We start from the raw sequence: 72,089 nt of genomic DNA on the forward strand, positions 1-72,089 counted from the left end.
CAGGCACTGTACACAGTGCTGGGGTGGATACAAGCAAGTCGGGTTGGACACACTCCCTTCTCCCACGTGGGGCTCACAGTCTCAATCCACATTTTACAGAAGAGGTAACAAGCCTAGAGAAGTTAAGTAACTTGCCGAAGGACACACAGCAGACAAGTGGCGGAAGTGGGATTAGAATACATAACCTTCTGACTCTCAGGCCCGTGCTCTATCCACTATGCCATGCTGCTTCTCAATGAATAATAATGGCATTTGTTAAGCGCTTACTATGTGCACAGCACTGTTCTAAGCACTGGATCTAAGTGCAGCTCTAAGTATTATTATATAACAGTATATTATATGTAAATATTATATATAGTATTATATCATTATTATTACCACAGTGAGTAATAGCTGCAGTGGGTGGTAGAGATGGACAGTGTGGAATTCAAATGAAATGAAGGCACAAGAGACATCCCCCTTTCCCTATGTGTTAAGAGGGGTGGGAGTGGTGAGAACCACTTTGGAAGAAAGTAAGAGGAGTTAGTGTCTTTGGATGAGGCCAATACACACCGTACACCGTGACACCCACATGACACACACTGACACAAGCACACAAATTCAGGACAGTTAACCACCCATTCATTCAATCGTATTTATTGAGTGCTTACTGTGTGCAGATTACTGTACTAAGCACTTGGAAAGCACAATTCAACAATAGAGACAATCCCTGCCCACACTGGGTTTACAGTCTAGAATGGGGGAGACAGACATCAGAACAAGTAAACAGGCATCAATATAAATAAACAGAATTATAGATTTGTACATAAATACACAAGTGCTTTGGGGCGGAGAAAGGGGGGTAGAGTAAAGGGAGTGAGTCGAGGAGAAGCAGAGGGGACGGGGAGCTGAGGAAAAGGAGGCTTAGTCTGGGAAGGCCTCTTGGAGGAAGCAAGCCTTCAGTATGGCTTTGAAGGGGGGGAAGTGTGATTGGCGGACTTGAGGAAGGAGGGCGGTCTGGGGCAGAGATAGGACGTGGGCCAGGGGTCGATGGTAGGACAGGCAGGAACGAGACACAGTGAGAAAGTTAGCACCAAAGGAGAGGAGTGTGCGGGCTGGGATGTAGGAGAGAAGGGAGGTGAGGTAAGAATGGGCAAGGTGATGGAGAGCTTTGAAGCCAATAGAGAGGAGAATTTGTTTGATATGGAGGTTGATAGGCAACCACTGGAGATTTTTGAGGAGGGGGGGGGGTGGTGACATGCCCTGAACGTTTCTGTATAAAGATAATCTGGGCAGTAGAGTGAAGTATGGATTGAAGAAGGGAGAGACAGGAGGTTGGGAGGTCAGAAAGGATGCCGATGCAGTAATCCAGTTAGGATAGGGTAAGTATATTAACGTGATCGTGGTTTGGATGAGGAAAGGGCAGATCTTCGTGATTATGCAACAATTACACAATTAGCCACCTGTTCTCACCCACCCATTCTCCTACAACCCCACTTACATGCCTGCACTATATTTTGAGCACACTTTTCCCTGTTGACATATGAGATTCACACATGTCCGAATGTTCATATTCAGTCACCCACATATTCAACACATTCACTCAGCCTCATATCTGCCCACAAAGATGACACGAAACAGCAGTAATGGGCAAGAGACTTAGGTGATTGTTTCTTCCTTCCCAATTTTCTACTGCTACCAGCTATGAACTCCAGGCTGAAGATTCTGGACAATGGTGATAACTGTGGCAGTGACTGCAGAGTTTATTGTTCCCTTACCTTTGTTTCTGCATCACAAGTTCCATGGATGTCCATATCATTATTATCTAAGTCCCTAGGGATGTGTGCTCATTTGTATGGGTTTGATTGTGTCTCCTATCTCTCTGCATCCTCTAGCAAACTGCATGGCACAGTGGATAGAGCACAGGCCCGGGAGTCAGAAGGTGATGGGTTTTAATCCCGGCTCCGCCATTTGTCTGCTGTGTGACCTCGGGCAAGTCACTTCACTTCTCTGTGCCTCAGTTACCTCATCTGTAAAATAGGGAGTGAGACTGTGAGCCCCAAATGAGACAGAGACTGTGTCCAGCCCCATTTGCTTGTATCCACCCCAGCACTTAGTACAGTGCATGGCACACAGTAAGCACTTAAATACCACAATTATTATCTCTATCTCACACAAGGTGCTGCTTTGTTTCCACACTAAGCTAGTGTGTGTGTCCTGTCTCTCCCTCCTTCCTCTTTCTCCCCCACCCCCGGCCCAGTGTTACGTGTTTGGTCCACATATAATAATGGTATTTGGAAAGCAAGTACCAAGGCAGGAAATGTGACTGTTTACTGTGGTAGTATACTCTCCCACCCTTCTCAGGGTTGGACCTGGAGAGTTTCCAGTACTCTACCAGTCTTGGTTACGGGAGGGAGCTTGGGCAGTAGCTAACAAATGGAATGCAATCTGCTACAAGTCAAAACTCACCTGTGCTGGGCAGTAGCGGCAAGGGAGAGTTGAAGGAGGAGACTCAAGTTTATTGCGCTGAAGGAGGCAATGGTAAAGAGGCAATGGTAAACCACTTCTGTATTTTTACTAAGAAAATTCTATGGATACACTACCAGAATGATTGCAGATGGAGAGCGGGGCGTTCTGGGAGATGTGTCCGTGGGGTCGCTTTGGGTCGGAAATGACTCGACGGCATAAGACAAGACATTCTCCCAAGCGCCATAGTGCCCTGCACATAGTAAAAAACTCAATAAATACGACAATGAATGAAGCACTGTACTAAGCAAGGGAGGAGACACAAGATTATCAGGTTGGAAATAATCCCTGTCCCTAATTGGGCTCGCAGTCTAAGTAGGTGCGAGAACAAGTATTTAATCACCATTTTACAGATGAAGAAATGGAGATTTGTTGTGAGCAGGGTTTAAGACTTCTCAGATAAAAATGTGCATAGCACCTACAACTGTGACGTGAGAATTGTCTAAAACTATTTGTTGTTGTCATATTAAGATGTACGTGCATTCACAAAGTACTAGAGAAGTGAATTAAAAAGCTGAATTTAAACTTTGGCTTGTGGCTCCATTGAAGAGTAACAGAACTAAGAGTCATCTGAGATGTATATAGCTTCATATTGGGGTGGGACCTCACTCAAGAAATTTCATCAATAAAATCTTTTCCATGGCAACTATTATACTGTAGACCACTAATAGTGATTTGCAGCACAAAAAGACTAACATAGTGAAAAGGGGGGAAATGAAATCTTGTCAGCAAAAAGCTGCAAAATACTGAGCTCCCATTTCACAAACCAAGAAACCCATGAATACGACTGACCTGCTTATTTTCCAGGTCCTGTTGAATTTCATGACTCAGGCAACTTTCCTATAACCAATAAAGCTTTCCAATGTTTATACATGAAATTAAGAAGAAAAGACTTAGTCCAAATTAAATAAATCTTCAACCTTCCCATATAAAGTATCCTTCTTTATTTTCCTAGTCTAAAATATTTATGGAAAATTCTTGTCAGACAGCTCTGGCAGGGAAAAGAGGTGAACAAGTAAAGCCTGGGGAGGGAAGAAGAGGGCAGAAAGCACATTTCTCTCCTCTCCAGGAGATTTTGAGGAGATGAAGGGTTGTAAAAATATTGTTTCCCTTCGAGGAGACTCTCCTGCCAGGAAAGGTTTGGTTGTGCTTGCAATTGCAGTACTGAGGCAAGGGGCCAAGTCTCTCAACCTCTCTGTGCCTCAGTTCCCTCCTCTTTAAAAATAGGGATATGATACTCATTTTTCCTCCCTCTTAGATTGTGACCCCAATGTGGGACAAGGACTCTGTCCAATCTGCTTACACTGGAGTTAACCCAGTGTTTAGATACAGTACTTGCCACATAGTAAGCACCTAACAAACACCACCATTATAATTACTTAAGAGTTGAGTCAGACTCATTAGTTAGACTCTCAGCTAGATCCCCCAGAAGGAACAAAGGTCTGGTGGATCTGGATGGAGAGGAAAGGGCAGATCTTCGTGATTATGCAACAATTACACAATTAGCCACCTGTTCTCACCCACCCATTCTCCTACAACCCCACTCACATGCCTGCACTATATTTTGAGCACACTTTTCCTTGTTGACATAGGAGATGGTTGGTACTGCAGCCATCAAGGTCCAGTTCTGACATGAGCCAAGCAGGTTCATTCCTAGACCAATCTGTCTCAACACTCCTGTTTCTCATCCTTCCTCAGCCTGGCCAAGACTTGTGAGGCCCACAGCAAGGCTCTATTCTCAAGCCAAACCCTGCCACTGATCTCTCTGTGAGTTGGAGGCAATAGGAGGGGGTGCTGAAGAAGGGGCTGATGGGAGGAATGACGTTCTTCCCAAGCGCTTAGTACAGTGCTCTGCACACAGTAAGCGCACAATAAATACGATTGATTGATTGATTGATGTTCTTCCCAGAAGGGCTGGCTTCCCCTTCTTCCCAGTGCTGACTGTCTCCCACGGTTCAAGGAAGTGCCCCCATCAGTAGTGTCCCCAAGGACGGGTAAACAGTGCCCTTGCCACATAGGCTTAGATGGCTTTGTCTTCACCCTGGGACCCCCGGAAAACTTTCCTTTCAGTTTGTGAGACAGCGAAATGTATAAAGAAGCAAAATGCTGGGTGTCCTAGGAGTTCAAAATGGTCATCTTTCCCGATTTCTTGGGGAACAAAAATATGGAATTTCCAGAATTCTACTGTGTGCTCTGGGGTTCAAAGCATTTTACAATCAGTGGTCTTTACACTGATAGTAATAGTTCTGTAATGGTCCCATTTGAGATAAGATAATTAAAACCTGTCGACTTGAAGGTTTGCCAGACACTGGGTGGGAACTGTGCTTTGAAAGTAGCTCATTGGAGGTTCTCTCTGAGCAACCTCTCGATAGTCGGGAACAGAGCTCAAGGTGACACTGTTGGTTGAAAACTTTTTATTTCAGAGAGCACCCTCAATGCTCTGATTGCCCATGTATCGTTATTGCACTTTTGCTGGCAAGAATGGCTTACTTGGCACAATTTCTGAAAATCAAAACAAGGTTTTAGTAAACTCCAAAGACATTATCTCTTTCATAACCCATCTCACACCATCACTGCTGTGGCATGGAGCTAGGACACAAGCCATCTGGGAGTGTTGAAAAAGTATTAGTATCTGTATGAAGAATCCATTGAGTACATTCTGGGCTGTTTTTTTTTTTAAAAAAAAAAGAAAAAAAAGCCAGATGAGACAATTCTGAGGCCCTCTGAACAGAGCCAAACTGAGAACATTCACAAGGTCAGGCTACAGGACTTAAAGTTGGCATAGCTTTCTGGCAGTCTCCTAGCTCCTCCTCTCCCCGCCTCCCCTTTCTGGCTGTCTACCAGGCTTAAGGCAGCAATACATTCTTTTGGCCCACAAGACAAGAGCCAGGAACACTAGGAACTTCACTTTTATCCATTTCACTTAGAGTTCTGCAGAAACAATCTGTGAACTGAGAAAGGAGAGAGAGTAGGGAAACCCTGGGGTTGAGCGCAGACCGGAAGGCCTGACTCCAAACCCCATACATTCTTCACACAGCTTTTTATAACTGCAAAAATAAAAAAGGACTATTGTTAACCCAGTCAATTTATTGAAAGACTTCACTGGCTCTGCTCATAAATGGTAGGAGCTCCCCTGGCATGGTCTCACTAATGGTGATTCCCTATGGTCCCGGCTAACTGAGCCACTGAACTGCAACACTTCTCTTGCACAGGAAGCAGCAATGCCACTACCACAGTGGTAGACAAGACAGCTTTACCCCCTTCAGTTGCCTCTCCCTGGGGGTTATTGACATTCACAGTAAAGCAAAGAGAGACCAGAGCTCAAAACCAACACTTCCTTGTGTTTACTGGCCTCTAACAAACCCACCCTATCTTAAAATGTCCCTACAACCAAGGGAGACAATGGAACTCAATTCTCAAGTGCACTACAGCCCACCCAGGGGATCAGGCGACACTCACTGTGCCAAACACCTCTATCCCTTTTTGAATAACAGCTGGCCAACAGATCATTCATAAACTTTACAGCAAAGGAAATGTGGTCCTTGGACCTCCTCTTTCCTGTCACAGAATTAACTTTTCATTAAGAGCTGGCTGGCCTTGTGGGTACCCCCCACTATACTTCAGCAGCAGGCTGCCTGCTCAGGGTCCAGGGAGTGCACCAGGAGCAACCCTTGATGGAGCAGAAGGAAGGAAATGGTTTCCTGTCCTCATTCCAGATTCCATGTAGAAGGCTCTGAGGTGCACTCTGAAAATACGTAAACAGTAAAAGCTGCTAAAAACCCGGGTTTAAATCAGTGTACTTCATTTGAAAGAAGGTCCGTTGCCTTTTTTGAATTCAAGAAGAGGGAGGAGTTTTCCACAAAGGTGTTCATTTCTTTCAGAGCATTCCACTTCTTCTTAGTGAGAAACTTCCAGGTCAAAATTTCAGGCTCCTCCCTCAAGGACTCTGAATCCAGCCTGGAGTCTCCGTAGTTATGAGATTTGGTTCTGCTGTCTGCTCAGGGAATCGATGTAGTGAAAAGTGGCTCCTAGAGCCCAGCTGGTTTCCACCTCATCAATTTTCTGAGCCAGCTTGAAAAGAAAAGAAAAAGACTTTCATTACCTAGATGTGCTTGTTGGCTCAAGAAAGGAGACAGTGAGGACGTTCTGGAACTGCACAGAGCTGGGGAAAATGCAGCTTACCTTTAGCTCTTTGTTCTTTGGGAAGCCAAGCTCTTGCAGTAATAAACTGATATAGGTGAGATCCAAGCAGAGGAAAGGGCTCTCTGGTGAGTGAACTTTTATTGTACTACAAACTAGAAAGATAGAGGAAATCAGGTTTGAATTGGCAAGAATTTTCCAAACGATTCATCCATCTACCCTGGCCCTGCCATTTGTCTGCTGTGTGACCTTGGGCAAGTCCTTAGCTTCTGCTTCAGTTACCTCATCTGTAAAACGAGGATTAATACTGTGAGTTCCAAGTGGGATATGCACTGTATCCAACCTGATTAGCTTGTACTCTCCCCAGCGCTTAGTGGTACAGTGTTTGGTACACAGTAAGCACTTAAATACCATTAAAAAAACACTAGGCATGCTGCTTAATTTATCAGCATTACTAACAGGAGGAAACACCTCCGCCTATCAATATCTTCTTTCAAATAATTTACAGACACACAGAATAATCTCAACAATGGTTTGAATGACCTCAGGGTTCCAAATGCTCTACTGTATAAGCTCTTGATGACTAGCTCAAAGACTACTTTCTTTTGTATTTTTGAGATCAACTATAAATGAGTCTCTAGGGTTTTTAGTCATTACAGCTGTAGGCCTGCCAGGAAATTGATTATTTTATTCTAGGGGATAATATAGTTCAAAAACCAAAAAAACCCCAAAGCCTAAAGATAGCCAACACCTTCTGACCAACTTCTCACCAGTGAAAAGAGGGATCGCTGAGACACTGATGATGAGTGGCAAGATTGGGAGGCCTTGGGGACTCGTAATCCCATTTGTCAATTCTGGCTCCTGATTACATTCTCCACCCCTGCTGGGGGTTATTTCTAGACTGGTCAAGGCACCAGTGAAGGCTTGCGGGAGACAGTGCTTTGGGGGCCGCTGTGACAGGGCTCCCTTAGGACACTGGCAGGTCATCCCTTCCTCACAAAGGTGGTGGGCCTAGAGGAGCTGCACTGCCTAATACATAAATGACCTATATTATTAGAGCAAGCGGAGGCAAATTTCCTAGTATCCCTCCACCCAGGACAAATGTAGCTTTGGCTGGTAATAGCAGTAATAGTATTTACTAAGCACTATGTGCAGAGCACTGTACTAAGCTCTGGGAGAGAATATACATATGGGTATTAGAGATTAGATATTAATAGATGAATTAGATACTGGAGAAGCACTGTGACTTAGTGGAAAGAGCATGGGCTTGGCAATCAGAGGGCATGGGTTCTAATCCCGGCTCTGCCACTTGTCTGCTATAGGACCTTGGGCAAGCTGTTTACCTTCTCTGTGCCTCAGTTACCTCATCTGTAAAATGGGGATTACGACTGTGAGCCCCAAGTGGGACAACCTGATTACCTTGTATCTATTCCAGGGCTTAGAACAGTGCTTGGCACATAGTAAGTGGTTAACAAATACCACTATTATTATTATTATTATATGGGTCCTGTACCTCAGGGAGAGCAATGGAATCAATTATGAACTTTAAAAAAAAATTCACAAAGATGGGACACCTAAATTGTGGTAACTGTATAGCTAGCCATTTGGGTCTTTACATGCTTAATGAAGCAGTATGGCCTACTGGCAAGAGCATGGGCTTGGGAATCAGAGGACATGGGTTTGAATCCTGGCTCTCCACTTGTCTGCTGTGTTACCACGGCCAAGTCACTTTATTACTTCTCTGTGTTACCTCATCTGTAAAATGGGGCTTAAGACAGTGATCCCCATGTGGGACAGGGACTGTGTCCAACCTAATTACCTTGTATTTACCCCAGCATTTAGAACAGTGCTTGGCATAATGAAAGGGTCCCTTGAAATATCTTTTAATACACCTTTAACATCACCTTTAGCAAAGGCTCCCTGGGTCCAGGCAAGAATATGGTTAACTGAGAAGACAATCTACCTAGAGGTGACAGGAAGTTACCCCAATCCAGGAAGAATCTCAACACCCCAAATTTAATTCCTGATTTTGAAATGTCTGGCATTTTGGCCAGAGATATGTCATTTATTCCCAAACTGCAAGATGATAGTGTAGGTTGAGGAAAACAGTTGCATCTGTGCAGAGAAAAAGAGTGCTCAGTGCAAAATGTGCCGAGGGAAAGGTACTCACAGCTGGCCTGATGTGATAGATTTCTACCAGAATATAGTACGGTTTTGATTTTTGCAGAATGCCTTCCTTTCATGCCAAGATGACGGCTACACAATATAATTTGTTTCAGGTTACTTTATTCAGAGGGAAAACACCACCAACTGCACTCTTCAACTCTGCACAGGTCCAACTGGATTCTCACATACTCACTGTATTTGGCCGCAACTTCAAAGTCTTCCACTGTGAGGTTACCTCCTTTCTGTTGATCTGAAAGAATGAGAAAGGCATACACTGTTTCATCAATTAGGCATTAGGTCCCTGGTTCTCTTGAAAAAACCATAAAGACTGAAAAAAGGAGAACTGGATGCCTGAGAAGCCCTATTTTACACCCTTCCCCACACTCCCAAGCTGGAGGATAGAGAAGTAAGTAGGGCTCATAAGGAAGCCATGGTTCTAAGCAGCCAATCACCAAGTCTTATCCAGCCAAGCCAAGCTTAGCACAGTGAGATCATTGCTGAACTTATGGATCAAAGTTTTTCTGGCTTAAGTTGTTACAACTGTAGAGAATTCACGCTGGGGAGGAGAAAAGGTGTTCCCAGTTGAACTCTGGCCCGGGGCCTCCTGGACTCTGCCCCAAAAGGCTCTCAGCCTGAAGGTCTCCCCGCAACATGGCACAAACCCCATGCCTTGTGCTGAAGTGTTTCCTGTACTCTGGCAATGTGTTCAGCCCAGCCTCTAAGGATCATTTTCCTCCGAGTTGAAAAGTTATGTTTGAACCAATCACTTCAAATATCCATTCGAGAGTACGGATTTATTTCCCAATACTCTCCAGCAAAAGGAAAATGGGAACTGAAAGCCCTTCTTCATTTCCCTTTGGAGGCTCTGACTGATGAATGACTGAAATGAGTGAGGACCAAACTAAAACAGAATCACATTGTTTCTTCAGGTTTCTGGCCCTAGACCATTTTATGGCCAAGGATAGAATGGTTTCTAGGCAGGGCACCAAATAATTACAAAAGGGCTGAAAGTGGCCCTGCAATGTAAATCAGGCAGAGAATAGCTTATGCTTCAGGCACTTTAGCAGTTTAACAATTTAGAAGCAGGAGAAGCAGCAGGGAAACAGCCCGGACTTGGGAGTCAGAGGTCATGGGTTCTAATCCTGGCTCTGCCACTTATCAGCTGTGAGACCTTAGGCAAGTCACTTAACTTCTTTATGCCTCAGTTACCTCACCTGTAAAAATGGGGATTAAGACTGTGAGCCCCATATGGGACAACCTGATTACCTTGTATCCCCCCAAGTACATAGAACAGTGCTTTGCACATAGTAAGCACTTAACAAATACCATTATTATTATTATTATTATTTAGCTCTGCTCGGGACTTTGCCAGGATAGGGCTTTTTCAACCAATCCTTATTAAAATCTCAAGGCATTCAGATCCTTGGGAAATGGTAGCATCTAAGATACAAGTCTAATTCTGAATTCCACATACTCAATAGTATTAGTTTTGTTCTTCTCAATGGTAAATAAACTGAATTAGGTACTCCAAAAGAATAAAAGAACACAGCTTAAATGGGGTTGTGAGATTGTGCTTTCACCTCAAGAATGATGTAATTCATTTCAGCTAGACTGGCACAGTTTACGAACTTCTTGAACGGGTTGCATATCCTCCAACTCTTTTTGAACCACTACAATCTGGATTCCATCACCTCCGGTCCATTAAGATCACATTAACTGAGGACATTAATGGCCTCCGCCTGGCCAAACTGAATGGACTTTAGCCTAATCTTTCTTGATCACTCAGGTGCACTGCGGACCATGCCCCTCAGCTGGAAACACAACTTAACCTTGTTTGAGAGACACATTCTCTACTGGTTATACTGTTATCTATCATCTCCTTCTTTTGTAAAGTCCTCTTCCACCTCTTACCTCTTAACAGCAAAAGTCACTTAAGGCTCTATTCTAAGCTCCCATCTCTTCTCACTTTACTCTCACACCCTTGGAGAGCTCATCCGCTCCTACTGTTTCAGTCACAGTCTATGAGGGTGACTCCCAAATCTGTTTTGCTAAGCTCAATTTCTCACTTTCTCTGTAATATCTTATTTCCTCTAGTCTGCAATGACATCTCCACATGAATGTCCACTAGCACCTTAAAACTCACAATGATTAAACCTGAATGCCTCAGCTTCCCGTCCAAATCCACGCTTCTGCCTAACTTTCTCATCACAGTTGACAATGCCCCCATCCTCTTTGTCTCAAAAAGCCCCCGCAAAAGTCAATCTATAGCATCTTTTGAATACCTGTGTGTGCAGGGCACTGCACTAAGTGCTTAGGAAGACTACAACAGAGTTAGTAGGAATGATCTCTGCCCTCAAGGAGTTTAAAATCTAGCAGGAAAAGACAGACACTAAAATAATTCTAGGTAGGATGATGGAAAAGGGGATCAGCACATGAGATAGTGCTTAAATAATCGGGCATATATGGTCATAGGTCTTTGGGCAGTTGCTAGTACTCAAGTGAATATGCAGCATGTAAGAGGCCCAGAAGAGCTGAAGTGACCATTGCAGGGATATAATCTGGAGAGATTCAAAATTAACAGGGGAAGGACTCTTGGGGGGAATACCTGTGGTCTGCTAGATTTGAAGGAAGAGGGAGTTCCAGGCAGGGAGAAGAGCATGAGCAAAGAGTTGACAGCAAGAGAAGAGAATAAGACACCATAAGTAGGTTATCTGGAGAGTAACAACAGAGCAGGCATCAAGTCTTCTAACTCTACTTGCTCAGCCCCAAGTGCTTACTACAGTGCTCTCTACATAGTAGGTGTTCAAAAAATATCAACTGATGGATTAAGGGATCTACGATTCTTGTTGTAGTCATGTCATATCTACTGCCCAACAACCAAAATGCTGCTTTCCCCTTTTCAGAGGACTTTGGCTTTGGATAGAAGAAACCTCAAACTGATGGAGCCCCAAAGCCTCAGCATCCTAAGCCCTAGATCCTTGTCCTAGAGGCCCAAGCAGACTCAGATGCCCAAAGAGACATGCAGCCAACTTTGCACAGGTGAATTTGCTACCCAGGCACAATAGCACACCAACCTCCTTTACTCAATCCCCACCCAATCAAACCTGGTGGGGAGTAGGAAAGATAAGGAAGGGCCAGATATCTCCAGGAGGGAGGGAGGAAGGGAGGGAGTCTGCTGGTTGGTGAGACTCAAAACTTGATGGTCAAAACGGACCTGTGCTGGGGTCCAGGACCAACCAAGCTGACGAAGGGGGGATAGACCCAGAGACTCAAACAGGCAGGGCCAAATAGGGTGGGTCACTCTTTAACAACTCTTTAAGGTTTGGAACCTGATCAGGGATAGGGGTGCAGAGAAATTCCGAGTCAGAACAAAGGAGGGCCAGTGACCTGCCTCAACCTTGAGACTGGATCTGGACTGCAACTCTTTGGATCTGGGCCCAGGAAATTTAAAGTCCTGGCTCCTATCATCCAGCAAAGTACTCTCTAAAATCAAAATTCTTAAGGTAGGGAGCCCCAGAAATGAGTAATGAGTAAGTTCATTACCAAAGGAAATTTTGTTTAGTTAGGTCCATCTTTTTGCCAGTATATCAATTATATAGGAAGCAGCACACATAGTGGATAGAGAAAGGGCCCGGGAGTCAGAAGGTCATGGGTTCTAATTCCGGCTCCGCCACCTGTCTGCTGTGTGACCTTGGGCAAGTCACTTAACTTCTCTGTGCCTCAATTCCCTCGTCTGTAAAATGGGGATTAAGACTGTGAGTCCCACATGGGACAAGCTGATTACCTTGTAACTACCTCAGCGCTTAGAACAGTGCTTGGCACATGGTAAGCGCTTAACAAATACCATCATTATTATTATTATAAAGTATAGGGAATGCATTCAAAAAGTCTGTTGAAAAATCACCAGAAGCCCCTATATATAAAGGTTATGAGCTGCCCATCCAGTCCACTCCAATATTCAGGAACCAATTTGGCTATTTTGGGATTGTTTAAACTTTCTCAGAACTTACCCCTGCAAAACAGTGATTATAAGCCTACTTACCAATGAGGCCAACTTGTGCAGCAAGATCATAGTAGTAGGAGAAAGCATAAAAATCCAAGGTCTTTACTTCTTTTGTTTTGTGCACTTTGTTGTTTAGGATTTCTGCTACTCTGTTGGCACATAATTCATAGTGGCGAAGCCCTGCCAGTGTAGGAAATAGTCAAAGCCATCAGGTTATTTCAGAATTCAGGACCAGAAAGCACAGTCACTGCTGGGGCCCCAAACCACTAGCCCAATCCTCTATCGATCTCTGTTGCAAAGTGAACATAATTCTACCAAAACAGGATGCCAGAGCAGAATAAAAAAACTCACATCACTTCAGGGACCTAGTCCAGAACTCTTTATTAAATAAATCAATAAAAATACTGAAAGAAAAAAGATGTATTTCTTATCCTTTCACCTACAAAGCCAGCAAGGTCAGGAGGGAAAAATACGCTCCCTGCTTCTAAGCTGAACTGCCACTGCATCAACCTACAGCAGATACTGTTCTCTGTGGCTGGCACTGAGGTGACTGTAGGATTACAGTCTATCCAAGTGACTATGGAAAAAGAGACACTCCTCTCATTCACGGAAGACCTGCAAGATTTAAACACTGGGATGGGAATGATGGGGGACATGGTGGCAATTAGAGAAATCCAGATACAAAAGAGTACCATTCTTCCCAAACTGTTGGACTGCTTTCCACATAATATCTGATTCACGCTTAGTTCGGACGTTAGAACTAATGATGTATTCAGGTGGATGCCCAAGGACCCAGAGAAATGAAGTGACTTGCTTAGGAGTCAGAGACCAAGATAGGACTAGAACCTAGATCTTTGAGCAGGAGTTAATGTTTAGGGAAGATGAGTCCCCAAGGTTGGCTGAAAACAGGAATTTTCAACCCTGTCAAGAAACTGGGAGGCTATTTAAGGTTCTGGGGAGACTGTTGGACAATTCATCACTACCTTGGTGACTCCAGAACTCTGATGTTAATTATTTTGTTTTTTTTTCAGCAGGGCAATGTGAAAAGAGATCTCAGCAAGAAAGAACAGTTCCCATGGCAATAGCTGGCTGGGCGAAAATCCATTTCCCTCTATAATGATGCTTTGTTCAGTGGGGTGTTCTGAGGGAGGAGGAAGGTCTTAGACCAGTAAGGGCCTCCAAAGAAACTGCACTGTTCCTGGGAAGTGGGGCTCATAGTAATAGAAATGGGAGCAAGAGACAAGAGACTCACTGAATACAAAATAGTGAACTTGTTTAGTCTTTTTTTCGACCAAGCTCTTTGGCCCTTGATTCAATTTCAGACCCACATTATTCTTTAAACATAAGCCTCTGCTTTTGTTGAGCTGTGAACATGCAGAATGCAAGCTTCAAAAGGGCAGGGACCTTGTCTGCTTAGTTGAAAGACTGCCTAGCAATAGAGTTCCAACAAAAATGGACATATGTCAGGAGCTTGTTCTATTACAAAGACACCAAAATATCAAATAATTTGTCTTCCTCTCCTAGTGGAAAGAGGATGGGCCTGGGACTCAGAGGACCTGGGTTCTAATCCCAGCTCTGCCACTTGTCTGCTACGTGACCTTGGGCACATCACTTAACTTCACTGTACCTCAGTTCCCTCACCTACAAAGTGGGGATTCAATACCTGCTTTCCTGGTACTTAGCCCCATGTGGGACTTGATTATCTTGTGTCTACCCCAGCACTTATAGTGCGTGACGCATAGTAAGCGAATAACAAATACCATTATTAGTATCATTCCTGAGCCTCATCCCGAACCTGGGATTGGAGTGATTGAACCATGTTGTGAAACTGTGAGCCAGGGGACCTGAGTGATCTTCTGTTCTCACTTCTGTCACTATATCATTGGTCTCATTGCTGGGGCAAAACAAATATTCTTTAACCCAGAACCTTCTCCAGTTGTATTCTCTGAGTGCCTACTCTGTGCACAGCATTGAGCTAAGTGCTGTAGAGAGTGCAACAGAAGAAGACCCTAACCTAACCCTTCCCATAAATAGCTTACAATATAACAAAGCCCAAATACATATTTCTGAACCCACAAAAATGCATACAAAAATTTTCAATACACCCACGGGAGACAAGCACTGTGGTTTGGGCCCATGAGTACATCAGCTAACAACTGATTCAGGTAGGCTGTGAAGATGGATTTTTGTAGCTGGAAGTTAGCGGTATCTGACTGTAATTATTCTAGAACTTAGTACACTGTTCTGCACACAGTAAACACTTAATTACAACAATTATTATTATTATGCTTAGGTGATCCTCTTGACTGGCCTAACAATCCACCTGAATAATAATAATAATAATAATAATAATAATAACATTAGTTAAGCAATTACTATGTGTGAAGCACTGTTCTAAGCACTGGGGGTGATACAAGGTGAATGAACACTGGCAGCTTATGCTCCCCGTCTCACCTGGCTTGGGGCCTATCTGAACTTTGAGCAAGAGTGTTTTCCCTTGCCTAGGAAAGCAGCAGAGCAGGGTCCGGGGCTTGGTGCTGCCCCAAGACTCTAGTGCAACTGCAGGGAGCTTGAAGGCCAGCTTCCTGGTTCCAAATCATTTCCCTTTTTTCCAGAGAGAGACACAAGTGTTTCTTGGGCATTGGAGGTTGGTTCTAACTAATGTAGATATCACTCTCGGACTGCAAACTTCTGTCCTCTAAGAGAAGCAGCGTGGCTCAGAGGAAAGAGCACGGGCTTTGGAGTCAGAGGTCACGGGTTTGAATCCCGACTCCACCACATGTCTGCTGTGTGATCTTGGGCAAGTCACTTAACTTCTCTGGGCCTCAGTTACCTCATCTGTAAAATGGGGATTAAGACTGTGAGCCCCACATGGGACAACCTGATCACCCTGTATCCTCCCCAGCGCTTAGAACAGTGCTTTGCACACAGTAAGTGCTTAACAAATGCCTATTATTATTATTATTATTATGGGTTTGGGAGCCAGAGGTCATCACTGCCACTCGTCAGCTGTGTGGCTTTGGGCAGGTGACAACTTCTCAACTTCTCTGTGCCTCAGTTCCTTCATCTGGAAAATGGGGATTAAGACTGTGAGCCCCATGTGGGACAACCTGATTACCTTTTATCCCCCCAGTGCTTAGAACAGTGCTTGGCACATGGTAAGTGCTTAACAAATGCCATCATTATTATTATTATCCTGCCACCTCTCTCACCATCACCACAGAAACCTCCAATCTGTAGGGTCCCTCCATTTAATTCCAAGGTTTCATGTCCCACCTAAACACTCTACTCCCCTCCCTGATGCACAAACCCACATTCTCAAAACAACTCTTCTCTACCAAACTCAATAAATGAATGGCACTGATAAAGCACTTACTCTGCACAGAGTACTGAACTAAGTGCCTGGGATATCTAGCAGGAGAGACAGACAATAAAATAAATTACCAGTACGGGAAGCCACAGAGTATATAGTCATGCACAAAAATGCATGTGAGGGGTGAGGTGAGTACTTAGTGCTTAGGGAGTATGGCTTCAAGTGCATAGGTTCCCTGCCTTGTAAATTCTGGGTCACCAACCAGCAGCCCTTGATCAAACCCTTCACACTATAGAGCTTTGCAGGTAGAATTGCAGGCATTAGACCAACTTCTGCCACTTCAAATTACTCTAACTCTGACCTTTCTTCTCTGATCAGCAACATTACTTTTTTCTCCTTCGTGGGCTTCCCTGTGCACTGGCCCCACCATAACTTTAACTCTCTTCTTCACCACTGCTCCCTTCTTTCTCCTCTTTTTCTTTTTCTTGCCCCTGAAAATTTCATCAGCTCCAGTTAAAGTTGAAATCATTAGATGAGCTCCCTTCTTCAGCTCCCTTTGGCCCCTACATCAACTTTCACCCCTTTCAGCCATTTTCTCAAGAGAATGCCTGCCTGCTCTCAAAATCCTCATCCCTCTATTTTTGCCTTTGACACCACTCACTCTCACCTTTTAAAATCACTTTGCTCCCAGCCTTCTTCCCTCCCTAATTGTGCTTCCTCAATCTCTCAGTCTCTAATGACTTCTTTCCCCAGCTGAAAGACTTGCTCCCCACATACCACATAAAGCCTACTCTGGATCCCTCTGCCACTCCAACTATCACCCCATTTCCATCCAACCTCTTCACCTACACCATTGCCTCCATTTTCTCTCCTCCAACTCCCTTCACTCCACTGTACGTAGACTGCACTAGCCATGGAAGCACAGGGCTGGGAATCAGAAGGACCTGGGTTCTAATCCTGACTCCGTTTTTTTCTGATGTATGACCTCGGGCAAGTCATTTAACTTCTCTGTGCTTCAGTTACCACATCTGTAAAATGGGGTTTAAGACTGTGAGCTTATGTGGGACGTGGACTGTGTCCAGTCTGATTAGCTTGTATCTATCCCAACACTTAATAAATAACATAAAAACATGGTCACCAAATGTTATCCTAGTGCTAAATGGAACTATCTTAATCCTCCTTAACTTCTCAGGTGCTTCTGACACTGTGGCCCCCTCCCTCCTCCTGGAAATGCTAATACTGGTTTCACCAACACAGTTATCTCCCTGAATTTCCTCTTATCTCTCTGGCTTCTCTCCAGTCCTTACCTGGCTTCTCTTCTGTCTTTCACTCCTTCAACTGTGGTAACTGTGGATGTCCCTCAAGGCTGTCTTCTGGGTTCCCAGACCCTCTCATTTTATACTCACTGTCTTGGGCAGCTCATCCACTCCTATGGCTTCAGCTTCCTCCTCTATGTAGACGACTCCTAAATAAATCTTGTCAGGCTCAACTTTATTCCTAGCTGCAACCTTGCATTTCTACCTTCCAGGACATAGCCACATGGATGTCCTGCTGGCATCACAAACTCAAGATGTCAAAAACTGAACTTATCAGTCAATCACATTCCTTGTCTTTTTCATCCCTACACTGATCCTTGGGCACTTCAATATCTATGTGGATGTTCCTGATGACACTTCCGCTGCCTGCTTCATCTCACTCCTCAACTCCACTGACCTCTGGTTCCACCCCACCTCCCCCATTCACCAACTTGGACACACACTCGATCTCATCATTTCTAGTCACTGTACAATCTCTACCCTCACCAAGTCTGAAATCCCTCTATCCAACCACAGCTGCCTTCTCTCCCAAATATCCCCTCCTCATTTATCTGTCTTGTTCTCCCACAGAAAGTTCTGATATTTTGATCCACACCAATTTTCTAGAGTCATCATGCCCCACACAGTCGACATGCCAACTACTTTCCCTTGACACACAAACTGACGTCTTCAATACCACCCCGCCTACTGAACTCAACTCCCTTGCTCGTCTAACCTCTCCTTGATCCCCTACCATTAACCCACAGTACTGGATCACTTCCCAAGTACACTTCCCTTGCTCCTTAGCACAAGCTGTAGAGTGCTGCTGGTGGAGGCCCAGATATTTCAATATCTAATATCCAGATATCAAGCTGAATTCATCCCTCTCCAACTCATCCTCAACTACTTTACCCTTGCCCTATCTTCTGCCTGGCAACATTATTTCTCCACTCTGGTTGACTACCAGCCCACTGCCCAAACCAGTTGTTCAGACATTTAATTCCCTCCTTAAACCCCCATCCTTCCGCACCTCCCCACCACCAATAATATCTCGCCCCTAATGACCTGGCTACCTAATTTATTAATAAAATTGATAAACCATCAGGCAGTATCTTCTTAAAATCTCCACTGCTCCTCTCCAGTACCTCTCTCCTCCTGTCCCTTCTTCAATTTTCCCATCCTTCCAGCAGTATCTCAAGGGGAGATCTCTGCCTCCTCTCCATCCCCTCCACCTGTGCATTTGACCCCATTCCTTCACACCTTATCAAAACTCTCGCCCCTTCCCTTGCCAAGATCCGCCCTTTCCTCTCCATCCAAACCGCTACCCTGCTCGTTCAAGCTCTCATCCTATCCCGTCTGGACTACTGCATCAGCCTTCTCTCTGATCTCCCATCCTCGTGTCTCTCCCCACTTCAATCCATACTTCATTAGGCTGCCCGGATTGTCTTTGTCCAGAAATGTTCTGGGCATGTTACTCCCCTCCTCAAAAATCTCCAGTGGCTACCAATCAATCTGCACATCAGGCAGAAACTCCTCACCCTCAGCTTCAAGGCTCTCCATCACCTCGCCCCCTCCTACCTCACCTCCCTTCTCTCCTTCTACAGCCCACCCCGCACCCTCCTCTGCCACTAATCTCCTTACCGTGCCTCATTCTCGCCTGTCCCGCCATCGACCCCCGGCCCACGTCATCCCCCGGGCCTGGAATGCCCTCCCTCTGCCCATCCGCCAAACTAGCTCTCTTCCTCCCTTCAAGGCCCTACTGAGAGCTCAACTCCTCCAGGAGGCCTTCCCAGACTGAGCCCCTTCCTTCCTCTCCCCCTCGTCCCCCTTTCCATCCCCCTCATCTTACCTCCTTCCCTTCCCCACAGCACCAGTATATAAGTATATGTTTGTACATATTTATTACTCTATTTATTTATTTTACTTGTACATATCTGTTCTATTTATTTTATTTTGTTAGTATGTTTGGTTTTGTTCTCTGTCTCCCCCTTCTAGACTGTGAGCCCACTGTTGGGTAGGGGCTGTCTCTATATGTTGCCAACTTGTACTTCCCAAGCACTTAGTACAGTGCTCTGCACACAGTAAGCGTTCAAACATGCCCATGTCTCCCCATCCTTAAAAAGCCCTCCCATGACCCCATAGCTCCCTCCAGTTATCGCCCCATCTCCATCCTACTATTCCTCTCCAAACTCCTTGAGCGAGTCATCTAAACTAGCTGTCTCAAATTCCACTCCTCTAATTCTCTCCTTGACCCTCTCCAATTTCGCTTCCTTCCCCTTCACTCCACAGAAACAGCCCTCTCAAAGGTCACAAATGATCTCCTTTTTGCCAAATCCAAAAGCCTCAACTCCATCCTAATCCTTCAAGACCTCTCAGCAGCCTTAGACACTGCTGACCACCCCTTTCTCCTGGAAACGTTATCCAACCTTGGCTTCACTGACACTATCCTCTCCTGGTTCTCCTCCTATCTCTCAGGCTGCTCAGTCTCTTTAGTGGACTTCTCCTCTGCCTCCCACCCCCTAACTGTGGAGGGCCCTCACATTTCAGTTCTGGGTCTCCATCTACCCTCACTCCCTTGGAGAACTCATTCACTCACATGGTTTCAACCACCACTTTTATTCGGATGATACCCAAATCCACATCTCCAGCCCTGGTCTCTCTCCCTCTCTGTAGTCTCACATTTCTTCCTGCCTTCAAGACATCTCTACTTGGATGTCCTCCCCATCACTTCAGACTTAACACGTCTAAAACAGAACTTCTTATCTTTCCACCCAAACCCCAACCTCCCCCCTGACTTTCCCACCGTGATTTTCCCATCACTGTAAATGGCACTACCATTCTACCTGTCTTACAAGCCCTTAATCTTCACATTATCCTTGACTCCTCTATCTCATTCAACCCACATAGTTAATCCATCACTGTGTCCAGTTGGTTTGACCTTCAAAACATCACTAAAATCCATCCTTTCCTCTTCATCCAATCTGCTAACAATCCAATCAATCACTTATCCTCTCCTACCTTGATTACTGTATCAGCCTCCTTGCTGACCTCCCTTCCTCCTGTCTCTCCCAACCGCAGTCCGTACTTTACTCTGCTGTTCGGATCATTTTTCTACAAAAAAGTTCAGACCTTGTTTCCCACTCCACAAGAACCTCCAGTAGTTGCCCATTCGATTCTGCATCAAACGGAAACTTCTCACCACTGACTTTAGAGCACTCAATCACCTTGCCCCTTCCTACCTCACCTCGCTACTCTCCTACTACAACCCAGCTCACACACTTCAATCCTCTAATGTTAGCCTTCTCACTGTACCTCGACCTTGTCTATCTCACTGCTAACCTCTTGCCCACATCCTGCCTCTGGCCTGGAATGCCCTCCCACCTCATATCTGACATTTACTCTCCCCCCTTCAAAGCATTAATGAAGGTACATCCCCTTCAAGAGGCCTTCCCTGACTAAGCCCTCTTTTCCTTTTCTTCAACTCCCATTTGCAGTGCCGACTTTTTCCCTTTATTCATCCCCCTTCCCAGTGCCACAGTGCTTACGTATACATCTGTAATTTATTTATATTGATGTCTGTCTCCCCATCTAGACTGTGGGCTTGTTGTGGGCAGGGAATGCCTGTTATACTATCATATGGTACTCTCCCAAGCACTTAGTACAGTGCTCTGCACACAGTAAACGCCCAGTAAATATGACTGACTGACTTAAAATCTCCCCCATCTACCTGCGCCTCCAACACCAGCTCTTGTGCACACTTTAAATCAATAAATTAATCAATGCTATTTATTGAGCACTTACTGTGGGCAGAGCACTGTACTAAGCACCTGGGAGATTACAATACAAGAGTTAGTAGACACGTTCCCTGTCTATAACAAACTTACAGTCTAGAGGGGTTGACGGACATTAAAACACCTGCCCCTCCCTTTCCCTCTTTGACGGCCAATGGTACTCTTCAATGACTTCTCCACTGCTTTCGAACATGCTCGTATATCCCTATTCTAATAAAAAAAACCCTCTCTTGACCCCATGGCTCACTCCACTTACTGCCCCAATTCCCTCCTATCATTCCTCTCCAAAGTACTTCTATTAGCCTGCTGCCTCCACTTTCTCACTTCCAATTCTCTCCTTGAGCCCCTTCAATCTGGCTTCCGCTGCCTTCACTCCATAGGAACTTTCCTCTCAAATGTCGCTAATGATCTTCTTGCCAAATTCAACAGCCTCTAAACCACCCTAATCCGCTTCAACCTCTCAACTGTTTTCAACACTTTAGAACACTCCCTTCTCCTGGAAACATTATCCAACCTTGGCTTTACTGCCACTGTCCTCTTCAGGTTCATTAATTCATTCAATCATATTTATTGAGCGCTTACTGTGTGCAGAACACTGTACTAAGCGCTTTGGAAGTACAAGTCAGCAACATATAGAGTTCTCCTCCTATCTCTCTGGCTCCTCCCTTCTGTGGGCCTTAACCTCCTCTGCCTTAATAAATCAGTCATATTTATTGAGCCCTTACTGGGCGCAGAGTACTGTACTAAGCACCTGGGAGAGTACAATATAACAGAGTCAGACACATTCCCTGACCAGAACCAGTTTACAGTCTATCGGGGGGGACAGGCATTAATATAAATAAATTACCCATATGTACATAAGTGCTCTCCCAGCTCCTTACTGTGGGAGTCCCTCAAGGCTCAGTTCTACATCCCCTTCTATTCTCCAACTATAACCACTCCCTTGGAGAACTCATTCGCTCCCATTGCTCCTCATCTTCCCCCCCAAACCTTGTCCTCCACCTGCCTTTCCCATCACTGAACACAACACCATTATCCTCCCTTTATGATAGGCTGGTAACCTGGGCATTGTCCTGGAATCAGCTCTCTCATTCAACCCATATACTCAACCTGACACCAAATCCTGTCGGTTATAACCTCACGGCACCACTAAAATCCACCCTCTCCTCTTCATCCAAATTGTTTCTACACTGATCCAAGGACCTATCCTAACACTCCTTGAATACTGGATCAGTCTCCTTTTTAGCACCCTGCCTTCTGTCGCTCCCCATTTCAGTCCATACATCATTCTGCAGCATAGACCATTTTTCTAAAAAAAAAAAGCTCAATACATATTTCCCCACTCAAGAACCTTCAGTGGTTCCCCATCCACCTTCACATCAAACAGAAACTACTTAACATCAGCTCTAAAGGATTCAAACACCTTGCCCTCTCCTATCTTACCTTGTTAATTTCCTACAACCCAGCACACTTGTTTCACTCCTCTAACATCAGCCTACTCACTGTACCTCAATCTCGTCTATCTCACTATCAACTCTGCGCCGATATCCTGCCTCTGGCCTGGAACATCCTCCCCCTTCATATCCAGTAAACACACTCTCCCCACCTACAAAGTCTTATTTAAATCATATCTCCTCCAAGAGGCCTTCGCTGACTAAGCCCTCATTTTACCTACTCCTTCTCAATCAATCAATCAATCGTATTTATTGAGCGCTTACTGTGTGCAGAGCACTGTACTAAGCACTTGGGAAGTACAAGTTGGCAACATATAGAGACGGTCCCTACCCAACAGTGGGCTCACAGCCTAGAAGGGGGAGACAGAGAACAAAACCAAACACATTAACAAAATAAAATAAATAGAATAGATATGTCCAAGTAAAATAGAGTAATAAATACGTACAAACATATATACATATATACAGGTGCTGTGGGAAAGGGAAGGAGGTCAGGTGGGGGGGATGGAGAGGGGGAGAGGAAGGAGGGGGTTCAGTCTGGGAAGGCCTCCTGGAGGAGGTGAGCTCTCAGTAGGGCCTTGAAGGGAGGAAGAGAGCTAGCTTGGCGGATGTGGGGAGGGAGGGCATTCCAGGCCAGGGGAATGACGGGGAATGGCACTACCATCCTTCCCGTCTCACAAGCCCGCAACCTTGGTGTCATCCTCGACTCCGCTCTCTCATTCACCCCTCACATCCAAGCCGTCACCAAAACCTGCCGGTCTCAGCTCCGCAACATTGCCAAGATCCGCCCTTTCCTCTCCATCCAAACCGCTACCCTGCTAATTCAAGCTCTCATCCTATCCCGTCTGGACTACTGCACTAGCCTTCTCTCTGATCTCCCATCCTCGTGTCTCTCTCCACTTCAATCCATACTTCATGCTGCTGCCCGGATTATCTTTGTCCAGAAACGCTCTGGACATATCACTCCCCTCCTCAAAAACCTCCAATGGCTACCGATCAATCTGCGCATCAGGCAGAAACTCCTCACCCTGGGCTTCAAGGCTCTCCATCACCTCGCCCCCTCCTACCTCACCTCCCTTCTCTCCTTCTACTGCCCAGCCCGCACCCTCCGCTCCTCCACCACTAATCTCCTCACTGTACCTCGCTCTCGCCTGTCCCGCCGTCGACCCCCGGCCCACGTCGTCCCCCGGGCCTGGAATGCCCTCCCTCTGCCCATCCGCCAAGCTGGCTCTCTTCCTCCCTTCAAGGCCCTGCTGAGAGCTCACCTCCTCCAGGAGGCCTTCCCAGATTGAGCCCCTTCTTTCCTCTCCCCCTCGTCCCCCTCTCCATCCCCCCGCCTTACCGCCTTCCCCTCCCCACAGCACCTGTATATATGTATATATGGTTGTACATATTTATTACTCTGTTTATTTATTTATTTATTTTACTTGTACATTTCTATCCTACTTATTTTATTTTGTTGGTATGTTTGGTTCTGTTCTCTGTCTCCCCCTTTTAGACTGTGAGCCCACTATCGGGTAGGGACTGTCTCTATGTGATGCCAATTTGTACTTCCCAAGCGCTTAGTACAGTGCTCTGCACATAGTAAGCGCTCAATAAATACGATTGATTGATTGATTGATTGACGTAGGCCGGGAGTTGAAGGCGGGACAGGCAAGAACGAGGCACGGTGAGGAGATTAGCAGCAGAGGAGCAGAGGGTGAGGGGTGGGCTGTAGAAGGAGAGAAGGGAGGTGAGGTAGGAGGGGGCGAGGTGATGGAGAGCCTTGAAGCCCAGGGTGAGGAGTTTGTGCCTGATGCGTTGGTTGATTGGTAGCCACTGGAGATTTTTGAGGAGGGGAGTAACATGCCCAGAGCGTTTCTGGACAAAGACAATGCGGGCAGCGGCGTGAAGTATGGATTGAAGTGGGGAGAGACTGCATTATCCTTGCACTTGGATTTGTACCCTTTATTCACCCCACAGCACTTACACAAATATCCATAATTTACTTTACTGTCTGTCCCCGCCTCTGGACAGTAAACTCCTTGTGGGCAAGGAACATGGCTCTTATATTTTACTCTCCCTAGTGTTTAGTATGGTGTCCTACACACAGTAAGTACCCAGTAAATACGACTGACTGATAAGCCTTGCACCTAACCCAGCACTTAGCACATTAAACTCACACTAAATGCTCAAAAAAACTGTCATATTTCCTTATCTTCAAAGCTCTTCTGAAATCTCACTCCCTTCCTTCCGATTTTTCTTCCCTCTCCCCGTTAAATCCTATTAACACTCATTATAGCACTTTTGTACTCACCACCTCATGCTGCACTTGTGTACATGTTCAATTACTTTATGCTGATATTTAGGCATGTGTTTTCCTACTTATAAAGTCATCATGTGCCTGTTTCCCCCATGAGGTTGCAAGCTCCTTGTTGTGGGGGACCATGCCTCCTACGTTTACTGCATTTTTACAAGCGCCTTTCAGGGTCCTCTGCACACAGTGAGTTCTTAATAAACACTACTGACTAATCAACTGACTAAATTTACCTTCCCAGAGTTAGGATCTTGCTTTGTCTCGATGAAAGGGGGTGACTGTCTCTTGCTGCCCTTCTCTTCTAATCCATTTTGAAAATCAACAGAAAACTACTTGTATTGAGCACTGAGCATTTCAGAGACTTTTAAAAAATCTGCATAAATCCTCACATCCTCCAAACAACCAGGGAGTTAATTGCCATACCTGCCTCCTGCCCAGTGATTCTATACATCACCTCAGCATGTTCCCATTCTCCTCTGAAGTGTGGTGATAGGCAGGGACTAACTAACTCTTCATCCTCCTTGGCTAAAACAGAAAAAACATATAGTAGGAGAAAGATCAGAAATAGAGAAAATGGAAATGGAAACTGCAAGGTAATCCAGACAAAACCACTGCCAAGAAGGGGCAGTCTGGAACGTGGGTATTTGTAAATTCGTAAGTGGTTTGGGGAGCCAAACCAAGAGCACAAGTTTTGACCTTTTCATAAAGGCTCAGTTAAGGAGTTTCAGGTTAAGTCAAAGTGAAAGCTGATTTTGCCTACAGATATTCAGGCCGAGAATTAGATAAATGCATTAATGAAGTGAGCTGGAGCATAGCCAATCCGGAGGCTTCCTCTCCAGCAGGTACCCTACAGGGGAAGGGGGCTGGAGAGTGAAGGCTGCATGGGGGATACATACACACAGCAAATGCCCTATGGGAATTGGAAGGAAGGTTCCCAAACACAATCATCAGTGAGTAAGCACAAGGGATTTTTTGCTGCTTTTTTTTGGGTGGAAAATTTTAAGTAGACACTCCAGGAGCTCTTTTTTTTAAAATGGCTCTTACTTACCAGCTTGGCCCTCAACTCCTCCTAGAACTGCAAGCCTGGCTGACATCAAACCGAGCCCCAAGTAGCTGTTGAAGAGAAAGATGTTTAGTGAAAGACAGCCCTGTCCTCTTCTGGCAGCTTTCCTGGAGATTATGGTGGGAATGGGGGCATTCTAATACCATTTCCAGGCCTCCTAATAGAGATGGAGGCTAGCTGCGGCCAATCTTTAGCTAGGAGATCCAGTGGGGAGCTTTCTGGGACCAAGGTAGGGTTTGGTGGGAGAAACAAAGGTAGCTTGGATTCAGGGTAGTTCCAGCCCTTCACTCCCACCCCTTTCCACTGTGGTTACAAAACAAGCCCAGAAATTCAAGAACTAGGTAACTTGTTTTGTTTTGGTTGGTTTTGGTTTTTGCCTCTAGTCTGACTGTAATTCCTTCATTCAAATCTAAAACCATTCCATTTCCTTCCCTCCCCCAGAGACCTTACTGCAAGCTCACGATCAATACCCCTAAGAGAAGTGCCTCAGCCAATGGACTCCTTGCTTTTTTCATTAAAACCACCCCTAGCCCTCTCTCTGACTGTCCATCCTGACCTGGAGTTAGCAGCTCAGTCTTGAAAGTCACCGTGTTCTCTGAAGTCAGGTTTCATACTTGCCTGTGCTCTGCTCTACACAATGGACAGAGGAGCTGTGGGGCTTCCTTTTGGAGGATGGGTCAGCTCTTGGGCTTAGACCTTTTTCCTCTAAACTATAAGCTCATCCTCTAGACTATAAGCTTGTTGTGGGCAGGGAATGTGTCTATTGTTATTTTGTACTCTCCCAAGTGCTTAGTACAGTGCTCTGCACAGAGCAAGCGCTCAATAAATATGACTGAATGAATGAACTAATTGTCCCTTGCTACTCAGGCTACCCAGTAGCCTGAACCTACCACTGAACCTTCCAGCCTCCCCACGCTCTCCACCCTCAAATTTCTGAGAGAGAATGTGATTCAGTCCTGCCCTTGGCCACAAAGTCCAAAGCTGAATCAAGAAAGGCCAGATACCTCAGTGCTCTTAGAAAAGAACAGAACCTAAAGGAACAAATCTGCTGGCACCATGAACCTGCATTGTGTCTGGCTCTTGGAAATACCAACCTGGAGGGTTACTGACCTCCAGGTTTCAGCCACTTGGCTTTTCAGGAACAGGGAAGGAAGGGACAAGAACACACATTCCTGGTGGGTTTGGATAAGCGATTCAGGATTATTATTTTACTGGCACTAAACACTCAGTCCAAAGGAGTTCTCTGGCAATGACAGCAGGAGACAATGAAAAGTCCTGCATCTCTGAACTCAATGATGGATAAAACTCTTTATGCCCTTCATTCCTTTGCTTCAACTAACCTGTAGGAATAGAGCTTGTAGGTACTGTTAAATAACTGGAATGAGGTTATATAGCCAACTTGAGATGTCTGGAGAGTTTCCTGAAGAGTAAATAAGAGAGTTACTTTAGTACTCACCCCTCCCTCAGCCCCACAGCACTTAGGTACTCATGTTTCTCACGTCTAGACTGTAAGCTTCTTGTGAGCATGGAATGTGTCTACCAACTCTATAAGTGAGCCCGTTGCCGAATTGTATTCTCCAAGTGCTTAGTACAGTGCTCTGCACACAGTAAGCGCTCATTAAATGACATAATGAATGAATAAACTGCTGTACTGTCCTCACTCAAGTGCTTATTCACAGCGTTCTGCACACAGCAAGCATTCAGTGAACACCACTGATTGATATGTGCATAGCATTTCAATAGCAAAACCTCGAAAATTCAGCACCTGAATGAATGTGTGAGGCTCACTGGTAGATAAGCCCCACAGCTGAAACATCATTTTGCCAAGGTCATTGAACAAACAGCCAAAGTAAGAAAAAGTGATTCAACAATTTAGTGTAATGTTAAACCAAGGAAAATACTAACTTAAAATCCAAATGACCTTGTTTTAAAAAATTGATAAACTTCTGTTTCAGGCAAGTATTCTAATTAATTTAAATACTTTCCTTAGGAGGCTCCTGAAAAAGACTCCCTATCTCAAAGGAAGAGAGGTGAACAATAATCCTTTATGCATCCTTTCCCGACTGAGGTATGGGGAGGAAGAAGTATGTTGACAGAAAAGGATTTTAGCTTCTTGACCCAAGACACTAAGGAGTTATGGATTTTGTTTAGTAGAGTCAGAAATGAAAACATGTGTGAAATGGAAAAAATACAACTTCCCCCAACCAGTCTCTGGTTTCTCTACTGACCTAAAAACCAAGTGTGAACTACTTACTGTGAACAAGTTTAGAACTCAGGAAATGAAGACCTAATTTTTATTGGCTTGAACAAGCTCTAAATAGCATCATTCAGATAAATGTACTTTGTATTTGCCCTACATGGTCTCTCCAGTGTTAGCTAGAGACTGAGAGTCCTGCCAAACTGGATGGTAATTCTATGAGGCGCAGTAACATTTTCATCAGGCTCTCAGTGCACCGTCGAAACCTCCCAACTCGAGTATTTGGTAAATAAATGGGAAAAAAACAACTCCCCCAATTAAATAAACAGTGACTACCCAGTAAAATGCTTACTACAGCACAGAGAGAGTCAGTGAGGTTACCTCAGCTTGGGGAAGAAATGTGATTTGTGTTGATCCGCCGCCTAAATCTAGCATTCCCACACTCTTCTTTCCTGGAGAGTTTAAGCTGCCTGAAACACACATAACATTCCTTGAATGGGGAGCTATACCCCAAGAAACAATAAAAAGAGGCAGGTTCCTTGGTGGAGAAACAAAGTGAGACCAACCAGAAGGCTGCAGCCACCTGAAACGCACCCTCGCCCAGCTCTCGGTGGTCCAAGATACCCGTTGCTTCTGGGATTCCTGGCAGCCGGCACTCTGAGACCCAACACGCCCCTCACCCAGGAAAAAGGGGCCAACTGGACAGGCTATGAAAGACGTCACTCTCTTTGCCTGGGACTAAATTTCTCTCTAATCATCTAAGTCCCAGGACCTACGGGAGTAACTTCTTTCTAGCTTGCGCAAGATGGCTTCACGGTTACTGTACATTGAATTCAGCACTCCTTCCCTAGTGGTTAATCAGGATTAGAGTCCCAAGTGACAGATAATCAGCACACGACTTTCTGTTAAAAGAAATACCGTGATAAGCAAGGTTGAAAGAAGGCAGGTACTCAGCTACAGGTCCTTATTTTTTAGATCCAGAACCATTTGGTGTTTCCAATGGATGGAAAGCCTTGGACAGGAGATGAGTCATATTAGAAGCAGTCGAAGGAGCATGGCGTTGTGGATAGAGTACAGGCTGGGAGTCAGAAGGTCATGAGTTCTAATACCAGCTCCGCCACTTGTCTACTTTGTGACCTTGAGTAAGTCACTTATCTTCTCCATGCCCCAGTTCCCTCATTTGTAAAACAGGGATCAAGACTGTGAGCCTGGGTTGGGACTGGGTCCAACCCGATTATCTTGTATTCTCCCTCAGTGCTTAGAACAGGGCCTGGCACACAGTAAGCGCTTAACAAATTCCATAATTATTGCTTGCTTCTTTACAGGTAAGTGGAGGAAGTAAGTCCTGCAGTCAATCAAGGGCCTGTTGGTATGACCCCTCCTCCATTAATTAACCCCACTGTCCCCCACAGCAGAATACTGGAGCACAGATGTAAGGCACAGAGTTTGCAAGGAAGAGGAATAAAACTAGGTCCCCACACTGGAAGACAAAACACATCAAATCCCACAACCAGGCAATTACATAATAATAATAATAATTATGATATTTAAGTGCTATGTGCCAAACCCTGTTCTAAGTGCTGGGGTAGACAAGGTAATCAGGTTGTCCCACGTGGGGCTCACAGTCTTAATCCTCATTTTCCAGATGAGGCACAGACCAAGTGGCTTGACCAAGGTCACACAGCTGACAAGTGGTGGAGGTGGGATTAGAACCCACATCCTCTGACTCCCAAGTCCATGCTCTTTCCACTAAGCACGCTGCTTCCCCAGGGAGCAGATAAGAAGGGGTGGATTCCTGGATGGAGCCTGGCTGGAGCCCAAGGGAACAGATAATTATGGGGCTTGGTTACAGTGAATTCTAGGGGCAGACAGGAGGGAACAAGCAAAAAGTGGCCTTGACTCTGACTTCCGCTGCTTCCCCACCATGAGGGGGCTGTGCTCTACCGAGGCCCAAGGAGCCTGTGGCCCTATCATCCACTCTGCCACCCTGGGGAGACTGCTCTGATGAGGCGAGAACCAGGAGAAATTGAAGCAACACCTGACTTCAGCCGCTCCTCACCAGCAGAGCACTGGGCTGTGCTAAGACTCAAGAAGCTCATGTCTCCTCCCCTCCCACTACTGTCGTCTGGATCGGGGGATTTGGGGTGGTGGGGGGAGCTGCCCCGACCAGACAGGAATCAGGAGAAGCTGCTGCATGCAAACCACATTTGGAGTGATGGGAAGGCTGCGTCTGTTGTTTTTCTGCTGGACTCTGGATTGGACTGCCACAGTAATGAGAAGCCTGAAAACAGCTTCCTTATTATTTTCACTGGTGTGGTCTATGTCATTTTATTATTTTTATCATTTAATTTTTCCCTGTTTTCCAAAGCCTTTCCCTCCTCATCCCTTATTCGTAGATAGGGGGCCAAGCCTATGTTTAAGTTACCTTCTATTTTATCTTTCTCCAGCACTTAGTATACTGCTCTGCACACAGCAAGTGATCAATAAACATCACTGAATGAACAAATTATCCAAGCCCCTGACCCTAGGAAGAAGTTAGTGTGCATACCTGTTAAAAAGTTCACCGTAATCCACGCGGAGACTCCTGGTAGGTAGAAAACATTTAATCAAGACAACCATTTAAGTTTAGAGACCACTATCATTCATTCATTCAATTGCATTTATTGAGCACTTACTGTGTGCACAGCACTGTACTAAGCTCTTGGGAAGTACAAGTCGGCAACGTACAGAGACGGTCCCTATCCAACAACGGGCTCACAGTCTAGAAGGGGAAGAATAGCCTTAAAAATACCCCACTGAATTGATATCTGCCCTTTTCACATTTGGGGGTTACAGCTTACCCTTTTACCCTCTAGTGGGGAAGGTCCTGGAGAAAAGAAGACAGCCATCCAGGGCTAGTTTTTCCCCTCAGCCCTTATAATGTGTGGCTTAGAAAACCCCAATAATAAGCATACTGGAGCAATTCAGATTGTTCTCTTCCCCCATGAAAAAGTTAATCAATTATATTTACTGAGCACTTACTGTGTGCAGAGCATTGTACTAAATGCTTGGGACAGTATCAAAATGTGGATCTCCAAAAGAAGTGTCCATTTAAAATAGACAAAATCTTATTTGTAATTGAAGTCTCAAACCTGAGAAGTCAACCTGAATTTCTGAAAGCTACAAAAGTCATACTTTCCTCTTACCGTCTTGGTAATTGAAGAGTGAAATGTTGAACTACAATGAACAACAATTTGGTTTAACATTTGGTTTAATAATTTGGTTTAACATCCAATTTAAGAAGTAGTTGTAGTCTCTCAAGTGCTTAGTATAGTGCTCTGCATACATACGTTAAAGTAAGCTTCTTCCTTTCGGGATTCCTCTACTCAAATCAATTCTTTTGCCAAGATAATCCTACCTTCATCAGTTCCATTCATTATGGAGACACAGTCATCACCCACAAAAAAAGGAGATGCCTTAAAAACTTCTCTCACCTAGTTTAAAGAGAAAAGTGCATTTTACTAGTTCTACACACACTGCCTACCACAGATGAATAATTTCCAAAATGTTAAAAAAAGTCAACACAATAATACAATTTGGTGCTAACAAATACCTGGGAAGGTTACCAAGGCAACTTAATATGCTAGCTCCTTTACCCACCATTCATTCATTCAATCGTATTTATTGAGCGCTTACTGTGTGCAGAGCACTGTACTAAGCGCTTGGGAAGTACAAGTTGGCAACATATAGAGACGGTCCCTACCCAACAACGGGCTCACAGTCTAGAAGGGGGAGACAGACAACAAAACAAAACATGTGGTCAGTTGTCAAGTCATCAGAATAAATAGAAGTAAAGCTAGATGCACATCATTGACAAAATAAATAGAAGAGTACAAGTAAAATAGAGTAATAAATCTGTACAAACATATATACAGGTGCTGTGGGGAGGGGAAGGAGGTACGGTGGGGGGAATGGGGAGGGGGAGAGGAAAAAAGGGGGCTCAGTCTGGGAAGGCCTCCTGGAGGAGGTGAGCTCTCAGTAGGGCTTTGAAGGGAGGAAGAGAGCTAGCTTGGCGGATGTGCAGAGGGAGGGCATTCCAGGCCAGGGGGAGGACGTGGGCCGGGGATTGATGGCGGGACAGGCGAGAACGAGGCACAGTGAGGAGGTTAGTGGCAGAGGAGTGGAGGGTGCGGGCTGCGCTGTAGAAGGAGAGAAGGAAGGTGAGGTAGGAGGGAGCGAGGTGATGGAGAGCCTTGAAGCTGAGAGTGAGAAGTTTTTGCTTGATTCGTAGGTTGACTGGTAGCCATTGGAGATATTTGAGGAGGGGAGTAATACGCTCAGAGCGTTTCAGCACAAAGAAGATCTGGGCAGTATAGACTGAAGTGGGGAGAGACAGGAGGATGGGAGATCAGAGAGGAGGCTGATGCAATAATCCAGTTGGGATAGGATGAGAGATTGAACCAGCAAGGTAGTGGTTTGGATGGAGAGGAAAGGGCGGATCTTGGCGATGTTGCGGAGGTGAGACCGGCAGGTTTTGGTGACGGATTGGATGTGAGGGGTGAACTAGAGAGCAGAGTCGAAGATGACACCAAGGTTGCGGGCTTGTGAGACGGGAAGGATGGTAGTGCCATCTACATTGACAGGAAAGTCACTGTAACTAAAGTGACGGGAAAGGAGAGGGCAGGGTTTGGGAGGGAAGATAAGGAGTTCAGTCTTGGACATATTGAGTTTTAGATGGCAGATAGACATCCAGATGGAGATGTCCTGAAGGCAGGAGGAAACCCGAGCCTGAAGGGAGGGAGAGAGAGCAGGGGCAGAGATGTAGATTTGGGTGTCATCAGCGTAGAGATGATAGTTGAAGCCGTGGGAGCGAATGAGGTCACCAAAGGAGTGAATGTAGATAGAGAACAGAAGGGGACCAAGAACTGACCCTTGAGGAACCCATACAGTAAGGTGATAATAATAATAATAATGGCATTTATTAAGCACTTACTATGTGCAAGGCACTGTTCTAAGCGCTGGGGAGGTTACAAGGTGATCAGGTTGTCCCACAGGGGGTTCACGGTCTTAATCCCCATTTTACAGATGAGGTAACCGAGGCCCAAAGAAGTTAAGTGACTTGCCGACTTGCCCAAAGTCACACGGCTGACAATTGGTTGAGCGGGAATTTGAACCCATGACCTCTGACTCCAAAGCCCGGGGTCTTTCAACTGAGCCACGCTGCTTCTCATAGTAGCATGGGAAAGGAGTGGGAGGAGGAGCCTGCAAAGGAGACTGAGAATGAGCGACTGGAGAGATAAGAGGAGAACCAGGAGAAGGAGTCTGTGAAGCCAAGGTTGGATACTTTGTTGAAGAGAACGGGATGGTCCACAGTGTCAAAGGCAGCTGAGAGGTTGAGGAGGATTAGGACAGAGTAGGAGCCGTTGGATTTGGCAAGAAGGAGGTCATTGGTGACCTCTGAGAGGGCAGTTTTGGTGGAATGTAGGGGACGGAAGCCAGAGTGGAGGGGGTCAAGGAGCGAGTTGGCGTTGAGGAATTCGAGGCAGCGGGTGTAGACGATGCGTTCAAGGAGTTTGGAAAGGAAGGGTAGGAAGGAGATAGAGTGATAACTAGAAGGGGGGGTGGGGTCAGTAGAGGGTATTTTTAGGATGGGGGAGACGTGGGCATGTTTGAAGGCAAAGGGGAAGGAACCAGTGGAGAGTGAGCGGTTGAAGATGGAATTTAAGAAAGGGAGGAGGGAAGGGGCGAGAGATTTCATAAGATGAGAAGGAATGGGGTCAGAAGCACAGGTGGCTGGAGTAGCGCTTGAGAGGAGAGAGAAGATCTCATCTGAGGATACTGGGGGAAGGATGGGAGAGTAGTGGAGAGGGGTGAGAGTAGGGCGGTTGGAGAAGGGGGAGCAGTGACTTTGGCGAGCTCAGACCTGATGGAGTTAATTTTACTAATGAAGGAGGAGGCCAGATCATTGGGGGTGAGGGATGGAGGAGTGGGAGAAACAGGGGTCCTGAGAAGGGAGTTAAGTGTACGGAAGAGCTGACGGGGATGATGGGCATTGCTGTCAATAAGGGAGGAGAAATAGTTTTGTCTGGCAGAGGAGAGGGCAGAGTTAAGGCAGGAAAGGATAAACTTGAAGTGAACGAAGTTGGCGTGGTGTTTAGACTTTCGCCAGCAGCGTTCAGCAGCTCAAGCATAAGAGCGAAGGAGGTGGACAGTGGCAGTGTTCCAGGGCTGTGGGTTAGTGGTACGAGAGCGGCGAAGGGAAACGAGAATGAGCAAGTTGAGCTGAGTAGAGAGGGTAGAGTTGAGAGCAGTAATCTGATCATTAAGATTGGGTAGAGAGGAAAGGTAGGCGAGGTGGGGTGTGAGGCGCTTGGAAAGATGGATGGGGTTGAGAGAGCGGAGGTCTCTGTGAGGTAGTAATATAGATTTACAGGGGAGAGGAGTGTGAGTGAGGAGGCAAGTGAGAAGGTTATGATCAGAGGGAGGGATTTCAGAGTTGGTGAGGGTGGAGACAGTGTAGCGGTAGGAGATGATGAGGTCGAGGGTGTGACTAAGTTGGCGAGTGGGCGAGGTGGGGTGGAGCAGGAGGTTGGCAGCGTCAAGGAGAGATAGAAGGCGGGCAGGAGAGGAGTCACCAGGGACATCCATGTGGATGTTGAAGTCTCTGAGTATCAGAGTGGGCATGGAAAAGGAGAGAAGGAAGGTGAGAAAGGGGTCAAAATCGCTAAAGAAGTTGGAGGTGAGGCGGTAGATGACGGCTACAAGAACCTGGAGGGGGTGGTAAAGGCGAATAATGTGGGATTCAAAGGAGGGGACGGAAAGGGAAGGGGGGGAGAAGGGGGGCCCTCCTCCAGGAGGCCTTCCCAGACTTAGCTCCCTCCTTCCTCTCCCCCTCCCCACCCCACCCGTCCTACCTCCTTCCCCTCCCCACAGCACCTGTATATATGTTTGTACAGATTTATTACTCTATTTTACTTGCACATATTTACTATTCTATTTATTTTATTTTGTTAATGTATTTTGTTTTGTTGTCTGTCTCCCCCTTCTAGACTGTGAGCCCGTTGTTGGGTAGGGACCGTCTCTATATGTTGCCAACTTGTACTTCCCAAACACTTAGTACAGTGCTCCGCACACAGTAAGCGCTCAATAAATACGAGTGAATGAATGAATGGGAGGAGGGATAGTGCGAAAGTGACACTGGGGAGCGAGAAGGAAACCGACACCTCCTCCTTTTCCGGTGAGTCTGGGGGAGTGGGAGAAGAGGCCTCCACTGGAGAGAGTAGCAGGTATTATACTCTACCAGAACATGTTTAGTGCTTCGAACAGTGCTTGGCACATAGTAAGTGCCTACCCAAGGGTGGGCTCACAGTCTAGAAGGGGGAGACAGAGAACAAAACCAAACATATTAACAAAATAAAATAAATACAATAGATAAGTACAAGTAAAATAAATAGAGTAATAAATATGTACAAACATATACATATATACAGGTGCTGTGGGGAAGGGAAGGGAAGGAGGTAAGACGGGGGATGGAGAGGGGGACGAGGGGGAGAGGAAGGAGGGGGCTCAGTCTGGGAAGGCCTCCTGGAGGAGGTGAGCTCTCAGTAGGGCCTTGAAGGGAGGAAGAGAGCCAGCTTGGTGGATGGGCAGAGGGAGGGCATTCCATATAGAAGTCTGAGGAGGGATAATAATAATAATGATGATGATGACATTTGTTAAGCACTTACTATGTGCAAAGCACTGTTCTAAGCACCGGGGAGGTTACAAGGTGATCAGGTTGTCCCATGGGGGGGCTCACAATCTTCAACCCCATTTTACAGGTGAGGTAACTGAGGCACAGAGAACTTAAGTGACTTGCCCAAAGTCACACAGCTGGCAAGCGGAGGAGTCTGGATTAGAACCCATGACCTCTGACTCCCAAACCCATGCTCTTTCCACTGAGCCATGCAACTCTGAGTGGTGAAAATCAAATGGGGAAGGCTTGTTGGAGGAGCCAGTATTTTTGGAGGGTTTTGAAAACTCAGTGAACTGTGGCCTGTCGGATTTGGTTGCTCTCTAGGCTGTAAGTTCACTGTAGATGGGGTACATGTCTACCAACTCTGTTGTACTGTACTCTCTTAAGTGTACAGTACTCTGCACACATTAAGTGCTCAATAAATACCATTGATGATGATGGCGAGGGAGCTCCAAGCCCAGGAAGCAGTATTAGTGAAGGAACTGAGACAGGAGAGCTGAGAGCAAATAGAGCATGATGCAGTGTCAGAAGAAACCATTTTGTGTAGTGCGTGGCACTAGACACAGGGTGAGTACTAAAATGGGAGCTTTGATTAATGTGGGGTTCTACAAGAAGGCAATCCCCAGTTACAGGAGAGCAAAGTGAATTTCTATTTGTCTAGTCCATCTCTTTGTTTGAAGACACATGAAAATCCACCTAACTGGAATTATTCCCTGCGTTAAAGCCAGCAAATCAGAGCTCTGGCCATTAGCATGTCCTCCTATTCCCATGTCCTCCAGGAGGCATTCCAGATCTACTTTTCACTGTCCCTGGCCAAGTCCCACGAAAAGGTCATCCTCAGCACCCACATATCTTAATTTACATAACTCCATTTACTTTCTCATTTATTTATCTTTCCATACACTTGATGTAAGCAAGGCGTGGCACTTTTTGAGCAAAAACTTTGTAAAGAACAAGAGAAAAGGAGGAAAAAGAGAAAACAGCAACTGACTCTGGCCAGCATTAAATAGAATAACTCAACAAGGGACCACCTTTCTGTGTGAGCAACAATGCCAGGACTGTGGCTCTGACACTGGCCCTTTCGGCCACCCCGGCACTATCAGTGAATTTCACAGTCAGTGATGTCTTCTTCGAATACAAGGGCTATTGCGGCATCTCTAAGAACTCTTGATGAGACCATTTGTGGCTATCTTTTCCTTCTTGTTCCAACTGTGTACACTCCAAGTCTATCAGTCTTTTCCACTGTACATCCAAGGGCAGAGACCCTATCTTTTACTTTTATTGCATGCCCTCAAGGTTCTAGAAGGGAGAGTTGGTGGGGATGGCACGGGGTGGTGAGGAGGGTTTGGATGGAAGTGAGTTGCCAGGGGCTTGCATGGGAGGAGGGGGACGAGAGGTGGTTCTGGGACAGGGATGAGGCAGGAGGGACAGGTGGGGAGGGATTGGATGGGAGAGAGTTGACGGGGGCCATGCAGGGAGAGGGAGATGAGGGGAGGTGCTGGGTCAAAGGGATTCCAGGGCAGGAGCCGGAGGGGAGAGTTGGGGGCAGTGCGAGGAGAGGGGGAAGGAGAGGACTGGGATGGGCAGATAGGAACAGGGGGATCGAATGGTCATGGTGAGGTCATCGAGGTAAATGACAGCCATTATATCAGTTACCACTTAACATATGACAGCAATAACAACAGAGGTCATCTGCCCTTGCTCATGCATTAGTATTTACTGAGCATATGCTGTTTGCACTGTTGTACTTGGACACCTGCAATGTGCAGAGAGAGGTTTTGGGAAGAGTGCTGTACTTTGGGCCCACAGAATTAAGATGATTATACTGGAAATCCATCATGGGCAGAGCATTATCTGGACACCCATCACATACAGGGGCCTCACTCCGCTCCCCTGGTGCTAACCTTTTCATTTTGTCTCATTCCCAACTATCTCACTGCCGACCCCTAGCTCATGTCCTGCTTCTGGCCTGGAATGCCCTCCCTCCTCAAATCTGACAGACAATTACTCTCCCCTCTATTTCAAAGCCTTACTGAAGGCACTTCTCCAAGAGGCTTTCCCAAACTAAGCCCCATTTTTCCTTATCTCCCACTCCCTTCTGAGTCACCCTGACTTTTGCTTTGGCTCTTTTTGCTCTTCCCCGCAATGCTTCACCCCACATCACTTATGTATATATCTATAATTTCATTTATTTATATTGATGCATGTTTACTTGTATTGCTGTCTGTCTCCCCCCCCACCTAGACTGTGAGCTTGTTGTGGGCAGGGATTGTCTCTATTGCTGTATTGTACCTTCCCAAGCACTTAGTACAGTGCTCTGCACACAGTAAGTGCTCAATAAATACAAATATAAATGACCTTTCAAGGATCCAACCAGCTTTTTAATTCACGATAAAATGGCCATAAGATTATATCCATCATATTGGCATATCTGGTGAATTCTGGTGATTAAATACGAACAGCCCTCATGACCTGTCAGGAAATACTTCAACAATCTTTTGAGAGAAAGAGAAATGAAACCTTGGAAAGGAAAGAAACATCAGTCTTACCTTCTGTAGTAATTTTTGCGCCTTTCCCTCGGGCAATAGGCGCAAACCCGCTGTTGCCTTCAGGACCAAAGGTGTGCCCTTCCACAAGTTAAAAGGAATTTCCTTCTTAGCCACTTCAAGTAGTTCCAGTATTCCCTGTGTGCTCTGTGGCAGTTTTCAGAACAAAATATTGAAAATATAAGTCATAAAATGCTTCCATTTTGGTCCATAGATTGGTGGCAGAAGGAAGACCCTCTCCTCATCTCTCTTCTTCTCCCTTTCCTTCCTGGTTTTACCTGTCCATATCTCAGCCATTCCTGTGGACACACTCAGTGATAATAATAATAATACTAATGATGATGTACCTCGTTCTCGCCTGTCCCGCCATCGACCCCCGGCCCACGTCATCCCCCGGGCCTGGAATGCCTTCCCTCTGCCCATCCGCCAAGCTAGCTCTCTTCCTCCCTTCAAGGCCCTGCTGAGAGCTCACCTCCTCCAGGAGGCCTTCCCAGACTGAGCCCCTTCCTTCCTCTCCCCCTCGTCCCCCTCTCCACCCCCCCATCTTACCTCCTTCCCTTCCCCACAGCACCTGTATATATGTATATATGTTTGTACATATTTATTACTCTATTTATTTATTTATTTATTTATTTTACTTGTACATATCTATCCTATTTATTTTATTTTGTTAGTATGTTTGGTTTTGTTCTCTGTCTCCCCCTTTTAGACTGTGAGCCCACTGTTGGGTAGGGACTGTCTCTATATGTTGACAATTTGTACTTCCCAAGCGCTTAGTACAGTGCTCTGCACATAGTAAGCGCTCAATAAATACGATTGATGATGATGATGATGATAATAATGATTGTGGCATTTGTTAAGCACTTACTATGTTGCAGGCACTGTACTAAGCACTGGGGTAAATACAAGCGAAGCAGGTTGGACACAGTTCCTGTCTCACATGGGACTCGTATGGCATAGTGGATAGAGCACAAGCCTGGAAGTCAGAAGGTTGTGGGTTCTAGTCCCATCTCCGCCACTTGTCCGCTGTGGAACCTCGGGCAAGTCACTTCAATTCTCTGTGCCTCAGTTTCCTAATCTGTGAGATGGGGATTGAGACTGTGAGCCCCACATGGGACAGGGACTGTGTCCAACCTGATTTGCTTGTATCCACCCTAGCATTTAATACAGTGCCTGGCACACAGTAAGCGCCTCATAAATACCTGAATTATTATTATTATTGTTGTTGTTAATAATAATAACGATAATCATCATCATCCCCATTTTACAGATGAGGAAACTAAGCGACTTGCCCAAAGTCACACAGCAGACAAATGGCAGAGCCAAAATTAGAATCCAGCTTCCTTCTGAAGGCCAGGTCTGTGCTCTATCCACTGCTTCTCAGTTCTGCCACTACCTATGTTTTCGTGTGCTTTGGCTAGAGTGCTGATAGGGAATTAAAGAACATCTGTCCAAAAACATGAGCCTGCTTGGTTCTGGAAACACTGAAAGAAGTGGTCTGTGCCTGTGGGCGCGAGTGGGGCACTGAAATGAGTGGGGATTATAGGTGAGATTTTCTTAATGCAGGATTTTACAAGACAACCCTCATGCATCCATAGCAAGTTTTTTTTTTTTTTTTTGCTGGCTTTGTCTGAATCACTTGTAACTAGGCTATTAGCCTTGTTCCTTTTGTATGTTTCCGATTTATATCTACTCCCCCTGGGCTATTTGCCAGGCACTGTTCTAAGCCCTGGAGTAGATACAAGATAATCGGGTCAGATCCAGTCCCAGTCCCACAAGAGGCTCAGTCTTAGTCCCATTTTACAGATGAGGTAACTGAGGCACAGAGAAGTTAAGTGACTTGCCCAAGGTCACACAGTAAGCACTTGGAAGAGCTGGGATCAGAATCAAGGTCCTCTGACTCCCAGACTCATGCTCTTTCCACTAGGCCATGCTGCTTCTCTGGTTTGTTTTGCTGCATTTATAATAAAATCAACAGGGAGCCTTTATCAATCAATCACATTTACTGTCTACTGTGTACAAAGCACAGTACTAAGTACTTGAGAGAGTACAAAAATAAAGTAGATAAACAGTTCCCTGCCCACAAGTTTGTTATGGACTACGAATATGTGCATAAGTGCTATGGGGCTGAGGAAGGGGTGAATAAAGACTGCAAATCCAAGTACAAGGATGATGCAGAAGGGAGTGGGAGAAGAGGAAAAGAGGATTTAGTCAGGGAAAGGCCTCTTGGAGGAGATGTGCCTTTAATAAGGCTTTGAAGGTGGGGAGAGTGATCATCTGTTGGATATGAAGAAGGAGGGCATTTTAGGACAGAAGCAGGATGTGGGAGAGAGGTCGGCGGTTAGATATAGATCGAAGTACTGTGAGTAGGTTGGCATAAGAGGGGCAGAGTGTAGGCTGGGCTGTAGTAGGAAATCAGGGAGGTGAGGTAGGAGTGGGCAAGGTGTTTTAAAGTGCTTTAAAGCCTATGGTAAGACAGTCTGTTTGATACGGAGCTAAATGGGCACCACTGGAGGTTCTTGAGGAGTGGTGGAACATGGACTGAATAATTCTGTAGAAAAATGATCCAGGCAGCCAGAGAGACGCAGCCATGGGGTTTGGGTGGGAAGATAAGAAGTTCTGTTTTGGACATGTTAAGTTTGAGGTGTTGGTGGGACAGCCAAGTAGAGATGGACTGAATGCAGGAGGAAACATGAGACTGCAGAGAGGGAGAGAAATCAGGGCTGGAGATGTAAATTTGAGAATCATGTGCATAGACAAGGTAGCTGAAGTCATGGAAGCAAACGTGCTCTCCAAGGAAGTGGGTGTAGGTGGAGAATAGAAGGGGACCCAGAACTCAGACTTGAGCCTCCCGCACTTAGGGGGTGGGAGGCAGAGGAGGAGCCCGCAAGAGACTGAGAATGAGCGGCCGGAGAAATAAGAACAGAACCAGGAGAGGACGGTGTCAGTGAAGGCAAGGTTGGATAATATTTCCAGTGGAAGGAGGTGGTCGACAGTGTCAAATGCAGCTAAGAGGTCGAGGAGGATTAGGATGGAGTAGAGGCTGTGGGATTTGGCAAGAAGGAGATCACTGGTGACCTTTGAGAAGGTAGTTGATGTGGAGTTGGAGAAGGCAGAAGCCAGATTGGAGGGGGTCGAGGAGAGAAATGGAGAATAGGAAGGGAAGTGGAGACAGAAGGTGTAGGAAACTCGCTCACGGAGGTTCGAGAGGAATGGTAGGAAGAAGGTTTGCAAAGTCTATTTCTAAGGACTATTTCTAAAGAGAAAGAATGTCACACCACCAAATCAGGAGGTGACTTTCTTTTCCCCAGAGATTTACTGTATTTTTTATAACCCACACACATTTACTTTGTTGAAAGAAAATTTCACCCTCCAACCCAGTATATTAATAAAAAAATAAGTCACCTTATCCACATCATCAGCATAAGCAGATAATCCCGGCTTCAGAGCTTTGAATGTTTCATGGGTCAATGTGGGATTCTCTGGAGAAAAAAACAAATTTATCAAAAGGATAAATTAGTGACATTCAACTCTGTAGTCTTTTATTGCCATTCACAGCATTTGCTATCCTTGATACCTCACGTAAATCCATTAATCCTGACTCCAACCCAGGGTACTGCCCTCTCATCTTGCGCTCCCCATTTTCTTCAGTGATTCTCAGATGGCACTGACACTCAACATTTTTTACCTGCTTTACAGGTAGAGAAAGGTGAATCTGAGAGCTAATCCATCTGCTCAACTAAACATTACAGAAAAGCAGGTACTGTTTACTGGCTAGAAAGACATAAAATGACACTCTTAAAAATGGGACCTTCCAACCACTCTGGAAAGGGGATTCCTTTGAAAGAGGTGTTGCTTCCCCCAGGAAGAACTTTCCCTAGTTTCTGTTGGTTGATGCTGAAGAATAAGCTGAAAGATGAACTGGGTGCCTCCACTCTCTCTGAGAGAACCTGGTGTGGCCCAGAGCAGCTAGGGGAATCTCCTCAGATAGTTGTCAGCGTTACAATCCCTGACATCCGAACTCCTTATCCTCACTCTCCACTAGTCCTGAGCACAAGCCAGAGGTTTTGAAGGGAATGCCAGGACGCAATATCAGAACTCTGAGGCCTTCAAATCCCTATTTGAGAAACCCTGCTTCCACTCACCTGGGTCAGAGCCACAGTCCACTCAGAGGTACCAGAATTCTTGACTGTACCATGTGATTATTGTCCTGGACCTCTAACCTCATGTTCAGGGATGGACCATCCAATAACCCTAACTTTTCTTAATAAGCAGCATGGCCTCTTTGAAAGAGTACAGGCCTGGGGGTTAGCTGAACATTAAGTTCTGATCCCAGATCCACCACTTTTTTAAATAAATGCTATTTGTTAACTGCTTACTGTGTTTCAGGCACTGAACTAAGAATTGGGGTAAAGTCAATCATATTTATTGAGCGCTTACTGTGTGCAGAGCACTGTACTAAGAACTTGGAAAGTACAATTCGGCAACAGAGACAATCCCTACCCAACAAAGGGCTCACAGTCTAGAAGACAAGTTAATCAGGTTGGACCCCATCCATATCCCACATGGGACTCAGGCTTAATTCTGATTATGCAGATGAGGTAACTGAGGCCCAGTGAAGTTAAGCAATTTGCCCAAAGTTACAAAGCAGACAAATGGCAGAGCCAGGATTAGAACCCAGTTCCTCTGATTCCCAGGCCTGTGCTTTCTGATGTTTAACTGCCTTCTCAAACCCCCGTCCCACCACGTTCCCCATCCCTTTTGACCTGGCCACCTACTTTATCAAGGAAATTGACACTTTCGGGCATGATCTCCCTAAAATCTCCCCTGCCCCTCCCTGTTCCTGCTCTTTCTTCAAGGATCCCTTCTTTCAAAGCAGAATCTCTACAGATCTCCTGCCTTGCCTCCAAATCCACCCCCACCCTTTTGTGCATCTGACCCCATTCCTTCACACCTTATCAAAACACTTGCCCCCTCCCTCCCTGCCATTTTCAACTGTTCGCTCTCCAAAAGCTTTCAAACCTGCCCATGTCCCTCCATCCTAAAAAAAAACCCTCCCTTGACCCATCAGCTGCCTCCTATCATCCCATCTCCCTCCTACCATTCCTCTCCAAACTCCTCGAGCGAGTTGTCTACATGCGCTGGCTCAAATTTCTCTCCTCCAATTCTTTTCTTGACCCCCCCTCCAATTTGGTTTCCACAGAAACCACCCTCTCAGAGGTCACCAATGATCTCCTTCTTGCCATATCCAACAGCCTCTACTCCATCCTAATCTTCCTCAAACTCTCAGCCGCCTCCTATACTGTCGACCAACCCTTCTCCTGGAAAGATTATCCGACCCTGGCTTCACTGACACTATCCTCTCCCAGTTTTACTCCTATCTCTCCGGATGCTCATTTTCAGTCTCTGTAGTGGGCTCCTCCTCTGCCTCCCATCCCCTAACTTTGGGTCCCTCAGAGTTCATTTCTGGGTCCCCATCTACGCTTCATCTACACCCACTCCCTTGGAGAACTCATTCGTTCACATGGCTTCAACTACCACCTCTATGTGGACGATACACAAATCTTCATCTCCAGCCCTGGTCTCTCTCCCTCTCTGCAGTCTTGCATTTCTTCCTGTCTTCAAGACAACTCTACTTGGATGTCCTTCTGCCACCTCAAATTTAGCATGTCTAACACAAAACTTATCTTCCCACCCAAACCTTGTCCTCCCCATAACTTTCCCATCACTGTAAACGATATCGCCATCCTTTCTGTTTCAAAAGCCCATAACCCTGTCCTTGATCTTGACTTTTCTCTCTCATTCAACCCATATACTCAATCCATCACTAAATTCTGGCAGTTCAACCTTCACATCCCCCAGATCCACTCTTTTCTCTCCATCCAACCTACTATCAGGTTAATCTAATCACTTATTCTATCCCACCTTGATTACTGTATCAGCTTCCTTGCTGACCTCCCTGCCTCCTGTCTCTCCCACGCTTCACTCTGCTGCCAGGATTATTTTTCTACAAAAATGTTCAGGCCAAGTTTCCCCACTCTTCAAGAACATCGAGTGGTTGCCCATACATCTCCACAAAACCCAAAAACTCCTCACCACTTCTTTAAAGCACTCAGTCACCTTGCCCTCCTCATACAACACCTCGCTACTCTCCTACTACATTCCAGCCTACACTCTTGGATCCTCTAATGCTAACTTTCTCACTCTACCTCTTTCTCGTCTATCTCGCCACCAACCTCTCTTGCCCTCAACCTGCCTCTGGTCTGGAACGCCCTCCCTCCTCATAACCGACAGGCACCCCCTTAGAGAAGCAGCGTGGCTCAGTGGAAAGAGCCCGGGCTTGGGAGTCGGAGGTCATGGGTTCGAATTCCGGCCCTGCCACATGTCTACTTTGTGAACTTGGGCAAGTCACTTAACTTATCTGAGCCTCAGTTACTTCATCTGTAAAATAGGGATTAAGATTGTGAGCCCCACATGGGACAACCTGATCACCTTGTACCCCCCCCAACACTTAGAACAGTGCTTTGCACATAGTAAGCACTTAACAAATGCCATCATTATTATTATTATTTTGCCTTCAAATCCTTACTGAAGCCACATCTCCTTCAAGAGGCCTTCCCTAAGCCCTCCTTTTCTCTCACTCCCTTCTGGGTCACCATGACTTGCTCCCTTTATGCATCCCCCTTCCACCCCCACATTACTTAAGTACATTTCTGTAATTTTATTTATTTATATCTGTAAGCTTGTTGTGGGCAGGGAATGTGTCCATTTATCATTGTATTGTACTCTCCAAAGCACTTACTACAGTGCTCCACACACAGTAAGCACTCAATAAACATGACTGACTGAATGAGTGAATATGCTTTATCCACTAGGCTATGCTGCTTCTCACTTGCCCTCTGTATGACCTTGGGTAAGTCACTTAAATTCTCTGGGGCTCAGTGCCCTCATCTGTAAAATGGACACTAAGTACTTGCCCTCCTACTTAGAATGGGAGTTCCATGTGGAACAAGGACTGTGTCTGACCTGGTTATCTTTTACCCATCACAGCAATTAGTACAGTGCTTGGAACCTATTAATCAGCCCGGATCCATCCTCTCCCCCTCCCCCGGTGAACTGAGTGGGAAAATGGACACACACCCCCCACGCCCCTGTGGAACTGACCCAACCTGGGCAATAATGCCACTCATCCTTCCACACACCCGAGACCTCAGTGTGGAGTGGCCTGGATTTTTTTTTCCTCCCCTTTCTTTCTTCTCACCTCCCAGCTTTCCAGAGTAGACCGATCCAGGCGGTCATCCCCACAGCCTAGAGGACACTAATCCGGATTCCTCCCCTCCCCCTGCTCTTGACAGCGAACTAGTCCAGGATGCCCTTCCTCTGCTCAAGAGGGGACTGGTCCCCCCACCCCCCTGCCCCCGGCACCCCCACCCCTCCAGCGGAATATATTGGACTGGTCTGGATTCGTTCTTCACCGCCACTCTAAAGAGATCTAGGCCTGAACACATCCTGCCCCCAGCTATATAGATTTACCCAAACCCACAGTGATTCCCCCTCCGCCTCCCAGGGTGAACCTCAACGTAGTCTAGCCTGTGCAGGTGTGCACATGTGCCCATGCACACGCACGTACACACACACACCCTTGCCAGAATATCTCTTACCTCGCCTACCCCCAAAGACACCCCTTCCCCAAAAGTTAAGTTTTTAGAATTCCTTCCCATCTGTCTCTGTCTCCACCTCTCCATGTTTCCGTCTGTTACCGCCTCTATCCCCATGCCCCAGGGGTGGGTGAGGGAAGCCCCCCCAACCCCATCGCATCCCCCCCCCTTTTCATGTGATTCTCAAGACCTCACCGTTTGAGGGAGGGGGAGATGGCAAATGGAGGAGCCATAAAGAGGAGGACCCGATTTCCAATCTGAACTTGTAGCATTTGTTCTGTATAGAGCACTGCCCCACCCCCCCCACCTCGCCCCGCTCTTAGAGTATTAGATGAGAATGAGAAATGTGACCTGATGCCCCAAAATAAAAGTCCGTGACCCCGCAGTCACCATCGCCTCATCGCCATGTTTCCCTCTTCTACCTTTCACGAGAATCCAGGCCTGGGAGTCGGAAGGGCCCGGGTCCTAATCCCAGCTCTGACACTTGTCTGCTGTGTGACCTTGGGCAAGTTGTTTCACGTCTCTGGGTCTCGTCTGTAAAATGGGGATGAAGACTGGGAGCCCTCTGTGGGACAGGGACTGCATCTACTACTCCAGCACTTAGTACGGTGCCTGGCACAGTAAGCGCTTAAACACCACAGTTATTATTCCTTCCCGTCTCAGAGCCACAGGCTGTTCCCCAAGAGATGGGCCAGACCCTACACACAGACCCCCTTTCACCATAAGTCGACCCCAAGTCCCTTCCAAGCAGGCCCTGACTTTATCTTCCTGGGCTGATAGCTGGAGGAGACCCTCCCTCACCTCCCCTCGCCACAGTCTCACCCCGAGTCCTGGGTTATGAGCCACGGACGGGCTCGGCCCCAGGACAGACTTTGGACCAGGCCCGATGTCACTACCAAAAGAAACTGCCTCAGTTTCTCCTCTGGAAAACAGGGATGCCATACCCGCTCAACCTCCTGCCGAGGTTGTGAACCTCGGGGTTTGACGGGGGCCGGGTCTGACCTCCTTATCTGGAATCTCCCCAGTGCTTAGCGAAGACCACGATGACTACTAATGACTACGATGACTTCTACGGAGAAGCAGCGTGGCTCTGCTGCAAGAGCACGGGCTTGGGAGTCAGAGGTCATGGGTTCTAATCCCTGCTCTACCACAGGTCTGCTGTGTGATCTTGGGCAAGTCACTTCACTGAGCCTCAGTTACCTTAACTGTAAAATGGGGATTAAGATTGTGAGCTCCACGTGGGACAACCCGATCACCTTGTATCCCCCCAGTGCTTAGAACAGTGCTTCTATTTATTTTATTTTGTCAATATGTTTTGTTTTCTTGTCTGTCTCCCCCTTCTAGACTGTGAACCTGCTGCTGGGTAGGGACCGTCTCTATATGTTGCCAACTTGTACTTCCCAAGCGCTTAGTACAAGTGCTCTGCACACAGTAAGTGCTCAATAAATACGATTGAATGAATGAATGAAATACCACAATTTTTATCATTATTACTTCTCTGTAGTAACTGATTTTTGTACCTCTCACCCCTGAATGTAACCAAACTCCTCTTAAGCCTGCCAATTCCATAGGGTAACACATTTCAAAAGCTTAGCCCCTGCTGAGGAACTTCTTTAATTTCTCTTGAAACTGCCCCCACCTCCACTCCACCGCACCCCCGACCCTTGACCTGGTGGGATTCATTCATTCATTCATTCAATCGTATTTATTGAATGCTTACTATGTGCAGAGCACTGTACTAAGCGCTTGGGAAGTGCAAGTTGGCAACATATAGAGACGGTCCCTACCCAACAACGGGCTCACAGTCTAGAAGGGGGAGACAGACAACGAAACAAAGCATATTAACAAAATAAAATAAATAGAATAGTAAATATGTACAAGTAAAATAGAGTAATAAATCTGTACAAACATATATACATGTGCGGTGGGGAGGGGAAGGAGGTAGGGCAGGGGGTTGGGGAGGGAGAGAGGATGGAGGGAGCTCAGTCTGGGAAGGCTTCCTGGAGGAGGTGAGCTCTCAGTAGGGCTTTGAAGGCATCTGAGGGACTGTGGTACTTGAAGAACCAGAATTCCACGTTCACCTTATGCACCCTTCATGATATCATAAACTTTGATCCTGTCTCCTGCATATCTTCTTTTTTGCCCACAATGGAGTGTCATTCTTTTAAGGCTGCCCTCCTATAGAGGCTTCTCTATCCCCACCTTTCAACTCATTACACTGTCTCCGATGTAAGTCATGAAAAGAAAAGCGGTGCCAGTTTTTTGCTACCTGAGAGTACCTTTTGCGACCCGGGTAAACTGAAAGATATGGACTCGCGTTCCGGTGCTTCCAGCATCAAACATAATTCCATAGAACACGGCATGATTGTCCATCTCTACCACCAGGTGATCCTGATGGACTCCCCATGGCCCAGCTGCAGTCTCTGCTATGCTGAAGATCGGTTGGGGAGCCCAACGCCATTTTACATACGCAACATAAATGAACAGACATACAAAGAGTCCCAAAGGGTAGGCAATTTTTGATATCTTCATGGTTTCCATCGATCAAGTATACAGTTTTTTCTGATGTCTTCAAGTGCTAGGATTCTGAAAAACAAGAAACATGAATTTCAAGCCAGATGACCATCAGCTAAAATGGAAAGTACAATAGCACACATCCTTCACTGCAGACAAATTGCATCTGAATTATTCTTTTTTCCTCTTGCCAAAATGTGCCTGCACTATTACATTCAATTCCATCATATGTATGTTTTCATTGTGCATTTTGGCTAAAATGCAGTCACAAAATTAAGGATTGTTCTTCAGTATCTAAAGAAATGGTTGTAGGCATATAGGCAGCATCAGAGTTTTTCTCACCCTAGGGTTCTTCAATAATGCAGACCCTCTGATATAAAAAAACTCAGAAGCACCCAGCATTTAGAAGTGCCCTGAGTCAGTACAAATGTGAACAGGAATTAAAAACATGAATAAAAACAACAGACATACTGAGCACACACTGAGCCCTGATGGGGTTTTTTGCCTGGAACACTCAGTTCTGCCAAGAGTGCAAATTTCAGCTAAAACATTCCAGAGAATGAGGGAACATTTATCAAACATGAACTTTTTTGGAAACAACACACTTAGGTATTGGAAGAAATGGTTTGTGCGCACATGCATGGCATCGGAACAGACAAGTACAGGCTCTCCCCAGGAGGATGTGTGTGCAATCTGTTTGCCAAAAATGTGGATGTATTGTGGGATTTGTTTTCCACACACTCAAATAAAACTTGTCGGTGTCCTGTTCCAGAACTAACCCCAACACGATGACAGGTAATTTAAGAGTACACTCCCCAATGGCCCGCTCCCCTCCACTACTCCTAGGGACTTTCCTGATGCCCATTTACAAGTTTCTGCAGTACTTTTTTTTTCTTGTAACCAGGGACTTGCACAACTCCAGCTCAACCTGTGTGCGCTGCCATCGCCGCCACCACCACCATTTCCAGCTGAAAGGGGGAAGGAAAGTGTTATGGGGCTCCAACAGGCTAAATCTCCCAGTCTGGCCTAGGGTCTGAAGGTTCTTGTGAGCAGGACTTGTACTGTACTCTCCCAAGCACTTAGCTCAGTGCTCTGCACACAGAAAGTGCTCAATAAATAGCACTGGTTGCTCCAAATGACCGTGAGCAGTCGGTGCAGCTAAGAATTTGCCTGTCAGCTTTTCCTGCTACAGGAGATTGATATGGTTCAGCAATTTCCCATAAGTCACCCTCTCTCCTCCTCCCATCCCCCACCAATGCTGCAGAGAATTGGGGCTGGAGAGAAGATGAAGCACGACTGCAGTTAATGAATGGGAAGTTGGAGGCCATGGAATGGAAGAGGCTGAAAGGGTTTCTCTAGCTTCAGCAGAAGGCAGCACTGTACTAAGTGCTTGGGAGAGCACAATACAACATTAAAGAGTCACATTCCCTGCCCACAACGGGCTTACAGTCTAGAGTGGGGGGATACAGACATACATAAACAAATAAAATTATAGATATGTACGTAAGTGCTGTGGGTCTGGAAGTGGGGAAGAGCAAAGGGAGCAATCTGGGCAACACAGAAGGGAGTGGGAAATGAGGAATGCCCTCCCTCCTCTAATGTGACACAAAACCACTCTCTCCACTTCAAAGCCTTATTGAAGGCACATCTCCTCCAAGAGGCCTTCCCAGGCTAAGCCCCACTTTTCCTCTTTGCCCACTCATCCCTATCACCCTTTGTTTCTCCCCCCTTTTAGACTGTGAACCCACTGTTGGGTAGGGACTGTCTCTATATGTTGCCAACTTGTACTTCCCATGCGCTTAGTACAGTGCTCTGCACACAGTAAGCGCTCAATAAATACGATTGATTGATTGATTGATTTGTTCTCCCCCCCCCCCATCCCCAAAGCACTTATATATCTGCAGTTTTATTTATTTGTCTTGAGGTCTGTCTTCCCCAGTCTAGACTGTGAGCTCATTGTGGGCAGGGAATGTCACTGTTTACTGTTGTATTGTACTTTCCCAAGCACTTAGCATAGTGCTGTGCACACAATAAGCGCTCAAATACAACTGAATGAAGGAAAAGTGGGGCTTAGTCTGGGAAGGCCTCTTGGAGGAGCTGTGCCTTCAGTAAGGCTTTGAAGGACGGGGAGAGTAATTGTCTGTCAGATTTGAGGAAGGAGGGAGTACCAGGCCAGAGGCATGACGTGGGCTAGAGGTCGGCAGCGAGACAGGCAAGATAGATGTTAGCATTAGAGGAATGAAGAGTGCGGGCTGGGTTGTAGAAGGAGAGATGCAAGGGGAGGTAGGAGAGGGCGAGGTGGTAGGATGCTTTAAAGCCAATGGTGAGTTTTTGTTTGATGTGGAGGTGAACAGCCAACTTTCCCGTCACTGTGGATGGCACTAATAATAATGACAGCATTTGTTAAGCGCGTACTATGTGCAAAGCACTGTTCTAAGCACTGGGGAGGATGCAAGGTAATCAGGTTGTCCCACATGGGGCTCACAGTCTTAATCCCCATTTTTTACAGATGAGGTAACTGAGGCACAGAAAAGTTAAGTGACTTGCCCAAGGTCACACAGCTGACAATTAGCAGAGACAGGATTTGAACCCATGACCTGTGACTCCCAAGCCCGTACTCTTTCCACTGAGCCACGCTGGCATCCTTCCCATCTCACAAGCCCACAACCTTGGTGTCATCCTTGATTCCGCTTTCTCATTCACCCCATACAACCAAACTGTCACCAAAACCTGCCAGTCTTACCTTCACAACATCACCAAGATCTGCCCTTTCCTCTCCATCCAAACCGCTACCTTGTTGGTACAATCTCTCATCCTATCTCGACTGGATTACTGCATCAGCCTCCTCTCTGATCTCCCATCTTCCTGTCTCTCTCCGCTTCAGTCTATACTTCACTCTGCTGCCCGGATTATCTTTCTACAGAAATGCTCTGGCATGTCACCCCCCCTCCTCAAAAATCTCCAGTGGTTGCCTCCCAACCTCCACATGAAGCAAAAACTCCTCACTATTGGCTTTAAAGCTCTCCATCACCTTGCTCCCTCCTACCTCACCTCCATTCTCTCCTTCTACAGCCCAGCCCGCACACTCCGCTCCTCTGCCTGCTAACCTCCCCACTGTGCCTTGTTCTTGCCTGTCCCGCCGTCGACCCCTGGCCCACATCCTACCTTAGCCTGGACTGCTCTCCTTCCTCACCTCCGCCAAACAAGCTCACTTTCCCCCTTCAAGGCCCTATTAAAAGCTCACCTCCTCCAGGAAGCCTTCCCAGACTGAGCCCCCCTTTTCCGCTCCTCCTCCTCCCCTCCCCATCACCCCTACTCCCTCCCTCTGCTCTAACCCTCTCCCCTCCCCACAGCACTTGTGTAGATATGTACATTTTTATTCTATTCACTTTATTAATGACATGTATATATCTATAATTCTATTTATTTATATTGATGCTATTGATGCCTGTCTACTTGCTTTGTTTTGTTGTCTGTCCCCCCCCACCCCCTTCTAGACTGTGAGCCCATTGTTGGGTAGGGACTGTCTCTATTTGTTGCCAAATTGTACTTTTCAAGCACTTAGTACAGTGCTCTGCACACAGAAAGCACTCAAGTACGACTGAATGAATGAATGAACCACTGGAGTTTTTCGAGGAGCGGGGTGACATGTCCTGAATGATTTTGTAGAAAAATGATCCAGGGAGCAGAGTGAAGTTTGGACTGGAGTAGGGACAGACAGGAGATTTATGAAGTAATCCAGGTGGGTTAGGATGCATGACTGTATTAACACGGTAACAGTTTGGATGGAAAGGGTGGGTTTTAGGTTTGTAGTGAAGGTGGGACCAACAGGATTTAGTGATGTTAATGAGGATAATGACAAGATTATGGGCTTGTGAGACATGAAGGATGGCAGTGCCATCTACAGTGTTGGGAAAGCCATGGAGAGGACAGAGTTTGGGTGGAAAGATAAGGAGCTCTGTTTTGGACATGTTAAGTTTGAGGTGATGGGAGGAGATCCAAAGAGATGTCTTGAAGGCATGAGAAGATGTAGAGAGGTAGAGAGATCAGAGCTGGAAATGTAGATCTGGGTACCATCCGCATAGAGGTGGTAGTTGAACCCAAGGGAGCAAATGAGCTCTCGAAGGGAGTGGGAAGTTCCCTATATGGAGGAATGAAACTTCTGTGCTACAGAAAAACTGGATGTGTTCCAATTTGGCCTTCTTCCAAGATTATTTCTCATCTTAATGTTTGCAATTCATCTGTTGAAAAGTCCTTGAACAAAGAACATTAACCCAAAGCAGGACTCAATTTTAAATGCTGCTTTTTAGGGCACTCCTACAGATAGATTTGTTATACTCATAGAGCATTTTACAAAGAAGGTAATAATACATTCATTAGCCCATAACAATGTGCTATAGACCCATCCTTCTCTAGGTGATAGCAACGTCATAAAATAAATAGTACTCTTTCTTATTAGATGAGCAAAATACATTACTGGCTCTGCTGAGTGGCGATTTGAAGGCCAGTTAAACTACAGGGAGATGTGAGCACAGACATACAAGGAGAAGATGTGGAAGTCCCAGACACAGATGGGGTGATGGTTGGGAGGATACTCCCTCTTTGGGTATTAATGACTATTTTTCCCTGAGAATTTTCCCTGAGAATTTAATGTCTTGGGGGGGTTGCATCCACAGTAATTATTCATTTTTATATATTCCTGCCTAAAAACAAAGATGTCCTTTCCTTGTAGACAAGGATGTGCTGACTAGACCAGGAACCATTTCAGAAACAGATTTTTATATATGACAATTACCCTGGTTCTTTGCTGTTCCAACCAGCCTTCTACGGATAGGCATACTGGAGTGAAGATTTTGCTCTCACAAGCAGGCAGTTTGGAAAACTACCCCTGAGGTAGTCTAAGGTTTTTAACCATTTACCTTATTCTAGTGCAATGCCTGCAGAATATAAGAAAACCATAGTTGAAAGTTGAATAGAAAGATAGAAATTTATTTGAATCTGTTTACTCTTAAAGAAAGCACTGCGGTGGGCTGCCCGCCTTGCTTCACAAAACCCAGTTTGTCAACAAATGGCCAGGCCTATGTTGAGCCACAAAAGAACTCCCCAAGCCCTCCTGGGTGATCAGAAGGCTTGGAGTCTCAGGTTTTTGCCACTTATACTCCTTTTCATTTTCTCCCAAGGAAGAAAAAGTCAGCCCCAAACTCTTTCCCAGACACAAAATGTGTACACTTCTGTTGGCTCATTGTGGTCAATGCCTACCAGATGTCCTGTACTGTACTTCCCCAAGCGTTTAGTTCAGTGCTCTCCCCACAGCAGGCATTCGATAAATGCCAGACGGACTGATCTCATCCGAAACGCTCCACACAAATCCACAACTTGCACGCAACCCCCTACATTCACTCACTCCATTAAATTAGCAGAGGTGAGCCCTGGGGTGGGGCTGCCTCAGTTTATGGGCCGCCCCGGGGCCCTCAACGTGGCAAGGGGTGTGGGCAGGCTCAGCAGCTGGCTCGGCTGGATTGGCCCTCTGCCTTAATCCCACAGCTGAGTTTGAGTTTGAGCTGGCTTCCTTCTGGGGGTGGGGAATCATCATCATCATCATCATCAATCGTATTTACTGAGCGCTTACTATGTGCAGAGCACTGTACTAAGCGCTTGGGAAGTACAAATTGGCAACATATAGAGACAGTCCCTACCCAACATTGGGCTCACAGTCTAAAAGGGCTCACAGTCTAAACCCTTCTGGTTTTGCCCCCAGCCATGAAGGAGACCTTCAGCTACTAAACCAGTACCTGTTCCCCCCAGGGGCGGGAGGCTGGGTTGGGGTCAGCTGTGTGACTTTGGGCAAGTCACTTAACTTCTCTGTGCCTCAGTTACCTCATCTGTAAAATGGGGATTGAGACTGTGAGCCCCCCATGGGACAACCTGATCACCTTGTAACCTCCCCAGCGCTTAGAACACATAGTAAATGCTTAATAAAATGCCATTATTATTATTAGGGAGGAGGATGGGTGGGGTGGGGTGGGGGGGCGGCCTGGCAACGGGATCCAAGAGAAGAGAACGACTCCTGGGGGAGAAGCGGTTGCTAAAATGGTTCGCCTTCATTCATTCATTTATATTTATTGAGCGCTTACTATGTGCAAAGCACTGTTGTAAGCACTGAAAGCCTTGTGCCCTGCTGGGGCGGGAGGGCTCACTCTACCCTGAAGTGGGGGCGGGACGGAGGGAGGACCCACTATCCCGGCAGGCGGCTGTGAGGCTAGGGCGGCCTTCAATCAATGGCATTTATTGAGCGCATACTATGTGCAGGGCACTGCGGTAAGCGCTTGGGCGAGGCCAATCCAGAGAAGCAGCGTGGCTCAGTGGAAAGAGCACGGGCTTTGGAGTCAGAGGTCATGGGTTCAAATCCCCCATCCACCAACTGTCAGCCGTGTGACTTTAGGCAAGTCACTTGGGAAGCAGCGTGGCTCAGTGGAAAGAGCCCGGGCTTTGGAGTCAGAGGTCACGGGTTCGAATCCCGGCTCCACCACACGTCTGCTGTGTGACCTTGGGCAAGTCGCTTCACTTCTCGGAGCCTCAGTTACCTCATCTGGAAAATGGGGATGAAGACTGGGAGCCCCACGTGGGACAACCTGATCACCTCGTATCCCCCCCCGGCGCTTAGAACAGTGCTTTGCACATAGTAAGCGCTTAACAAATGCCATCATCATCATCATTCTCTGTGCCTCAGTTCCCTCCTCTGTAAAATGGGGATGAAGACTGTGAGCCCCCACACGGTTTGGAAAAATATGATAAATATGTGCTAAATAAAATAAATATGTAAATATGTAAATAAATATGTGATCACCTCGTAACCTCCCCAGCGCTTAGAACAGTGCTTTGCACATAGTAAGCGCTTAACAAATGCCATCATCATCATCATTCTCTGTGCCTCAGTCCCCTCCTCTGTAAAATGGGGATGAAGACTGTAAGCCCCCACACGGTTTGGAAAAATATGATAAATATGTGCTAAATAAAATATGTAAATAAATATGTGATCACCTCGTAACCTCCCCAGCGCTTAGAACAGTGCTTTGCACATAGTAATAGCTTAATAAATATTATTATTATTATTATCCAACCGAATTAGCAGACACCGTTGCCTGACCCGAGGGGACTTACACTGTAAAGGGGCTGGCCGACGTTCCCTCCAGCTCCCTCTTCCAAAGGCCGGGGCGGGTTGGCCGCTTAGGCGGTACAAGCCACCCTTGTTCCACTTCCTGGCGGGTGGGCACGACCCTACCGGCCACAGGGAGTCCCGGGGCTAGCGGGGGCCACGCACAGGTAGCCACCGGGCTACTAGGCCGCAGAGCAGGCCCAGGCCCCTCCCCTTGCGTGTACGCCAGGCATTGACGAGCAGGGGAGGAGGTGCCCAGCTGCGCGGCCGCAAGCGATTCCTGCCTTGCTCCTCCTCCTTCCTCCTCATCCCAGGCCGAGTGTTTGGGGGCGTTCAGCCGGCCTCCCCCCCTTCCTCGGGTCCTACATTCATTCACTCGATCATATTTTTTGAGAGTTTACTCATCATCATCATCAATCGTATTTATTGAGCGCTTACTATGTGCAGAGCACCGGACTAAGCGCTTGGGAAGTACAAATTGGCAACACAGAGAGACAGTCCCTACCCAACGCTGGGCTCACAGTCTAAAAGGGGGAGACGGAGAACAGAACCAAACATACTAACAAAATAAAATAAATGGACTAGATATGTACAAATAAATAAATAAATAGAGTAATAAATATGTACAGACATATATACAGGTGCTGTGGGGAAGGGAAGGAGGTAAGATGGGGGGGATGGAGAGGGGGACAAGGGGGAGAGGAAGGAAGGGGCTCAGTCTGGGAAGGCCTCCTGGAGGAGGTGAGCTCTCGGCAGGGCCTTGATGGGAGGAAGAGAGCTAGTTTGGCGGATGGGCGGAGGGAGGGCATTCCAGGCCCGGGGGGAGGACGTGGGCCGGGGGTCGATGGTGGGACAGGCGAGAACGAGGCCTAACGGTGAGGAGGTTAGCGGCAGAGGAGCGGAGGGTGCGGGCTGGGCTGGAGAAGGAGAGAAGGGAGGTGAGGTAGGAGAGGACGAGGTGATGGACAGCCTTGAAGCCAGAGCACTGTACTAGGCGATTGGAAAGTGCAGTTCAACAACAGAGACCATCCCTGCCCACAAGGGGCTCGCAGTTTAGAGGGAATTCACTCACTCCCTTCAACTCATTCCCCAGCGGCCTGGTAACCCTTGACCCTGGAGTGAGGATGAGACAGTCATCTTGATCGTGGCTCGAATTCAATCGTATTTATTGAGCACTTACTGTGTGCGGAGGATCCCGAGACCCACCTTCCCCGCCTTCAGAGAGCTGACACGAAGGGACAGAAAAACATTGTTTGTAAATGGCCAGAGAAAAAGTAAATATGTAACAAGAATTACAAATATATCTGGGTGAAATAGTTGAATAATAATGATAATAATTATTGTGGTATTCTTTAAGCATACTCTGTGCCAAGTACTGCATTAAGCAGTACTTGTAACCTGTATATATATATGTTTGTACATATTTATTACTCTATTTTACTTGTACATATCTATCCTATTTATTTTATTTTGTTAGTGTGTTTGGTTTTGTTCTCTGTCTCCCCCTTTTAGACTGTGAGCCCACTGTTGGGTAGGGACTGTCTCTATATGTTGCCAATTTGTACTTCCCAAGCGCTTAGTACAGTGCTCTGCACATAGTAAGCGCTCAATAAATACAATTGATGATGATGATGATCCCTGCCCACAAGGGGCTCGCAGTCTAGAGGGAATTCACTCATTCCCTTCAATTCATTCCCCAGCGGCCTGGTAACCCTTGACCCTGGAGTGAGGATGAGACAGTCATCTTTATCATGGCTCGAATTCAATCGTATTTATTGAGCATTTACTGTGTGCGGAGGATCCCGAGACCCACCTTCCCCGCCTTCAGAGAGCTGACACGAAGGGACAGAAAAACATTGTTTGCAAATGGCCAGAGAAAAAATAAATACGTAACAAGAATTACAAATATATCTGGGTGAAATAGTTGAATAATAATGATAATAATTATTGTGGTATTCTTAAAGCATACTCTGTTCCAAGTACTGCATTAAGCAGTACTTGTAACCTATATATATGTGTATATGTTTGTACATATTTATTAGTCTATTTTACTTGTACATATCTATTGTATTTATTTTATTTTGTTAGTATGTTTGGTTTTGTTCTCTGTCTCCCCCTTTTAGACTGTTAGCCCATTGTTGGGTAGGGACTGTCTCTTAGACTGTTAGCCCATTGTTGGGTAGGGACTGTCTCTATATGTTGCCAACTTGTACTTCCCAAGCACTTAGTACAGTGCTCTGTACACAGTAAGTGCTCAATAAATGCGATTGATTGATTGATTGCCAACTAGTACTTCCCAAGCACTTAGTACAGTGCTCTGCACGCAGTAAGCGCTCAGTAAATGCGATTGATTGATTGATTGATTAAGCACTAGGATAAAATAAACGCAGATGGGACTTATAGTCTAAATAGGAGGGAACAAATAATGGAACAGAAAAATACATTTACCTTTGTACATATATATACTGAGGATAGAAATAAAGTACCTAAATTGCTAAAAGTGGCTGTTGGGTTAAAGTGAAGAGAATGTTGGGAATTAATTGGGAGACTCTTCCTGAAGAAGTTGGGATTTTAAGAGGGCTTTAAAGATGGGGAGGAAAGTGAGAGTTGATGACACTAAGGCTTTTGGGATGAGCATGAGGGCAGTGTTACTGACAGAGGTAGAAAAGTTAAGAGAAGTAGATTTAGGAGGGAAGATGAGTAGTTTGGTTTAGTCATGTTAAGTTTTAAGTGCTGGTAGGATGTCCAATGTTAGCTGAGAGGTAGGGCCTGGAAAGGCAGTTGGGGAAGAAGAGGGAGGTGACGAGTCATCAGGGGACTCTGGGCAGATCCTAGAACCCTGAATGTTGTGGGGATCTTCAGACCACGTGGTTTCCAGCTCTGTTCACCCTACTCCCATCAGCAGGGAAATACTTTCTGAATGAGAGGACAGCAACACTAAAGGAATGAATGAAAGCAGCAGCTCCCTTTTTTATGTGGGTGAGGAATAGGGGAGAGTGTCCGGTTCAGGCTTCTGCACACAAACAGTGCTCAGTAAAAGTTATAGACTGATTGGTAGGGCTTTATGTGCTGTTCCCCCAAATGCTTAATCCCTCACCCCCAATGATCTGGCCACCTACTTCATTAGGAAAATTAACACCATCATGTCTCAGCTCCCCAAAATCATCCTTTCCACTCCATCTTGGCCCCCTTTACAACTTTCCCATCCTTCCCAGCAGTATTTTCGAAGATCTCCTGTCACCTTTCAAGTGCCACCCCCTTCACATGCACATCAGACCCCATTCCCTCCCACCTTATAAAAAATCTCGCCCCTTCCCTCCTCACCTCCTTAACTTCATTTTCACCGCTCACTCTCCAATGGCCTCTTCCTCTCTGCCTTCAAACAAGCCCACATCTCCCCCATCCTAAAAAAACCCTCCCTTGACCCCACAGCCCCCTCCAGTTATAGCCCCACCTCCCTCCTACCCTTCCTTTCCAAAATCCTGGAGCCAGTCGTCTACATTCTCTGCCTCGAATTCCTCTCCTCCAACTCTCTCCTGGACCCCCTGCTATTTTACTTCTTCCCCCTATACTCCACTGAAACCGCCCTCTCAAAGGTCACCATTGACCTTCTTGCCAAATCCAATGGCTCCTACTCCATCCTAATCCTCATCTACCTCTCAGCTGCCCCTGACTCTGTGGACCATCCCCTTCGCTTCAACACATTACCCAACCTTGGCTTCACTGACTCCATCCTCTCTTGGTTCTCCTCTTATGTCTCTGGCCATTCATTTTCAGTCTCCATCATGGGCTCCTCTTCCCCCTTCCATCCCCTAACTGTAAGGGTCCCTCAAGGGTCAGTTCTTGGTCCCCTTCTATTCTCCATCTACACTTACCCCTTTGGTGAATTCTTCACTCCTATGACTTCAACTACCATTTCTAGGCTTCAAGGCCCTCCATCACTGGCCCCCTCCTACCTCACCTCCCTTCTCTCCTTCTACAGCCCAGTTGGCACCCTCCGCTCCTCTGCTGCTAATCTCCTCACCATGCCTCGTTCCCTCCTGTCCCGCCGTCGACCCCTGGCCCACATCATCCCCCTGGCCTGGAATGCCCTCCCTCCCAACATCCGCCAAGCCAACTCTCGTCCTCCCTTCAAGACCCTACTGAGAGCTCACCTCCTCCAGGAGGCCTTCCCAGACTGAGCCCCCTCCTTCCTCTCCCCCTCCTCCCCCTCTCCACCACCCCGCCTTACCTCCTTCCCTTCCCCACAGCACCTGTATATATGTATATATGTTTGTACATATTTATTACTCTATTTATTTATTTATTTTACTTGTACATATCTATTCTATTTATTTTATTTTGTTAATATGTTTTGTTTTGTTCTCTATCTCCCCCTTCTAGACTGTGAGCCCACTGTTGGGTAGGGACCGTCTCTATATGTTGCCAACTTGTACTTCCCAAGCGCTTAGTACAGTGCTCTGCACACAGTAAGTGCTCAATAAATATGATTGATTGATTGATTGATTGATTGACAACCAAATCTATATCTCCTCCCTTGCTCTCCCTCCCTCCAGGCTCGCATCTTCTTCTGCCTTCAGGACAACTCTACTTGGATGTCTTCCCACCACCAAACATTCAACATGTCCAAGACAGAGCCCCTTATCTTCCTTCCCAAACCCTATCCTCTCCCTGACTTACCCATCACTGTGGATGGCACTACCATCCTTCCCATCTCACAAACCTGCAACCTTGCTGTCATCCTTGGTTCCGCTCTCTCATTTACCCCACATATCCAATCCATCACCAAAGCCTGCCGGTCTCACCTTTACAACATAGCCAAAATCTGCCCTCTCCTCTCCAACCACACCACTACCACGTTAGTAAAATCACTTATCCTGTCCTGACTGGGTTACTGCATCAGCCTCCTTTCTGACCTCCCAACCTCCTACCTCTCCCCTCTTCAGCCAATTCTTCACTGTGCTGCCCATATTGTCTTTCTACAGAAAAGTTCAGGGCATGTCCCCCCCCCCTCCTCAAAAATGTCCAGTGGTTGCCTATCAACCTCCGTATCAAACAAAAGCTCCTCACTATTAGCTTCAAAGTTCTCCATCATCTTGCCCCTTCTTACCTCACCTCCCTTCTCTCCTTCTACATCCCAGCCCACACTCTCCGCTACTCTGGTGCTAACCTTCTCTCAATTCCTCGTTCTTGCCTGTCCTGCCGTCAACCCCTAGCCCACATCCTACTTCTGGCCTGGAATGCCCTCCCTCCTCAAATCTGCCAAACAATTATACTTCCCCCCTTCAAAGCCCTGCTGAAGGCTCACCTCCTCCAAGAGGCCTTTTCCTCAGCTCCCCCTCCCCTCCACGTCCCCTCGACTTGCTCCCTTTGCTCTACCACCCTCACCCCACCCCACAGCACTTGTATATATATATATACATATCTATAATTCGATTTATTTATATTAATAACAATAATAATGATGATGGCATTTGTTAAGTGCTCACTATGTGCGAAGCACTGTTCTAAGTGCTGGGGGAGATACAAGGTGATCAGATTGTCCCCACGTGGGGCTCACAATCTTAATCCCCATTTTACAGATGAGGTAACTGAGGCTCAGAGAAGTTAAGCGACTTGCCCAAGGTCACACAGCAGACATGTGGCAGAGCCGGGATTAGAACCCATTACCTCTGACTCCCAAGCCTGTACTCTTTCCACTGAGCCACACTGCTTCTCGATCCTTGTTGCCTATTGATGCCTGTTTACTTGTTTTGATGTCTGTCTCCCCCCGAGACTTTATTGCTGAATTGTACGTCCAGGCGCTTAGTACAGTGCTCTGCACACAGTAATAGCTCAATAAATACGATTGAATAAATGAATGAATGAATATTGAGGAATCAATGAATCGTATTTATTGAGCACTTACTATATGCAGAGCACTATACTAAGATCTTGGGAGAATGCAATACAACAGAATTAGCAGGCATATTCCCACCCATTAATATGAATAAATAAGTAATTTATAATATAGAATTTAAGCTCACTTAGAACCGGGAACAAACCAGTTCAACAGGCTATTTCATAAGGAGATGGTGTAGGCTTCTCTCATTCATAATAAAATGACCATATTTTACTTTATCCTAAATTACAGAATGGCTTTGCCCGGTCACACAACGGATTGTATCAACTAGAGTCTTGCGTAGCGTTCTCTGTTGAGGCTGATGAATTTGGGTTTTTAACAGGGGGTGGCAGTATGCTGTCATGAACACAGCTTTTAGGTTCGGTCTATAATACTGCTCTGGACAAACTAAACGGCTTTAAAACAGTCTGCTATGTGACGGGTGCCTGCTTATTATACTACTAACTGTATCTGTTTCTTCAGGAAGCCCAAAATAAGACGATTTTATGCTAGGCTGTCTCCATTTCCTCCTCTCTCCAGTCTACTCTTGATGACTGGAAGAGCATGGTCCTGGGAATCACATTTGCCTGATTTGTGCCACTGGGCAAGTCACTTAACTACTTGGTGCCCCAGTTTACTCATTTGTAAAATGGGGATTCAATACCTGTTCTCCCTCCTATTTTGACTGTGAGCCCCATGTGGGACAGGGTCAGAGATTGTACCTGATCTGATTATCTAGAACCCACCCCAGCACTTAATACAGTGCTTGATGCATAATAAGCACTTAACTAATGCCACGATTTATTTATTTTATTATTTTTAGGTTAGTGTTAGATTCATCAGAAAAAGTCTTCGTGTAGCAGTGTATTCTTCTTGCTAAAGACAGTTGCTAAACTAGTCCAAATTCCCACCATTCCAGAAAGCCCCTGATATACATAACAAACCACCTTTCATAGTCATCGATGGTGAAATGTATGTAGCTTAAAACACCAAAGTTAACCTGTTCGTGGGTTCATAAAGATGACTCTTTGCTGTGCTGATGTGATTCCTACCTTGTAGTGTCCACCTCTGTTTTCAAATATGCCTCTTGGTCTCCCAATCTTCCTGAAGCCTCCACCTTCCTGCTGTGTGTCCTGCTGTTTTGCTAGCCTCTCTCTTCCAACAGTCTGCTGTTCAACTGGTGTCTGATTTTGCCCTTCTCTAAATCTTTCAAACATTTTTCTCCTCTTACTGCTCGTTAGTACCTCCTTTCAATTCACCATACAATTGCTACTTGAATATCCTGCTGTCACTCATTCTTCTCCCATATCCTGCTCAGTGGAGTTGTATTTCAGTGAGCATTGCATCAGTATTGATGAACTGATTGCTTTATTCTGATGGTGATAAAAATGATCAGATGTGCCACCTTCAAATATAAGTTGCTTAACCAAATCATTGTGGAGTAGACTTAGGGTCTCTGTGAACTTCTCAAAGTAGCCAAGTGTGCTTAGTAACACCCCTGGCATGTTGAAGTTGTCAGATGTTTGGTGAGATCTCCAAAAACAGTATAGAATCTTGGTGTTGTGACCTGCACATTTCCTGTGTCTATGTGCCACAAAGATAGCATTTATTGTGCTCCATTAGGTCTGAAGTCATATTGTATTCAATTGCTAAGATAGCATTTATTGTGCTCCATTAGGTCTGAAGTCACATTGTATTCAATTGCTACAGGTTCAGTTGCCTGTTCAGAGAGAGTCTGGCTGGAATCCTGTCAGCAATGAGATAGTACAGTCGTTTCCACAGTCAATTCTTTCTCCTTTCTTCTTTAACATAGTGATTATAGTCATAGAGTTGAAAGCATGTGACATTTCCTTGCTATTCCATATGTCAAAGAATTGCCTGGGTAGACATCCAAGCAATAAGGCCCTTCCTTGCTTATAGATCTAGTAATAATAATAATAATAATAATAATAATAATAATAATAACGATGATTATTAGGTTAGCAGGAGAAGCAGCGTGGCTCAGTGGAAAGAGCCCTGGCTTTGGAGTCAGAGGTCATGGGTTCAAATCCCAGCTCTGCCAATTGTCAGCTGTGTGACTTTGGGCAAGTCACTTCACTTCTCTGTGCCTCAGTTACCTCATCTGTAAAATGGGGATTAAGACTGTGAGCCCCAGGTGGGACAACCTGATCACTTTGTAAATTCCCCAGCGCTTAGAACAGTGCTTTGCACAAAGTGCTTAATAAATGCCATGATGATGATGATGATGATGATGATGATGATGATGATGATGATTATTATTAGAGAAGCAGCGTGGCTCAATGGAATGAGCCCGGCCTTGGGAGTCAGAGGTCATGGGTTCTAATCCCAGCTCTGCCGCTTATCAGCTGTGTGACTTTGGACAAGTCACAACTTCTCTGTGCCTCAGTTCCCTCATCTGTAAAATGGGGATTAAGACTGTGAGCCTCAAGTGGGACAACCTGATTACCTTGTATCCCCCCAGCACTTAGAGCAGTGCTTTGCACATAGTAAGCGCTTAACAAATACTATTATGATTATTATGATGATTATTATTGTATTTGTTTAGCGCTTACTATGTGTCAAGCACTGTTCTGCACGCTAGGGTAGATACCAGCGAGTCAGGTTGGATACAGTCCCTTTTCTACATGGGGCTCACAGTCTTTATCCCCATTTTACAGATGAGGTAACTGGGGCACTGAGAAGTTAAGTGACTTGCCCAAAGTCACACAGTAGACAAGTGGTGAGGCTGGGATTAAAACCCAGGTCCTTCTGATTCTCAGGCCCATGCTTTATCCACTAGGCCATGCTGCTGTCATCACAGCCTGGTGCAATACCATTTTTAATGACCCTGACTGTGATAATAACTCCCTCTTATACTGGAATTAAGACCAGATTTAATCAAATTCTTTAAACTTGCTGGGTATTATGTGGCTGTAGTCATCTGTCAGTTCCCATTTCTGGTTATCTTCATCATCAGTGGCATCACCAATACATACCTATTGAATGCAAAGCAGCATACTAAGAACTGAGAAAAAGTTCACAGATGAGAATTAGGTACAGTCCCTGGTCTTCAGGGGGCTCACAATTTAAAAATAAGGAGTGTCACCCATCATGCGGGGATGGTGATGGCGGCGGTTGTTCCGGATGGCCACCAAGTCGCCGGGTGACTCAAGAATTAGTCAGACAGCATGTGACTGCCGAAAGTTTTAATAAAGTTTTATTGGTAAGGCCAAAGACCGAATACGGGGTAACGTACCCGGCGGGCTCATTTCCTTAAGGGAAAAGGCCCCGAGTGCCCGATACAACAGGCTTATATACTGCTGTTGCTGATCACAGTGATTGGTAGATTTGAAAACAGTGGGGACTGAATTGGTGCAGATTTGGTACAGAGCTGGGCGGAGTTTATCTCCCTATTTGGTTTGGTTCCTGGACCCAGCCAGTGGGCTGCAGGGTCTAAGGCCCATACCAAATGTGGCAACAGGACCGCGTACATTCAAACAATATCTGGCAGGTATTTATTACCTGTCCTTCCAGATCATTCAGGCTTCCACATTCCATTTGTCCAATTGCTGCCACCCCCCTGCTCCTCCGTACCTCATTCTATCCCTCCTAGATTACTGTATAAGCCTCTTTGCTAAACTCCTAACCTCCTGCCTCTCCCCACTCCAGTCCATACTTTCATTCATTCATTCATTCAATCGTATGTATTGAGTGCTTACTGTGTGCAGAGCACTGTACTAAGCGCTTGGGAAATACAAGTTGGCAACATATCGAGACGGTTCCTACCCAACAGCGGGCTCACAGTCTAGAAGGGGGAGACAGACAACAAAACAAAACATATTAACAAAATAAAATAAATAGAATAAATATGTACGAGTAAAATGAATAGAGTAATAAATCCGTACAAACATATATCCAGGTGCTGTGGGGAGGGGAAGGAGGTAAGGCGGGGGGGATGGAGAGGGAGAGGAGGGGGAGAGGAAGGAGGGGGATGAGTGTGGGAAGGCCTTCCGGAGGAGGTGAGCTCTCAGTAGGGCTTTGAAGGGAGGAAGAGAGCCAGCTTGGCGGCTGTGCGGAGGGAGGGAGGGATTCCAGGCCAGGGGGAGGCCAAAGCAGCACCATCCCGGGGCGGAGGAGTCCAACATATTTCACTCTGCTGCCCGGATCATCTTTCTAAAGAAAAATTCAGGACATGTCCCCCCCTTCCTCAAAAATCTCCAGTGGTTGCCTATCAACCTTCATATCAAAGAAAACCTCCTCACCATTGGCTTTAAAGCACTCCATCACCTCGCTTCTCTCCTTCTACATCCCAGCCCACACACTTCACTCCTCTGATTCTAACCTTCTCAATGTGCCTCGATCTCACCTGTCTCACTGCCAACCCCTGGCCCATGTCCTGCATCTGGCCTGGAACACCCTCCCTCCTCACTTCCACCTGAAAATTACTCTCCCCTCCTTCAAAGCCTTACTGAAGGCATATCTCCTCCAAGAGGCCTTCCCAGACTAAGCCCCACTTTCCTTCATCCCCCACTCCCTTCTGCATCTCCCTGACTTGCTCCCTTTGCTCTTGCCCACTCTTCCAGACCCACAGGACTTATGTATATATCTGTAATTTTATTCATTTATATTGATGTCTGTTTATTTGTATCACTGTCTGTCTCCCCCGCCCCAGACTCACTGTGGGCAGGGATTGTCACACTTTATTGTTGTATTGTACTTTCCCAAGCACTTAGTACAGTGCTCTGCACCCAGTAAGCGCTTAATAAATACAGTTGAATGAATACCTTATTTGGCTGGCACAGGGGTGAGAGACCCCTTCTTCCACATTCGTGGCTTCAGTCACGGGGCGGTGCCCCTTCTGCATTTCCAAATTTCGCTTTGCTAGCTCAACAGTCATGAGATAGCATTTTAACCTTGAGGTGGTGGGTGGCCTGCTCACCATGGAACAATGACAGACACATTAGGAAAGATGAAATAAAAGCCTCCAAACAAACTGACAATCAGTCAATCAATTAATGAATCAATCATATTTATTGAATGCTTATTGTGTGCAAAGCACTATACTAAACACTTGGGAGAGTACATTATAACAATATGACAGACATGTTCTCTGCCCACGACGAGCTTACAGTCTAGAGGGGGAGACAGATGCCAACATAAGTAAATAAACTATGGATATGTACGTAAGTGCTGAGGGGTTTGGGTGGGGAATGATACAGGGAACAAGTCATGGTAACACAGAAGGGAATGGAAGAAAACAAAAATAGGGTTTACTTAGGGAAGGCCTCTTGGAGGAGATGTGCCTTCAATAAGGCTTTGAAGCAGGGAAGAATCATTGTCTGTTGGATATCAGGAGGGAGAGTTTTCCAGGCCAGAGGCAGGATGTAAGCAAAAGGTCGACAGTGAGGTAAACAAGATTGAGGTACCGTGAGAAGGTTAGCATTAGAGGAGTGAAGTGTGCAGGCTGGGTTGTAGTAGGAGAGCAGTGAGTTGAAGTATGAGGGTGCAAGGTGGTTGAGTAGGGAGTCTGTGCAGCTTCAGGCTGGTGGGGGTGCCTCCACACTACCCTGAAGGACTCCTAGGGACCAGCAGAAGGGAGGGAGGGAGGGTTGGGTGTGCCTACGGTGTCTCTGTGTCCATCTCGGAGGCCAGATCTTGCCTCTGGAATGGCTGAGTCAGCGGTCAACTGGGGACAAAATTAAACCTCCCCACACCCCTGGGTGTCCCCTTCCCTATTGCTGCTGGAGTCACAGGAGGTAGAGATGGAAGTTGAGTTGGGGAAGGAGAGTGGGGGAGAGGCTTTCAGGGTACTTGCCCAAGGGTGGCAGGCCCAGGAAAATGGCTCTTCTGTGCCCCTTAGTTCCAGTGGTGCAGGCCCCCTGTCTGGGAAGCCTCGGAACATGTCCACTATGGGTCATGGCTGTTCCCTCACAAAAGGAGGCAACAGGGTCTAGTGACAGGCCATCAGGCCTCTCACCCTAGCTCTATCACTAGCCTGCTGAGTGACCACCGGCAACATTTAGCTCCCAGGGTCTTGGTGTCCACATCTTGCGCCTGCCCCAGCATTAGCCACTTCCACCTGGAACAGCAGAAATGGAGGGGCTTTTCTCAGCTGTGGAACTAATAAAGGCAAATGCAAGAAATAAAGTGTATAAATAAGTATAAAGTAAATAAATACCTGCTTAAAGCTCCTGGCTGTCAAATATGTCCTCAGGCAAATTACTATTGCAATGATTGATGCTATGACTGTGGCAATGTGTGATCAAACACTGGAGAATGCCAGCGTGGCTAAATATGCACAATGAAATTACTGTTACATGGGTAAAATCATTAAATGGTGTTCAGTTTAGAAATACAGAACCATCCCTCAAAACTGTTAGCTCATTATGAGCAGGAAACATTTCTGCTAACTCTGTTGTATTGTACTCATCGTGCTTAGGGCAGCACCTGAACATAGTAAGCACTCAATAAATACCAATGATGATGATATTGCATGTACAATTAGATCAATAGAGGTTTTTGAAAGTCAGTAATTTTGATTTGTTCTGCTTCATTCATTCATTCATTCAATTGTATTTATTGAGCATTCATTCATTCATTCATTCAATCGCATTTATTGAACACTTACTGTGTGCAGAGCACTGTACTAAGCACTTGGGAAGTACAAGTTGGCAACATATAGAGACGGTCCCTACCCAACAACGGGTTCACAATCTAGAAGGGGGAGACAGACAACAAAACAAAACAAGTAGACAGGTGTCCATACCACCAAAATAAATAGAATTATAGCTATATACACATCATTAATAAAATAAATAGAGTAATGCATATGTACAAATATACACAAGTGCAGTGGGGAGGGGAAGAGTGTAGGGCAGAGGAAGGGAGGGGGGAGATGGGGAAGGGAGGAGGAGGAGAGGAAAGGGGAGGGCTCAGTCTGGGAAGGCCTCCTGGAAGAGGTGAGCTCTCAGTAGGGCTTTGAAGGGAGGAAGAGAGCTAGCTTGGCGAATGTGTAGGACATGGGCCAGGTGTCGATGGCAGGACAGGCGAGAACGAGGCACAGTGAGGAGGTTAGTGGCAGAGGAGCAGAGCGTACGGGCTGGGATGTAGAAAGAGAGAAGGGAGATGAGGTTAGGAGGGGATGAGGTGATGGAGAGCTTTGAAGCCAAGAGTGAGGAGTTTTTGCTTGATTCAAAGGTTGATAGGCAACCACTGGAAATTTTTGAGGAGGGGAGTAACATGCCCAGAGCGTTTCTGTACAAAGATAATCCGGGCAGCAGAGTGAAGTATAGACTGAAGCGGGGAGAGACAGGAGGATGGGAGATCAGAGAGATTATAATCCAGATTTTTGGCTGTGTGCTCTGGTGCTTGCATTTACAAGTAGGAAAAGCCCCATAGCCCAGTCCTAGGAATCAGAATCTACCAGTTCCAGTCAGTGTCCCAGATTCCTGAGGGGAAGATTGATCAGGACGCTGAGGCCTGAAGGGAAAGGCTCCAACCTTCAGAGAAGGAACAGCACAAGGATTACTTTCATAAATCTCCTCTTTATGAAAACAGTGCCTTTTCCAGTAGGAAGAATAACATTTCTTCACGATATCCATAAATTTCTACCAATAATTCAAAGATTTAATATGGTGAGGAATTCTTCTCTGAAAAACAGGGTCGGGTTAATTGCATTTTGCCAAGAGTAACATACACAAACTGAGGCCTTGGAATCTAGTACTGAATTCAGTTTTGTTTTGTTTACTCTGGGAAAAGGAAACCATTTGGTGTGAAGAAAAATGCTCATTCGCTTCATAAGCATCGAGATGACAGGTAATAAGATTTTGTGATATGTACGGGTATTGGAATGAACACTAACCCTCACTGTGAGTCTTCCAAGGGAAAGAAAACTTATCTAATCCCCACCTGCATATTCTTTTCCAATCAATTAATTGTATTTATTGAGCACTGACTGTGTGTAGAGCACTGTACTATGTGCTTGGGAAATTATACTACAATAGAATTGCTAGAAGTGATCCCTGCTTACAGTTAATTCTGCACTCAGACAGGGTTTTAAAAGTACTGTTACTATTAGGCCTACCCAACTCCAGCTTTCTTTGCGAGGTTCATAGGCACCAGCTCCATGTGGTATGGGAAGCCATGATCAATCAATCAATCAATCTTATTTATTCATCATCATCATCAATCGTATTTATTGAGCGCTTACTGTGTGCAGAGCACTGTACTAAGTGCTTGGGAAGTACAATTTGGCAACATATAGAGACAGTCCCTACCCAACAGTGGGCTCACAGTCTAAAAGAGTGGGCTCACAGTCTAAAAGTACTTACCGTGTGCAGAGCACTGTATTAAGTGCTTGGGAGAGTTCAATGCAACAGAGTTAGTAGACATATTTCTGCTTATGGGATTGAACCATGAGGGGGAGAAACCCCTAGCTTTGCCCCCCAGCTTTTGGAGCATGGTGTGTAGCTGAAGTTAGCTGCCCCAACTCACCCTGCCTCTTGGAGCTGGAGAAGGGATGAAGATAGGGCTCCATTTGGTGCCTTCTGGTTTTAGGCCCAAATCCCAGGTACCAAAGTTTCTCTCACTCACTGGACTTTGAGAACAAGCTAGAGGCTTCTCTCACCACTGGTCCTGGAGCCAGCCTCCCAGCCTCTAACAGCTGCCCCGGAAGCCTGGGGATCCTCTAAACGGGGGCTTAGGAAGTGCTGGGACAACTGACTAAACCCCGCAGAGCCCCAGTCCCCCACACCACTTCCTGCCCATTCAGGGCCTCCTATGACTTCTACGTCCCCACTATGTGTGTCAGTGGAGCTAGAATTCTGTGGAGGGCACAGCCACAAGTGAGGCTACAGGGGAATTAGTGTTATACACTCTTGTTTTATTTCCTGCCTTAAGCAGTATTTTAAAAAAATTACCCTTACCCATTTTCCACGCAAAATGCTATCCAAGTAATTGGACACTAATTCTTTCTCAGTTGATTTCATCTACATTTTAGGGATAAGACTACTGAATGAGGTTTTGCAAAGGAATGTGTCAGGGGCAAACCCAGGATTAAATTTAGACTTTTGACTCTAATTGTTAATAATAATGATCATAATTGTGGTATTTGTTAAGTGTTCACTATGTGCCAGGCACTATACTAAGTTTTGGGGTAAATTGGATTGGACACAGTTCCTGTCCCACATGGGCCTCACAGTCTCAATCCCTACTTTACAGATGAGGTAACTGAGGGATCAGAGAAATGAAATGACTTGTCTGAGGCCACACAACAGAAAAGTGATGAAGCAGGGATTAGAACCCGTGACCTTCTGACTCCCAGGACCATGTTCTAGCCACTACACCATGCTGCTTCTCTAAGTATTCGGGGTACAGTCCCTAAAAGGAATGTATTCATTCATCCATTCATTCATTCATTCAATCGTATTTATTGAGCACTTATTGTGTGCAGAGCACTGTACTAAGCACTTGGGATGTACAAGTTGGCCACATATAGGGACGGTCCCTACCCAAAAACAGGCTCACAGTCTAGAAGGGGAAGACAGACAACAAAACAAAGCATGTAGACAGGTGACAAGTCACCAGAATAAATAAAAATAAAGCTAGGTACACATCATTAACAAAATAAATAGAATGTAAATATGTACAAACATATTACATATATGTAATAAATCTGTACAAACATATATACAGCTGCTGTGGGGAGGGGAAGGAGGTAGGGTGGGGGGATGGGGAGGAAGAGAGGAAAAAGGGAGCTCAGTCTGGGAAGGCCTCCTGGAGGAGGTGAGCTCTCAGTAGGACTTTGAAGGGAGGAAGAGAGCTAGCTTGGCGGATGTGTGGAGGGAGGGCATTCCAGGCCAGGGGGAGGATGTGGGTCAGGGATCGATGGCGGGACAGGCAAGAATGAAGCACAGTGGGGAGGTTAGTGGCAGAGGAGTGGAGTGTGCTGGCTGGGCTGTAGAAGGAGACAAGGGAGGTGAGGTAGGAGGGGCCAAGGTGATGGAGAGCTTTAAAGCCTATAGTGAGGAGTTTTTGCTTCATGTGGAGGGTGGGAGGCAACCACTGGAGATTTTTGAGGAGGGGGGTGACGTGCCCAGAGCATTTCTGTAGAAAGATAATCCAGGCAGCAGAGTGAAGTATAGACTGAAGCGGGGAGAGACAGGAGGATGGGAGATCAGAGAGGAGACTGATGCAGTAATCCATTCGGGATAGGATGAGGGACTGTACCAACAAGGTTGCGGTTTGGATGGAGAGGAAAGGGAGGATCTTGGGGATGTTGTGAAGGTAAGACCGGCAGGTTTTGGTGACGGTTTGGTTGTGTGGGATGAATGGAAAAGCGGAATCAAGGATGATGAGAGATTGAACCAGAAAGGTAGCGGTATTCAACATTAGGAAGT

General features: G+C 46.1%; 1 protein-coding gene across 3 annotated transcripts; it reads right to left on the reverse strand.

Moving 5' to 3' along the window:
- Positions 1-4,902: 4,902 nt before the first annotated feature.
- ENTPD6 (ectonucleoside triphosphate diphosphohydrolase 6) lies at positions 4,903-55,928 on the reverse strand. Of its 3 annotated transcripts, none has more exons than XM_038751004.1 (14): positions 55,817-55,928; positions 48,421-48,727; positions 41,889-41,965; positions 38,487-38,630; positions 31,621-31,696; positions 30,772-30,807; positions 28,605-28,693; positions 27,367-27,446; positions 26,012-26,076; positions 25,387-25,488; positions 12,854-12,994; positions 9,005-9,061; positions 6,688-6,800; positions 4,903-6,576 (listed from the first exon to the last, which is right to left on the reverse strand). In XM_038751004.1, exons 2-14 carry the CDS (start codon positions 48,680-48,682, stop codon positions 6,478-6,480), a joined length of 1,341 nt encoding a protein of 446 aa, XP_038606932.1. In that variant the 5' UTR covers positions 48,683-48,727; positions 55,817-55,928; the 3' UTR covers positions 4,903-6,477. The 3 variants fall into 3 exon arrangements, with proteins under 3 accessions (XP_038606932.1, XP_038606933.1, XP_038606934.1); XM_038751005.1 differs by lacking the exon at positions 55,817-55,928 and adding an exon at positions 49,540-49,622; XM_038751006.1 differs by lacking the exon at positions 55,817-55,928 and having other exon boundaries at positions 48,411-48,604.
- Positions 55,929-72,089: the final 16,161 nt, after the last annotated feature.

The sequence above is a fragment of the Tachyglossus aculeatus genome, chromosome 9 (genome assembly GCF_015852505.1).
Source record: "Tachyglossus aculeatus isolate mTacAcu1 chromosome 9, mTacAcu1.pri, whole genome shotgun sequence".
NCBI classification, from domain to species: Eukaryota; Metazoa; Chordata; class Mammalia; order Monotremata; family Tachyglossidae; genus Tachyglossus; species Tachyglossus aculeatus.

Excerpts from the sequence above, each read along its gene's own strand:
- ENTPD6 (XM_038751004.1), bottom strand. The coding sequence starts at position 48,682 with ATGGAAACCATGAAGATATCAAAAATTGCCTACCCTTTGGGACTCTTT. Across the intron at positions 41,966-48,420 it reads GTTTACCCGGGTCGCAAAAG|AGAATCCCACATTGACCCAT; the intron begins GTACTCTCAGGT and ends TTTTTTCTCCAG. Across the intron at positions 27,447-28,604 it reads CATTTCTTCCCCAAGCTGAG|GAAACTCTCCAGACATCTCA; the intron begins GTAACCTCACTG and ends TTTACTCTTCAG.